The sequence below is a fragment of the Quercus robur genome, chromosome 5 (assembly GCF_932294415.1).
Source record: "Quercus robur chromosome 5, dhQueRobu3.1, whole genome shotgun sequence".
Classification (NCBI taxonomy): domain Eukaryota; kingdom Viridiplantae; phylum Streptophyta; class Magnoliopsida; order Fagales; family Fagaceae; genus Quercus; species Quercus robur.
The window spans coordinates 73964457-74036545 of NC_065538.1; the positions used below are offsets into that span (position 1 = coordinate 73964457).

At 35.1% G+C, this 72089-nt stretch overlaps 4 protein-coding genes and 1 pseudogene across 5 annotated transcripts in view; 3 read left to right on the forward strand and 2 right to left on the reverse strand.

Annotated features, from left to right (window-relative positions):
• LOC126727022 (beta-amyrin 28-monooxygenase-like) overlaps positions 1-3925 on the reverse strand; it is a 4803-nt gene extending 878 nt beyond the window's left edge. Inside the window, exons 1-2 of the mRNA XM_050432475.1 lie at positions 2928-3925; positions 1-97 (exon numbers count right to left, since the gene is read on the reverse strand). The exon at positions 1-97 is cut by the window's left edge and continues 91 nt beyond it. Coding sequence (XP_050288432.1) covers positions 1-97; positions 2928-3879 — 1049 coding nt within the window. The 5' untranslated portion in view covers positions 3880-3925. The remainder of the gene's footprint in view (positions 98-2927) is intronic.
• Positions 3926-13275: 9350 nt separating this feature from the next.
• On the forward strand, positions 13276-22034 carry LOC126728693 (calmodulin-interacting protein 111-like; annotated as a pseudogene).
• Positions 22035-36416: 14382 nt separating this feature from the next.
• Positions 36417-44371, forward strand: LOC126727023 (uncharacterized). Of its 2 annotated transcripts, XM_050432476.1 has the most exons (14): positions 36417-36613; positions 37285-37439; positions 37874-38035; positions 38605-38735; positions 38847-38991; positions 39127-39398; positions 39917-40041; positions 41761-41804; positions 42412-42543; positions 42725-42802; positions 43018-43100; positions 43200-43322; positions 43878-43938; positions 44096-44371. In XM_050432476.1, the coding sequence occupies exons 1-14, from the start codon at positions 36496-36498 to the stop codon at positions 44267-44269; spliced, it is 1803 nt and encodes a 600-aa protein (XP_050288433.1). In that variant the 5' UTR covers positions 36417-36495; the 3' UTR covers positions 44270-44371. The 2 variants fall into 2 exon arrangements, with proteins under 2 accessions (XP_050288433.1, XP_050288434.1); XM_050432477.1 differs by lacking the exon at positions 36417-36613 and having other exon boundaries at positions 37293-37439; positions 37864-38035.
• Positions 44372-48040: 3669 nt separating this feature from the next.
• On the reverse strand, positions 48041-51485 carry LOC126727024 (ultraviolet-B receptor UVR8). The gene is made up of 5 exons (XM_050432478.1): positions 51295-51485; positions 50954-51133; positions 49914-49949; positions 49642-49766; positions 48041-49552 (listed from the first exon to the last, which is right to left on the reverse strand). Exons 1-5 carry the CDS (start codon positions 51374-51376, stop codon positions 48278-48280), a joined length of 1698 nt encoding a protein of 565 aa, XP_050288435.1. The 5' UTR covers positions 51377-51485; the 3' UTR covers positions 48041-48277.
• A 3239-nt stretch (positions 51486-54724) lies between these two features.
• Positions 54725-59522, forward strand: LOC126728695 (F-box protein CPR1-like). The gene is made up of 3 exons (XM_050434481.1): positions 54725-55419; positions 55655-55680; positions 59362-59522. Exons 1-3 carry the CDS (start codon positions 54725-54727, stop codon positions 59520-59522), a joined length of 882 nt encoding a protein of 293 aa, XP_050290438.1.
• Positions 59523-72089: the final 12567 nt, after the last annotated feature.

The window sequence follows — 72089 nt, forward strand, 5'->3', positions numbered from 1 at the left end:
ACTTCACATGCAACATTCCATGAATACCTCATCTTCTGAATGTCATCCCAGTTAAGTAACTCCCCTGGTTTTTTTGACTTCGCAATCTCCATTTGCTCTATTTAATATAAAAAACGTAAATATATATTGTTAACAATGATTAACAATCTAAACATTTAATTACTTTTTTATTTTTAATTTATTAGAAAACCAGCCACAAAGGTAGGAAAATTATCATTTTCTTTGGATTTAGTTCACTCGTGAGAAATTGTTAAAATTGAATGGGAGCCTCAGTGGTAGTACTACTAACAAAGTCCACTAGAAATTTTGGTGGTTAATTGCGTTAGTGATGATGTACGGAATCCACAAGAAATTTTCATCAATAAACGGTAACATATGACATACTATGATTGATGAAGTATGATGTATAATGCAAAAAGTAGGACAAAAGATTTATATTTCTGGTATACTAGTCGCTAACCCGTGCGATGCACGGGAAATGTATTGAGTACAATATATAATTTAATCTTTGTTTATTTTACTACAACACCAAAATTGAATTTGTAAAATAAAATCATATAGCTAAAACATTTGTTAACAGCTATACGTTTCAGACATTTATTAAACTATATTATTATTATTATCAACTTAACAGTATTTTAATATATGATACCAACATGCTTCAAGAAAATGTCCAACACTGAAAACAATTTTAAAAACAAACTCAACTAAACAGTTTGATGAATAAATATATTACAATCTATAATATAAGCCAAGAAATAAACTTTGAAACCAATATGAACAAAATCCACGTCAAACAAAACCATTTCGATCATTAAGAATATGACTCACTAAAGTCATGAAAAACACAGGATTCATTACCAAAAAAAAAAAAAACATCTTTAATCTTTATAGATTTTGCCTAAGTACCCAGAAACGATGACACATACTCACACAAAAAGAGACATAAACACGGACAATTAAAGAAAAAATAAGAAAAACAAAAGAGACGTAAACACGGACAATTAAAGAAAAAATATAGAAAAAAAAAAGTTAGGAATAGAAATATAAGATAAAGATGGGTTACCCTCAAAAAGAATAATCCATGGATATTCATTAAAATCTTCTAGATAATTTTTGATAATAGAAAAAATAAAACCCAAAAGTTATGATGTTAAAACTTCCAAAAGGCCAAAAAAAATATATATATATATATATTTAAAATCAGAAGATTCAAAGCTTCAAAAGTATTGAAATAAAACAATATATATATATATATATATATATATAATTACGCAATAGAGAAATACAATAGAAAGAAGGGAATCCATGATTATAGCTTTTCCACTTATGTATTGGACTCCTCTCCTTCTTCAGTCAATGCATCAAGGTTAGGGTTATTTGATTTGTTCAATATAAATTTGAAGATTTAATTAAAAGATTCAGGTCCAGCAATTAAATAAACAAAACAACAATTGACAAACTTATAAGAAAAAGCAACAAATCTATAATTTTTATTGAACAAATCAAATAACCCTAACCTTGATGCATTGACCGAAGAAGGAGAGGAGTCCAATACATAAGTGGAATATGTGAATTGTGAAGCATGAGCCGCCCTCAAAAAAAATCTTGAACAAAAATAAGTTTTAAGGAGAAAATTGTGTTGCAACAAAAATAAGTTTTTGGGGCTTAGGTTTTCTACGCAAGCAATTCTTAAATAGGAAAGAGTAGAGGCGGTGGGAGAGTGTCCTTATTTGGCTAGAAGTCTAATTTACATTGGAAAAGGAAAACAGTGATGAGGTGGAAAATTTAATTTAATTTAAATTTAATTTAAATATTGTGCTGACATGGAAAATTGTGGGAGTTTCAAAAGTTTCGGTTTTATATATATATAGATGATCCAACACAAAACATCCATTAAATTTATTTTCAAATATGGGATCCAATGAAGAACCCACTTCAACAACAAAACTAAATGGCACATACGCTGTTAAACTGTAAACATTTTTACAAACAAAACAATTTATAGTCTCCGCCCCTTTCTTTGTTTTTTCCTGTCAATAATATTATATTGCTTACTTTTAGAATATTAAGATTAATGACCTAACAAATTTCACAATAGTCAAGGTAATAAGGTAAAAAGTTGTGATTTGTGTGCAATAAAAGTAATATTAATAGTGACTTTACGTGAAAATAATCATCTCAATGAATTGTAACGGAAAAAAAATTAATGAAATTGCTTTGTTTATAGCATTGTTATAGATTTCTAAAATTTGTTAAAAATTTTATGAAATTAGATGAAAAATCTTGTGTAAAGATTGTTAAAAATTCTAAAATTATGTGAAAATAATCATGTCAATTTGTTTTGTTTGTTTCGATAAAAAAACCTTGTGTAAAAATTGTTTTCTATATTTTCTTGTGTTTAGTAGCATTTGAAAAAATGAGTCAAACGAAAGCTATCTTTGGTGTACGTTTGGGTCCAAATTAAAAAGCCAGCTTATTTTACTATTTAGCTTATTTTTGCTACTATTCATTGGCCCTATTGCACTTTTTTGTACTATTCATAGATCCTACTGTACTATTCTAGTTAACTTTTACTTTTATCTACAGTACTTTTAATAAAAATTTTCTAGTTTCAACAAAATAAATGGATCCTAAACAAACCCTAGTTAACATAAAAATTATGACTTATTTTTAGAAATTATTTACTACTAATTTTTTTGGAAAACAACTCTATCTTTAGGTTAAATAAGGGAAGTTAGGAAATTATTTTTCAATTCATTTAAAGTTACTACCAAACATAAGAAAATGATATAGTTTTATAGAAAGTGTTTTTTGGAAAAATGACTATCCTTTAGAAAACATCATTGCTAAAACAAATGGAGCTTAAAAATAAATAAATAAATAAAGAACATAGGATTAAGAAAGATAAGTGATTGAAAGTTCACCTTTTAGGACCTTATTGTAGATTTCGGGAAGCTCGGCAAGATACTTGACAACAAAAGTAACAGCAGCACTTGCTGTGTCATGGCCACCAATTAGCAAACCAAGAATCTTGTCAACTATGTCCATCTCAGTCATGAACTGTCCATTCTCATCGGAGGTGAGCAACATATGTGACAATATATCCTGTGTGGGAGATGCTTTCTTCTCAGCCAAATCAATCTTCCTCTGCTTAATGATAGCCCTCAACTCCTTCTTTATCACCTTTGAAGCCCTAATGGCACGGTTAAAGGGCGTCCATGGCAAATCTATGGGAATAGAAAGGATCCCAGAAGCCAAAACGGTGAAAGGATCAGCAAACTTGGCAACATGCTTTGGATCTTCAATGCTCAAGAACAACCTACAGGCCAACCAAAAGGTGTAATTCTTGGCAAGTGGAAACACAGTCACTTCTTGCTTCCCTTCCCAACCAGCCTCAAAGTGTCTTCGCGCAATAGTGTCCATGATGCCTATATATCTTTGCAAGGCCTCTGGCTTCATGAAGTTTGGCAACATCTTTCTCATCTTCTTGGATTCTTCATTGGAAGATGTTTGTAGAGAGGAGGGAAAGATTTTGTTCACAGAACTTGGCCACCAAGCTGTGACAAGTTTGTTTTCATTGGAATATAAGAACTTGTTTCCGGCCGTATTACACATAAAAACCACTGGCTCTCCAAAGATTGAAGTCTTGAAGACTTCGGAAGAGAATTTAGCCATTCTATCATATATGAACTTTTCTGGGTGACCCTTTCTTCCAGTGGAGAGATACTCAAGGCTCTCACCAATGAAAGGTAAGCCCATCTTCCCCCTTGGAAGATTAGGATGTGAAGCATAGGACTGGTGGTAGAGAAGGAATACAACAGAAAGTGAAGCAATGAAAGCACAGAGGATGACACCACTAAGGAAGAAAAGCTCCATAGTTGATGAAGCTAGTTTGTGCTTAGGCAATAGTTTTTAGAGGCACGCTTTTGCAAATGCAATATGGGAGTTTATATAGGAAAAATAGTATGTGTATTCTTGACTACATATACAAATACAATCCGTAATAACGCATTTCCTTGACCGTAATAATTGTACTATTTTCACAATTTTGCAGTCAATTTTGGTGTGAGCTACATTATTCTATAGTATGTATTTTCCTTAATGCATTGATATCATAAATAACTAAGACAGAACATGGCATAATATAAAAAACAATGGATTATTGACAAACGACATGATAACATTGTCACACAAGTGAACCTTGACCTACATGAATTAATTAATTAGTAAGAGGAAATATGACTTTTTTTTTTTTTTTTTTTTTGTTAATCTATCTACATTTTGTTGGAAATTGAAAAAGCTATCAATACTTTTTCAATTTCCAAGAAATTTTTTTCCAAAAATGGTTAGTTATTGTGTGCCCTTAGGGTACACATTAGCAAAATCCATCTATATTAGACCAAAAGTGGAAGGAAAAAAAAAAAAAAAAAAAAAGTGGAAGAAAAAGCCGGCCCTACTTTGAAAATGCTACTTTACAATAAAATCAACCATGTAGGCCACCAATAAATGGAATTTCTTCCATATCACATTGTTGAATTTGGAATAAGTAATGTTTAGTAATTTCTTCCATATCATATTGCCTAAATCTTACGTTAGTTGCAAACGTGCACGTTTGCAACTAATGTAAGATTTAGGCAATATGTTCTAAGGTGCGGTCAATGTATGCCCATAGGCCATATATTAATCATCTATTTTGAAAAAGTCTTTATAGAGAATTGAAAAAACTGTCAAAATAATTAATCACTTTTTTATTTTTCCATAAAAAATTTTCTAAATTAAGTTACTAATATATACCTTAAGAACACATATTAGTAAAACCCTATATTCTATATTTCTTCTTGCAATTTTTTTTTCTATTTTTAGAATACTAGTATTTTAACACACACAAGAGAGAGGAGAGAAGATTTTAAAGAAACTGACAGTAACATATATCCAAAAGAGCTTAACTCAAGCCACTGGTCAACTGAGATATATTCCATATCAGAGGTTCTCAAACCAGGATTTGAACCATGCCAGATTGCTCTTGCATAGTTACATTCCAAAAATAGATGAACAGTAGATTCTTCTAAATCATTACACATTACACAAGTTCTTGCCACTGGGATACCTCTTTCCTTTAGCTTATCAAAAGTAGGTAGGCAATTGTGCAGCAACTTCCAAATGAACATAAGAACCTTCAAAGGTAATTTCATCTTCTAGAAAAAACTCCAAATAGAAGACTTTAGGATTGAAGAATTCTAAAGGGTAGTGTTCCGTTCTTTGTAAATCAGATGGTATGTGTGGGGCCCAATAATTTATGGGCCCAGCCCGCTTGCTTATGGGGAGTCCACAGGCCCAAGCCGAAGAAGGCCATGGCCCAAGCTCAAAGATAAGAAGCTCAAAATGGCCCGGGGATACAGCCGAGGACAGCTTGGTCCTCGGCAGACCCAAAGTCTTATTGATGAAAGTGGCATACGGGCAAACCCTAAAGATCAGAAAATATCTCAGGGAAATTGTCCTTAATACCCTTCACTGATAAGACTCTGCACCTAACAGAACCTGATTTTTAGGCTTTATTAACCATCCCCAACAATTCTGGGATTAGATTGACGGGACAAATATCAGTCCTGGAAAAGTTGACCCTACACGTGGACGAGGGACAGCAAACGTAGGCTAGTATAAAAGGAAAGGTAAACTAATTAGAAGGGGGATCCCCCCATCTCCCTTCCTGGGAAAAACTCCAGGGATAAGAATGCCCGGATAATATATGTACACCACCAAGAAAAACCCACCGCCGGGTAACCGGAGAAAAACATTGAGTGCTCCTCGGACCTGATCCGAGGAGTCCAATCCATCAAGTTATAAAGCTGTGGGGCTTGGAAATCCAGGCTGAAGCCTTTCCTTATCTAAGTTCCTTAAAATCCTGTTTGGACCAACGCCCTGTGACCAAACGCTAGCCTTTCAAGCCCACTCTCTACAAATTTTATTGTGAGGGATCTTTCACGCGCGAGCCCAACGTCATTGTTGGGCCGTTTGAGAATTGTGTCCCTACAGTATGCTTGACTAACATTATACGCACTTGATGAAGAATATTTCCAAACCAACATGTCACTGTTGCCTTGGGATTTAGGAACAGGAATCTAGAGAATCTCCTTGGCTTTTGAAGGTGGGTAGATTTTCCTAATTAGCTCACATTTCCAAGACCTAGATTGATTATCAACTAAGTCTGCTACTATACCATTAAGCAGACCATACTCCCTAAGAACATGGTTTGAGCATTGAAACCAATCTGGGTGGGAGAGTGGTATTTGGTTTCCATTTGCAATCAGCTATCGACTATAATGAAGGGAAGAACATTGAGCCTTAGTGATATTCCTCCATACCTAAGAGTGGTGAGGTTTAGGTTGGTATTCTCTTAAGGAGCAACCAGGGAAATATTTTTTCATGAAGGTCCTAGTTAGAAGTGAGTTGGGGTTATCTTGTATTCTCCAAAACTGTTTTGCTATCATTGCTTGGTTGAACAGATTAAAGTTTTTGAACCCTAGGCCACCCAACCTCTTAGGTTTGTAGAGTGTACCCTAATTTATCAAGTGAAGCTTCCTAGTACCAGGTTCATGTCCCCACCAAAACGACCTAACAATGGTATCCAATTTCTTGCACACAGAATCAAGAACTTTAAAACAAGAAAAAGTATAAAGGGGTAGAGACTGTAAAACAGAAGAAATTAAGGTTGCTCTCCCAGCTTGGGACAAAAGTCTAGCCTTCCACCCCTTAAGCTTATTTTGGACTTTGTCAACAAGGTCCTGGAAGTCACACACTCTTCTACCTCTAAGCTTAAAATTAATGCCAAGGTACCTACTGGGCTGCTGAACAAGATTGACCTGAAGAGAATTAGCAATGGTATCTTGTTCATTTTGTGGAATATTAGGTGAACAATAAAGATCAGACTTAGCAAAATTGATACTTTGACCTAAGAGAGAACAATACCACATAATAATCCTTTTAAGATTATTAAGGGATGAACAATCATTTTGGAAGAAGAACAAGGAGTCATCTGCAAAAAGAAAGTGAGTGAAAGAAACCCCCTGCCTTCCAATTGCAATACCTTTGATCTGTTTCCTATTTTCAGCTTGAATTAAGGCAATGGAGAGTACATTGGCACAAAGAAGAAAGAGGTAGGGAGAAATGGGATCACCTTGTCTTAAGCCCCTATTTGGTTGGAAAGATTGAGTTGGGCTGCCATTAACAAGTAAGGTATATTTTACTGTGGTGACACATTCCATGATCCAATTGACCCAGATGGGGCTGAAGTTCATGGTTAGCATGACAGCTTGAAGGAAAGTCGAACTGACTCTATCATAAGCTTTATTCATATCAATTTTCAAGGCTCCAAACCCTTTTTTCCTTCCTTTTTTCTTTTTTAAGGTATCAAAGATTTCATGAGCAAGAAGGATGTTATCAATGATACTTCTACCTTGGATAAAAGCATTCTAGAAAGGTGAGATGAGTTTATCCATGAGAGGTTTAAGCCTATTCACTAGGATTTTAGAGATGATTTTATAAGTGACATTGCAGAGACTAATAGGCCTGAAATGAGTAACCTCTTCAGGGTTGTTCATTTCAAGGTGAGATGGACAAATACTTTAGGTGTTCTTACTTTATTGATTTGTGGTTGAAAGCCACTACAATTGGGAGTTTAGCCATGCCCACTTCCAAAGTAGTATTGTAGTTGTGGATTGCTCAGGGAAAAAGCTGAGAATTGCAGATTGAAAGCATTACTGCTTAAAGTGAAGTCATAGCACCTTGAAAGCTTGGATTATATTTAAGGTCATTGAAAGTATAAGACATTGTCTTTTTGCCATTCATATAAAATCATAACTTTTTTGTTCTTTTGTTAATTAATTTATTTATTGATTAGCTGTTAAGGTGGCTGTCAAACACAATACTAGATCTTAGTAAAATTGATGAACCTACTTTACTGTGAGACCTAGCTGATATGGATTTTATATTTTTATTGAATTAGTTCTCCAAATGTGTGCCAAGTGTTTATTAGGTAGAATTTGGTTATATAGATGATTCACGAAAATCCTTAATTGTAATTTGAGATGTGACTAACATTTTTCTTGGACTGTGATAAATGGTATTGAAAAATTTATTTTGTAGATGATGCAAAGACACATTTATTTATTCATTTAAGGATCCATATGAGAATTTGTTTGGGAGTTTTTCAGACATTACCATCATCTTCATTCTTCATTGTCAATTTTTTTTTAAAAAAAATAATACAATTGTTATAATAAGTGAGGGAGGGATGTTCGAACCTTTGTTTTTCGCTTTTATGAGATCAGATATTCTCTCTAAGTTACAAAGCTCTTAGCATTTTTCACTATCAGTTAACATCTTTGAAAGATAGAAAACGAAAAGCCCAATACGTTTCTGAACCTGTCCTGTAATATTAGAACATAAAAGACTATAATTCAAACCAAGCAGGAAGGCCAAGTGAGTGTACTGTGTAGTGTGCACCACCATGGAATTGTTCAAAATGTAGCAGCTATAATCAATATTTATGCACGTTTTGGTATAATCAAAGCTACCCTGAGATTTCATTTGGGAGGAGAAATTTAAAAAAAAAAAAAAAAATGCTAAGTGTACTTCTTTCAGTTTTCTTTTAGAGTTCTCACATGTCCAATTAAGCATTTTGTTAACTTTGGTACGAATTTTTCATGTTTACTAAAAGTGAGAGAAAATATTTTATTTGAAATGGTTGAGATTTAAGGAGCTATTGTTGCCGTTGATATCAATGACAATCTCTACTAATTTTTGCTGCATCAATATTGGTAATCTAAAACTTGACCAGATTGTGTTTTTAAATTAACCTTACTTCCTTTAGAAAAGATGGTTTTTAATCTATTCTATATATCTATTTTTTGTTTTGTTAAAGTGTTTGAGTTTGATTTAAACATTTTTCTTCTATCTTTCTATGTCTAAGTGCAAAGGTGCAATGAGAGTTAAAGATGTGTGCATCATTTTCAGAATTACTTGCGATGAGTGAAACATAGAAGAGTGAGTTTATCTTCATTCCCATAAAGTTCTCTTTATCTTCATTCCCATAAAGTTCTCTTTTCTCCTCCATTTGATGTTAATAGTTTTAGAACTAATCCCATTTAAATTTGATGATTTGTCTACACAAATCTGATGGACTATTTTGTGCATTTTTATAGATCTTAACTCAATATTGTTCAAAATCCTAAATTCCTTGATGTGTGCTCTAGCAAATTTTAATTTGAAAGTTAGATTACTTTGAAATTTTCATAGGATTTACTAAGATGTTCAAGTTTATTATCTTTGTCCCTTCCCATTTCGCACTTTTTGTTTTTTTTGTTTGTTTGTTTTTTTTTTTTTTTTGGTTAAATGATCTTAATCTATCTAGCAAATTGCACTGCACTATTGTTGACTACAAGTATTTTTTACATGAGCTGCCAATGAGCTTTGATTATCACAATTGGGTATTATCTTAAAAACACTCTCTTTCTTTTTGTATCATTGTGTGCAAGTTTGTATTTTTTTTTTTTAAATAATTTCGGATTGGTTATTAAGAAAGTGTAGGGATATAATACATATGATAAGTTTTGGATTTTTATTTAGTATGTTTGGGATTCAAGCATCTTTATATAGTTGTTTGGGCTAAAGTTTAAAAGGGATTGTGAAGGCTCAGTGTGCTAGGATGATGCCTTTGAGAAGAGGTGATGGATTCCTAAAAAAGATGAGAAACTGATAGTTTACAACTTTACATTAACAACATGGCATTTGGAATTGGAGTTAGAATCCAAAACCTTATGGTAGGAAACATGTAAATGTTCAATTTCAATGAATCAAAACTCAAGTCATAAAATTTTCATGGTTGTTTGCAGTTGTTCCTCTGAATGATTATTTGATTTAAAGTTTTCTTTCTGATAAGGATAAAAAGGAGTCTGGCCTCGGACCGACGGTTCTGTGCGACCTTCCATACGTAAACAGACGGAACCATAGCAGACGGTCTCTAAGTGTGACGGTCTTAATAGCTGACGGTCTAAAAGCTGAAGGAAATGAATTGAGGCTGACGGACAAAGTAATATGACTTGCTCCCCACGCTACAAGTAAGGGATTGACTTGTTTCCCACGCTATAGAATATTCAAGAAACCCCTATAAGGAAAGGATCCCGAAAAATACGCCCAAAAAGGACTCCTATAAGGAAAAGACTTCTACTCCAAGGGAAAAGGGGGATGACCCTTGCTACTATAAAAACCTTAACACCCTCGTGATCTAAGGTACGCGTAATTTTACCCTCTCTAGCACTCTAGAGTAGTGAGAATAGTTCTAACTTGACCTTCGGAGGGTATTCGGCCGGTACCACACCGGTGCTCTCTGCTAGGTTATTCCTTTTCGTTGTGCAGGTGCCATTTGCGATCGAGTGAGGAGCGTGCTACTCATTGGTGGTATTGTTTTCAGTATCATCAGTTGGCGCCGTCTGTGGGAAACGCTTTAGCACGTTCTCGCTTTCAAGACAAGAGAGTTACATGGTACTCACTCGCTCAATGGCGACCAACAACGACATTCAAGAAGAAGAAACTCCTACAACCGCGCTTGAAAGACAGGTGAGGACGCTCGCCGCCGCCGTGGAGCGCCTCACGAAGCAAAATCACGACCTAGAAGAGCAACTGAGACAGAAGAATGCAGCTCCCAACAACCAAGGAGCGGAGCAGGAAGGAACCAGCGCTGACAGGAGAAACCAGGAAGGACCCCAGGCCAGCAACGCCCCGAGCAAACCTGAACGACAGAACACGAGCATCCCCTCCCTCGCGGAAACCACTCCGCCCCTCATTCTCGCGGAGATGCAAGCCATGAAGGAACAAATGGAGGTTATGATGAATGCTCTCAAGGGGCGAGTATCGAGCGACCTTGACGACCTTGTCAACCGAACGGACTCACCGTTCACCACTACCGTCAACTCCTACCCGTTGCCAAGTAAGTTCCGCATGCCACAGATAGACAGTTATGACGGGGTCAAGGACCCACTGGACCACCTGGAGACCTTCAAAACCCTAATGCACCTTCAAGGAGTAGCGGACGCCATCATGTGCAGGGCCTTCCCTACAACGCTAAAGGGCGCAGCAAGAATTTGGTTCAGTCGACTGGCCCCAAACTCCATCAGCACCTTCAAAGAACTCAGCGCTCAGTTTACCGCACACTTTATTGGAGGCCATCGGTACAAAAAGTCTACGGCTTGCTTGATGAGTATGAAGCAGCGAGAAGACGAAACTCTAAGAGCCTACATCTCCCGCTTTAATAAAGAGGCGCTCTCGATCGACGAAGCTGACGACAAGATACTTGTCGCGGCATTTACAAATGGTTTGAAGAAGGGCAAGTTTTTGTTTTCCATATACAAAAACGACCCAAAAACCATGTCAGAAGTACTTTATCGTGCCACAAAGTATATGAACGCTGAAGATGCACTCTTAGCTCGGGAAGAGAGGCCTAGAAAAAGAGAACGGCAGGAAGACGGTCGGCAGGACCAAAACCGAAAGAAGGCAAGAACCGCGGACCGAAGGGAGGAGAGACGCCCTAAGCCCCCGGGGGGAAGGTTCACAAGCTTCACTCCGCTAACAGCCCCGATAGATCAAGTCCTTATGCAGATCAAGGACGAGGAATCGCTGACGTTCCCAGGAAAGCTGAAGAGTGACCCCAACAAACGTTCCCGAGATAAGTACTGCCGATTCCACCGCGACCACGGCCACGACACAGCAGATTGCTATGACCTCAAGCAGCAGATTGAAGCCCTTATTAGACAAGGAAAGCTGCAGAGATTCGTTAGCAAGGAGAGGGCTGATCCCCCCGCACAAGACCAGCACCCCCGACGGGACAATGAGCGACCAAGGCCCCCAATTGGGGATATAAGGATGATCATAGTGAGAATAGTTCTAACTTGACCTTCGGAGGGTATTCGGCCGGTACCACACCGGTGCTCTCTGCTAGGTTATTCCTTTTCGTTGTGCAGGTGCCATTTGCGATCGAGTGAGGAGCGTGCGACTCATTGGTGGTATTGTTTTCAGTATCATCACTTTCAATCTTTTCTTTTAGGTTTGGTAAGGTCCAGGAAGAGTCGTTCACTTATCCAAAAAAGGTCTGGGAAGAGTTGTAGACTTTTTTGGATGAATTATGTGGAAACTTTTGCAAATAAGATGAAACTATACTCAAGCTTTATAAAGTTTTATTCATTTGAAAACTATTTTATCAAATTTAGTTTGTTAAATTTTGATTAAGATGAATGGATAATTCAAAACAATGAGTACACTTATTTTTTATTTGTTCCTTTTAAATGTTGTTACACACAATATATTTATATATTGATTGCTGCATCATTACTACGTGATAAAAGTCTTTCCAGGTATCATTTGGCTGCCACATCTATAAAACCCTAAAACTTAATACCACATGCAAAACAAGTATAAGCTTCAACATCAATGATGCACCAATAGTGATTAAAGCTTGCAAGGTATTCCATAATTATTATGAAGTTAGCAAAAAACTTGGTAAAATTGTTGATGTCTGTTTAGGTTTTGTGCAAATGTGATTTTTACTTGATATCGCTTGCTGAAAACGAATGGGGGGATTGCCTTGTGGTTCATCTTGAATTGGCTTGAGTTTTCACTTTTTATTTTATTTTTCAAATATAAATAAAACTATGATAGTTCATGTAAAATTAAAAACCTTTAATGTATAAATAAACTATACTTTCATAAGATTTTTCCGTGCATCACACGGGTTAACGACTAATTGTGAATAAAAGTTGTATCAAAACTTACTCTGTGTGTGGCTTGAGGATGTGTTCTTATTTAAACCAATCTATTAATGTATAAATATACAATCAAGTTTCGGAACAATTATAAGTGTATAACTTTCTTTATACAATTTCCTTATTGAAATGACAAATTCTTATTAAATCTTATTATTTGGACTCACCGCTATTTTAACTTTTTTATAATAAAATTTCTAATCCGCAAGATTTGTTTCGGGTTGAGACTTGAGGGTTTTTTTTTTTTTTTTTTTTTTTTTTTTTTTTTTAACATAAAGCCGAATCAACCAGTATCAAAGCCTCCACTGTTTCTCCCAAATCACGGCAGGGTTTATATAGGGTTGAGAGTGTTGTTGTTGTTGTTTTTTTTTTCACGTAAAGCCGAATCAGCCAGGGATCAAAGCTTCCACTGTTTCTCACCAAAATCATGGCAGTTTTAAAACAAGTAGTGAGAACAACTATGGCCACGATCAAAAACCTATACCCTTCGCGTCTTCACTCAAGTCACCTTCCTTGTCGTCACTACCACAGTATGTGTGCTTCTCTACCTCTTAGACCTCCATCATTATAAATACTCCATTCATTATCTTCGTCTTCTTTTCTTTCTTTTTTTTCTTTTTTTCTTTTTTTTTTTCTCTTAACTCTATCTTATTGCCGTGATTCTCTTTTTCGCATCATTTTTTTTTTTTCCGGTAGTTGACATTGTGTTTAGTGGTTTACAGCTTGCAATTTTAAGTTGGTAATTGACCATTGCAGAGCCAATTAAGTGCCGTAGTAAATCTAAATCTAATGCATCTGATGTTCGGCCACAAAGATCGAATCATTGTGAAATATCTGATATATTACCTGCCTGGGCTGGTTGGCTTGGATCTATAGCGGTAGGAATAGTCTTGGCCATTGATACAAAGGTTTGTGCAAATTTATTTCTTTCTTTTTTGGTATTGCCTTTGTTAGACATTAGGTATTGAGTGTTTATTCCTAAAAAAAAAAAAAAAGTATTGAGTGTTTAGAAGTCTTTTTTTGGCATTTATTTTTATTAACTTTTTTGAGAATCTGTTAATATATGTTGAAGATGTTGCAAATTTTATCACACAAGTCATATAAATAAGTGTGCGTTTCGCTTCAAATTAAAAAACCAGTTTATTTCACTATTTAGGGTCCATTTGGATTGAACTTATTTTTGCTGAAACTGAAAACACTGTAGCAAAATAATTTTTAAATGTATAAATAGTGACATGAGACCCATTTTTAATGAAAAAGTTGCTGAAAAGTGAAATTTATGGGTCTGTGAATAGTGCATGAATGCACTTTTCACCGTGGAAAAGTCAACAAATGCGGGCTGAACCAAAAAATAAAAATAAAAGAGAAAACCGTAGAACAAAAACCACGCCATAATAATTTGAATCCAAACGGGCACTTAGTTTATTTTTTATACTATTCATGAGCCCAACTGTTCTTTTTAGTACTATTCATAGACCCTACTATACTATTTCAATAAAATAAATAAATTCCAAATAGATAATAAATGTATTGATTTTTTAACATAAACAATCACAATTATTGCCCTATTTATTTATAAACTGTTTATAGTACAAGTGAAAGTAACAGAAGTAGTAGTAGTATTTACCTTCCAAAAAAATAAAATAATAAAAAATAAAAAAAAATAAAAAAAAAAGCACCCCTCAAGTTAGTTGAGCTCACAAATATGTGTTTCTTTTTTCAAGTGTGTACTTTGCGAGCAGTAAGCATTTACTATGTCGAGGCTGCAATCTTTGAATTGATTTTGATGTTAGCTTTCTGCAGGCTGCTGACAAATCTCCTTTGCCATCAAAATCTTCTCCAAGTTATGAGGAAAATGCTAAGAAAGAACAACAGCCAATGTCTGAGGAAAATGCCAAGAAAGAACAACAGCCAATGTCTGAGGAAAATGCCGAGGAAGAACAACAGCCAATGTCTGAGGAAAATTCCAAGACAGAACAACAGCGAATTGAAGAGTTACTTAGAAGTAAAGGAATGAAACGAGGTCTTTATCCCCGCATATCTGTTGCCAATAAGGGCCAAAAGGTTAGTGCATTTACTTACTATGGAAAATTATATAGCGTTAAGTATGGGTTATGTAGTGGCTCGTAAATTATTAGCCATACGGGAATCAACTTCAGGTTTGATCATTTCTTTGTTTTTTGGGGGAAAGTAAATTATTACTAATGGTGAAGGAAAAGTTTAATATATATAAATAACTGCTTTGTAAGAGTCTTGTAGTAATAACATAGTGAAGTTATATATCTATACAATTGTAGTGATAACAGGGTAAAACAACTAAACTTGCTTCTCTAAGACTAAGATCAATTTCATTGAAAACATTTTCTATCGGTTCAATAATTTCGTATTTATTGCAAAAGTAGATTTTATATGAGCTTGATTCACATATATTTTTTGAAAAAATTTAAAATGAAGTTTTAATGCAGTTCCTTTTCATGTAAACAATCATAGTAGAGGAGTATTTCAAAATATATTTGACAGAAACCTATGATGCATTATAGGTCAGCATCAAATTCCTAATTCCTCTTGGTTGTGAAGTTTCACAACTAATTGGAAACCTTGTTTCAAGTCTTGGACTGAAGGTTGAAGGGGGAAGTGGAGGATCAGATATGTTATTGCGTGCTTCGGAAAGGTTTAGTAATTTGTAGTGTCCTTCATCTTTCTTGTACTCAATAACTTTGAGCTCATGCCCTCCGTTGTACTTAATTTAAGCCAACGCATCTATGTTAATCATGGGCATTACATGAAGTGTACTAAATAATGTTTTCTGGTTCTTGTGACCTATTCCAGTGCAGTTACTTGGCAATTAACACTTACTCGTCCAGGAAAACAAGTGCAAGTTGAAAAGGATCTTGGACAGTCAAAAGATATAAATGCACATGATGGGGATCTATGCATCCTTATATCTGGTTCACTCAACTCAGAAAAACCTGTTAGTACTTTTTTTTTTTTTTAATTATGAAACTATTATCCTAACAAGTTTTAATTTGCTTTCTATGCTTATTACTTAGTTTATAGAAATGAAGAATTGGTCAATTATGAGAATTTCCTTATCGGTTAGCATAAATTGCAGCAAATTGAATTCATAAAGCAGGGGCGCTTGAGTTCCAAAGAGCTTGAAGCTTTTGTATCTGTTTAGGATTAGCCGGTGGAAATTTGGGACAAAATTGTTCATTTGGAAGAAAACCTCAGGAAGGTGCTGTACGTGTACAATCTGCAGACAAATCGATTGCTCGTCTTGAGTCAATGGGAGTGAAAATTTATGGACTCGATGTTTCTTCCTCGGACATCAACACATCATGGGGCAATCTTGTTGGGTATGATCAGCAAAAACGGTATGTGAAGGACCAGGGTGCATTGCAGCTATTGTTGCTATATTTTCAATATAATTTTGTATAATATTCTATTTGTGAATACTATTCCATTACTAGCAATGAAAACTATCGGCAGAATTATTATCATAGTTAGGTGGAATCTCATAATAATTAAGAATAGGCAACAGATGCGAAAATAATCGCCCCTTTCATCTATAAGTGTTTCTTTGTCCTTTTGACTTATAATGTAATCAGGCTGCCTATTACACAATGATTTATTTTGACCACAATGTGTTTCGGATCAGTTTCTTACTTATCCCAAAAAAAATTTAAAAAAAAAAAGTGTTTCAGATCAGTGGCATATTTTGGTAATCCATCTTAAGCATGTAAACTAAATCTTGAATATGCAATGGTTAAGGACTTGGTGGTGCATGAACTATCCCTTTGAAGGGCCGGTTAACTTATGTCAGTTGAAGTCCTTTTTAGTTTGATTATGTGTAATATCATCTGTTTTCTGCTTTCAACATGCCTACATATTAGTTGTCTTTTTTTCTAAGGTTGTTTTCAAGTATAAATTTATCTCTGCTACTCTTTATACGAGTGCTTATGTATAGCTACCGTTGATTGCTGGTTGTGTAGAGAGATAGAGGATACAGTACTGTTGGCTCTGCGTAGGCCTGAAGTATATGATGAGATTACTCACGGAACTCGGCGTAAGTTTGAATCAAACAGGCCTCGAGCTGTGCTCTTCGATGGTCCGCCTGGTATGCCATTTAACCACAAAATAAGTTAACGAGTGATCATGTTTGAATTGATTTTCTTATATAGAATATAATAAAAATTCATTCCCCCTCCTTTATCATTTTGAAGAAAGTTTCTAGTACATAGGAAAAAAGTGAACTAGATTTTGAGGCATCTGAATTAATGTTGTAATGTGTATTAACAATAAAGGAATAAGTATCGTGAAATGTGAGATTAAAAACCCTTGAAATGCAAAAATGAGTATTACAAAATCAATCAAAATCTCCACTACATTCAGTAATTTATCGCTGTTCAAATTTTTACAAAATGCTAGAGTGACATTTAGAAATTGATTACTACTGCAGCACATGCAAATCCCTCTTAGTTTATTTGCCCCTCTCTATTGCATGGCTGAGAGTTATTCTTGTATTATTTTCTATAAATTTCTCCTTTTTCTCTTTCAAAAATGTGGTTATTCTCTTTCTCTTAATTTTTAATTTTTTCTTTCAATTATACTTTATATTAATGAATCATTGCGATTTTTAAAACTCTATTTTGGGTTCATACGTTTTAGTGTTATATTGTTTAGTTCCCCATCACAAATAGTCTCTCTCTCTAGGATAAAATTTAGAAAATAAATTATACATATTTAGTATAAGTTTGATATGAGTTTTGATTATCATGATAATTTCTTTTAATAAAATGAATAATTTATTTAAATAAAATTTAAACATAAATACATATATATGTATATATTTATTTATTTATTTATTTATTTATTTTTCTTAAATGTATCATCAACCCCATGCAATTCATTTAAAAGTAACAACGATAAAACAAATGAATAACTGCCTTTAATATTACATTTGTATATTCGTAGCTTTGATGTTTAGAAATACTTTCACTTAAATTTAACCTTACCGAAGTTGATTGAAATGCTATATTAATATGGCTCAACAAAAGCATAACAAGAATAAATGCTATACTTAAAATTTTGGATATTACAAATCTCACACACACGCACGCACACACGTCTTTTCACTTAGATTAGGTGCTTTCAACCCAAACATGTCTTTTCCCATGTGTACAAAAATAGATCAAAGTGGACCAAAAAAAACTAAAGTGATCTGAATGGACCGAATTAGACCAAATGGAACAAAGTGGACCAAATGGACTGAATAGCAACAAGGTGGAACGAATATGATCGAATAGGAACAAAGTGAACAAAATGGACCAATGAAACTGAAGTGGACAAAATAGGACCAAAGTGGACTGAATGGAATCAAAGTGGACAAAATGGACTAAATAGGATCAAATGGCCCGAATAGGACTGAAGTGGGTCAAAGTGAACTGAATATAACCAGTATGGACCGAATAGGACTAAAAGGAACCAAAGTAGTTATAATGGACCAAATAGGAGTAAAGTACACTAATAGGACCGAAGTAGACAAAATAGGACCAATGTAGACTGAATAGAGCAAATGTGGACTGAATACACCAAATAAGACTGAAGTGGACTAAATAAGATTGAATGGGCCGAATTGGACCAAATAGAACTTTAGTGGATAGAATGGACTAAACAGGACCGAATAGGAGCAAATTGGACCGAAGATGACAGAATGGACCGAATAGAACCAATGTGGACCGAGTACGTAAGTCTTTTGAATATTTATCATTTTTATTGCATTTTTAGGGCTCATATTTCTAATTTCTAATATCTATTTCAATGTTTTTCTTTGTATTTTTTAAACTCAAATCTAAAGAGTTTAGCCCAAATATAATGAAATTTCATACTTTTCAACCAAAAAATGAATTTTACTTGAAAAGAAAACCTACAAAAAGAATTAATTTAAGGCTCAATTAGTTTAAAATAAATTGAAGGGAAACCAAAATTGACTGAGTGGATTGAATTGGACCGAGTAGAGCAAATTGGACCCAAGTAGACCTAATTGGACTGAATGGTACCGAAGTAGACCTAATTGGACCAAATAGAGATTGCTTAATTTTTAGGGAAAATAAATTATCCTCAAAAAAAATTGAGAAAAAATTATATATTATATTAAAATACAAAATAATTATTTATTTTCATACATTGCGTGGGTCTGCAACTAGTTTTAATAAAGCTTTATTAAAATTGACCCAAAAGCTTTCTAATCTAAATAAATTTAATACTAAAGAGATTCAATACTAACTAAAGTAGCTTATCAAAGGTGCCAAGATGGCCCACATCAAAATTAAATCACAATTCTTAAAACTCTTGGCATTTAATCTTGTTCCCCCTCTTACTTTTTATTTTGGATTTTTCATTTGGAAACAAATAGTCCAAGAGATGCAATGCAGAATTTTGTAAAGAAAGAAGTGATGATATATATATATATATATATATATATATATACGAGTTCTTGGAGGAACGAAACAAGGCCTATCTCATAGTTTAAATTTGATGTTCGATACGTTACTGATAATGAATGTTAAATTCAGGTACGTACCGGAAAGACATCTTGTGCTCGTGTTATTGCTAATCAAGCGGTGAGCAACTGGCACTTCATCAACTATTTCAATAGTTTTAATTATAGTTTATCCTTTCTAAATGATCTGTACTCTTTATTTGTAATCACTGATTTTTTTTTTTTTTTTCCTGCTATTATTTTTATTTTTTGTTTTTTGTTTTTTGTGTGTGTGTTGGGGGAAGGGGGCGCTGTTTGTTATACAAGTTAAGTGAGTCATTTGCCATGTGAAAGCTGTAGTAAGTTTCCCAAAATATTTCCCGATCTCCATAAAAGTGTAAAACTAGCATATATGTAGTAGATTCTTTTCTGAACCTGCAAATATGTGCTACACTGCACATGGGTCAAATGCTTAATTGACAGGTTTGGATGCACACGAAATGACATACTTTAAAATAGATAAATAAATATACTCAAGATTTTGGCTTTCATCACATAATTTTGTCTCTTGCTAATGAACTTAGTTCAATTGGCTACTCCTCCCTTTATAAGTTCTAGTTGACAGGTGAGTTTGTGGGTTCAACACCTATCGCGCATTGGCTGCTTGTGTAACTTACCAATAAAAAAAAATAAAAAAATAAAAAAAAAAACGTTTTATCTGGGTGTGTACTTCAATTTGGACAAACTTTGAATGAGCATGTAGCATTACTTGACAGGAAGTCCCTTTGCTATATGTGCCACTGGAATCTGTCATTACAACGTGGATTGGTGAAAGCGAACGCAACTTGGGAAGAGTGTTCTCGCATGCAAATATGCTCCCAAATGGTGCTATCATTTTTCTTGATGAGGTACTTGAAGCTTTCATTGCTCACTCAACAATGGCCCTCTGTATATGTGTAAACTAGCTTGTATTATTTTCTGTTTCCCCTTTTTTTCTTTTTCTTTTTTCTTTTTTCTTTTTTTTTTCTTTTATGCTCCAAGTGTTCTTTATCTTATGCTAAGATTGCTGTTGATGTTGTTAGTTTCTTAATAATATGATATTATTTTCTGTTACAGATTGATTCTTTTGCTACTGCTCGTAATAATCTCAGACTAAGTGAAACTGGCCGAGGACTCTTATCAGTGTTGTTACGGCAGGTGAGCTTAGGTTTTCCATTGCTTTAAACATTGCAGAAAATGAGCCATTTATTATGAGTGGCTGAACTTTTTGGATGTCATGCAGCTATTGCTCTGCCTGTAACATGGTTTTTCCATGCAGATTGATGGATATGAACAGGATAAAAAATTGATTGTAGTTGGTGCAACAAATAGAAAGCAAGACCTCGATCCTGCTTTACTTAAGGTAAGTTGAGGCATTTTTTTCCTCTGTAGATGACAATTGTACCCAAGAGTTGATGGAAATGTGTTCTAACTTTCCTTTTATCTATGTTGTTTCAGCCGGTTTGATACAATGATTACGTTTGGCTTACCTGATCAGCAAAGTCGTCAGGCAATAATAGCTCAGTATGCAAAGCAACTAACAGAACCTGAATTAGAAGAAGTTACAAGGGTTACAGAAGGGTAAGTTTGATATAGCTAGGCTCACACATTTTAAAAAAAAATTATCTGGAATATGCAAAATATCTTCTACTTTAATTAGTTCAATTTATCTCATTCAAGGCTTAAAAAGAAGCTTACACAGTGTCATTTATTTTCCAGCTGCTACTCTTTACAACCTGATCAATGTTGAAATCAAACAATAAGATCCTCTCTTTAATTGAAATTCATTATCATGTGTCCTAGTCCCATTTATTTTCTATATGGCTAAATTCCAACCTACAATAGTGCCATTTATTTTCTAGCTGCTATCTTTTTCTTTCATTTTCTTTTTTTTCGGGAATTTGACCTGATCAGTTTGTTAGATTCATACAATCAGATCCTCTCTTTCAATTTAATTCACCATATGCGTCCTATGTTCCTCAATATAGCAAATCCTTCCCAACCACATGATCAGATACAGGGGTTCTTTCTGCCATGCGTTAAAATAAAAGTAGAAAGATTGTAGAGAATTGAGAAAGAAGCATTGAGAGAGAGAGAGGAGGGAGAACACAAGAGGGTTTCGTGGTTTGACCTGACGGCTTACATCCATGGGTTAAAGCCTTAGATCTTTGAAATATATAAGTGAATTACAAATTATAATGACCTTAATAAGGTTTAGGGTTAGCTTTGAATGGGCTTTACACTAAATTAGGCCTCTTGGGTCATTACACAACAACCAATACAATATTATCTTTAATACCATGCAATCTTAAGCCTACCACTAAATATTTTTGTTTGCATTATTGTTGATTTTCTTTCAACTTTTTCTTGTTCTTGGCCATTCCAGAATGTCTGGAAGGGATATTAGAGATTTTTGTCAACAGGCAGAGCGATCATGGGCATCAAAGGTAATAATCTAGCTCTTCATGACTCTACCTAGTACTAGTCTCTCTTTTTTCTTTCTTTAATTCATGTGTTTATGTGGTCTGATCCATGGTATGTTCACTATTCATTAATGGCTTTTATAGGTAATTCGAGAAGAAGAATCTAAAAATGAAGAACATGATGGGTCTCTTCTTCCTCCTTTGCAAGAATATATTGAGAAAGCCATTTCTCGGCAGAAGGCTTTACATAGTGCTGTATATCAAAAGAAGATCTGAAGTTAGATTTGTTTGGAAGAAAGTTGATAGATGCTTAGAGATGGAGAGTACATGGATGGCTTTTGATATTTTTGTGTTAATTTTCATTTATTAGGATATAGTTTTTTTTTTTTTGAGAAAGACACGTAACATACTTTTATTCAGATAAGCCTAATAAATCGGCTTGAAGTACATCATGAAAATGTGAAGGAATATCCTCCATCCAAACTAACAAATCCGGAATGCCAGCGGCATGTCTAGCCAGATTATGAGCTAAAATATTACAATCCCTCTTAACATGAGAGTAATGTAATTCTTCAAAATGTCTAGATAAATGTTTGGCCTCCTCAATGATCAATCCCATTGGAGTTAGCAACCTTCCTTCCCCCATTAACCCTTTGATAACAGACAAAGAATCACCCTCAAGTACTACCCTTTTCACCCCCACGTCCAAAGCAAAAAACAGAGCCCATGCCGCAGCCGTTGCCTCAACATCCTCACTGCCTAGCTCCTGGTGCACCGGTTTTGAGCATGAGGCAATAACAGAGCCCTGGTGATCTCTTATAACGACTCCAATGCCAGACTTCTTTTCATGTTTGAAGACGGCACCATCGAAATTTATTTTGAAAAGCTCCGATGGTGGTGGCCTCCAAAGAGTTCTGGTATTCCGGTTCTGCTGCACTGGAATAGTCACAGGAAGTTGCCGAGCTTGATATTCGGCTAGCCAAGACTTTGAAATCTGAGGGATTTGGTGAAGTGAGTCCGCCGGTTGGTTGAGACGAACCCGGTTCCGTTGGTTCCAGATTGTCCAAGCCGTTACAGCAAAGACCTCTGTTTGATGGTTGTTTGCAAGTAACCACGACAGCAGCTCCTTGAAGGTCATGAACTGAACATCACACCTGAAATTCCAAAGCTCCAAGTCCGACCACACCGTGTCTAGTTCTGGGCAGGACCACATAGCATGCAATGAATCTTCATCATGGCCGTGACATCTAACACAGTCTGAGTCCGTTGCAATAGTTCGACGGAATAGTGCCTTCTTTGTCGGCATAGCTTCACGGCATGCACGCCAAAGCAGTGTTTTCACCTTGGGGGGAACTCGGAGTGACCATATTCCATTCCACAGTTTCTTCTCTTCATTTACGGATACTTGTGGTGCAGCAGGCAGCTCCTCATCCATTTTTAAGAATTTATAACCGGTCTTGCAACTATAGTGACCATTGCTTGAGTGAGGCCAATATAGGATATCTTCGGAAGCTCCACTACTTAAGGGGATGGTCTTGATTAGCTCTGCCTCCTCTGCACTGAACAGACCGTGTATCATCTCTTCATTCCACCTCCTCGTACTTGGGTCTATAAGAATATCAACTCTAGAATTTTCAAAATCTGTCAAGGGAGAAGAAAGTACTTGTGGTGGATGTTTTCTTGGCAGCCAATGATCTTGCCAAATTCGAATTTTTTTTCCATCACCGACTCTCCATCTAGCACCCCTTCGAATGACATCCCTCCCTACAAGTATGCTCCTCCAAGCATAAGACCCCATCCTTGATTCCTTGGCCTCCATAATGGTTGAATTTGGAAAAAACCGCGCCTTGAACACTTTGTAGAAAAGGGAGTTATGATTATGCAAGAGCCTCCACGCTTGCTTTGCTAATAGAGAGTCATTGAATTTTGCTAAGTCTCTAAAGCCCATGCCACCCACTCCTTTGGCTTTAGTCAACTCATCCCACTTGACCCAATGTATCTTCCTTCGATCTCCACGTTGTCCCCACCAAAATTTTTTAATCATGGTCTCAATTTCATTGCATAGACCGATTGGAATTTTGAAACATCCCATGGTGTATGTGGGGATGGCTTGGATAACGGATTTTATCAATACCTCCCTACCGGCTTGTGAAAGTAACTTCCCTTCCCATCCTTGAAGTTTTCTCCACACACGCTCCTTAATGTAATTGAAACTTGCTTTTTTCCTTTTCCCCACAAAGGATGGTAGACCCAAGTACTTCTCATATTGCATAATTTCTGGTACACCCCATGCCTCTTTAATTTGCTCCTTTAAAACTTCATTGGTTGATTTGCTAAAAAACAATGCTGTCTTGCTTCTATTTATTTTTTGGCCAGAAGCAACTTCATAGGCATTTAAAATCTCCAATACTTTTCCACACTCCTCCATTGTTGCCCTGCAAAAAAGAAGACTATCATCTGCAAAAAGTAAATGTGTTAGTTTTGGGCCTCTTCTACAGAGGGAGAAACCATGAATATCCCCATTCCCTTCTGCTTTTTTGAGCAACCCATTCAACCCTTCTGTGCATAGCAAAAAGAGGAAAGGGGAAATGGGGTCGCCTTGCCTAATGCCCCTTGTAGGGTGAATCATTCCACAAGGTTCTCCATTCACCAACACCGAGTATGTAACAGTTTTAACACACAACATAATCAGATTTATCCATCCTTCATTGAAACCCATCCTCCTCATTATACCCTCCAAAAAAGGCCATTCCACCCTATCATAGGCCTTACTCATGTCAAGTTTAACTGCCATATACCCATGCGATCCAGAATTATAACGTTGTAAACAATGCAAAGTCTCAAAAGCTACCATTATATTATCAGAAATAAGTCTATCTTTGGTAAAGGCAGATTGGTGTTCTGTGATAATTGAAGGTAAGACTTTTTTTAAACGGTTGGCTAAAACTTTAGAAAAAATTTTATACAACACGTTACACAAACTAATAGGGCGAAATTGGTGGGCATATTCAGGAGAGTGTGTTTTGGGTATCAATGTGATAAAAGTATGGTTAATAGATTGGGGCAAGGTACCTGAATTTAGCCACATGAGGATGGAGGCAGTAACATCATGATTAACGGTTCCCCAAAAGTGTTGGTAGAAAAGAGGTGGCATTCCGTCTGGACCAGGGGCTTTGAGGGGAGCCATTTGATTCAAAGCCACTTCTACTTCATGTACTTCAAATTTCTTGCATAATAGGGCATTCATCTCATCAGTAATCACCCTAGGTACACACTCCCATACCTGTGAAGAATCCAACTGACCCGTGGAGTTGAAAAGTGAATGGTAGTAGCTTACAAGAATTTCTGTAAATTCTTCCGGGTTGGTCTTCCATGCACCTTCTTCATCTCTCATACCTTCAATCAAATTTTTCCGGTACCTTTTTGTAGCACAACTATGAAAGTACCTTGAATTTTTATCCCCCTGTCTTGCCCATAAAACTCTTGATCTTTGTGCCCACATTGTCGCCTCCTTATCCCGCCATTCTTCAATTTCCTTTCTTAGTTCTCTAATTCTAGTATTGTCACCCCTAAGAATGGCCTCCTCCTCAGCCTTGGGTAGAAGTTTTTTCAATTTTTCCAACTCCCTTCTTACATTCCCAAACACATTCTTCTCCCACCAACCCAAATCCCTTCCACACTTTTCAACTCTACCTACAATCCCTTCCAAAGATTCATTATCACACCTATTCCACACGGCTTCAACAATTTCAGAACACCCCGGATTTGACAACCACATTTCTTCAAACCGAAACACTTTCTTCCTTTTAGGAGGATCCAATCCTGAGAACACAATGAGGATTGGGTTGTGATCCGAAGAATCACACCTTAAATTGTGAACCCTTGTACCAGGAAATTTTAAAAACCAATTATTAGTGGCCAAACCCCGGTCTAGTCTCTCCCATATTGAGTTACCATTATCATAATGTCTAGCCCATGTGAATTTTGGTCCCACATACCCCAAATCCATAAACCCACATTCGTCTAACACTTCTCTAAACAATTGCATTTGATTATGGGGTCTTAGAGCTCCTCCCACCTTTTCATCTTGTTTAATTATCTCATTAAAATCCCCAAAGCATAACCAAGGTACTTCAGATTGAGAATTGAGATACCTGAGCTTCTCCCATGCCTCTGATCTTCTTACTGTATCAGGCTCACCATAGAATCCGGTTAGCCTCCATTCATTTTCGGAACCCCTATCTACGATAGCATCAATATAATATTTGCACGACCCCACTACTGACAGATTTATTGAAGACTTCCAAAACAAAGCCAAGCCGCCACCTCTACCCTCCCGTGGAACCACCCATCTATGATCATAATCCATGTTTCTTTGTACAATCTCCAGCCTTGCATCATCTGTAAGTGTCTCAGCCACAAACACTACAGAGGGATCTTTTGCCCGTGTCAACTCCACAAGCTCTCTCCCTGTACGTAGGTTCCCAAGCCCACGACAGTTCCAGGCTAGGCAACTCATTGCTCCTGGCGGGGCTGAACATCAGCCTTCGCCAATATACTAGATGCCTCCTCACCATTCTCAGAAATCTGAAGGCGTTTGGAAAACAATTCTACATGGTCATCGGTACTCACATATTGTCTCTTCTTTCCTGTAATTTTTTCTGTTGGTTTACTCAGACCTTTGGTAGCTGGCCTATCTCTGCGTGTCCAAACAGGGAGAACATGTTTCGGTTGGTCCGAAATTCTAGAGGGCGTAACCCTAGCCGGCTCACATCTTTTTTGGCCGTTTGTCTCTTCAAAAGAATTCCCATAATTAATTCCCACAAACGGCTGTCTTTCTTTTTCTGGCACCTTACCCTCTTCATTTCCCATTGATTGCACCATATCTGGATTAATTGCTCCCATATCCGGATATTTTTCCTTTCCTGGCCTGTCACCCACGTATTCTCTCATTGATTGCACCGTTGCAGCATTTGTTGACTTCTCTACACTTTTGGACGCTTCAGGTAAGTCATTAAACACCGAATTACAAGCAGGCGTGATAGGTGGATTCTTGGCATTTATGGGGTTTGAAACCGTTGCAGCCCTTGTTGACTTCTCTGCCATGTTGGACGCTTCAGGTAAGTCCTTAAACACAGAATTATATGCATGCTTGATAGGTGGAATCCTGGCATTTATTGTGCTTGAAACACTGTGGCCGTTGCATGGTAAGTTGGAATTAATTCCATCTTTGTAACGGTCATCCTATGGAAAAACTTCAGCTCCGGTGTCCGGTTCTGGGTGGTGGGGCTGCGCTGGCCTGTATTTCTCCTGCTGGCCGCCAGCTTTGCCATGCATGGTCTTCTTCATAGTCGAATAGTAGCCTGGTACCGAGACAGTGTGTCTTGATGAAGCCACAAATGGCTGTGCTCGTAGACTAGGACCGAATTCCCTTTGTTCACTCTTAAGAGACCCTTCACTTTCAATCCAAAGCTCACAATCCCGGTCGTCATGTGTGAGGCAACCACACCAATAGCATAGATTGGGTAATCTTTCATACTTAAAGGAAATCCACACTTGCTTCTCATCATTCAAAGACACAAGACGACCGCGACATAGTGGTAAATTTATATCCACGGCCACTTTTACCCGTATAAAATTACCCCCATCGTAAAGCTTCGGCTCCGTTTGGCTAATCACCTCTCCCACAACTCCACAAATTTTTTCCGCTGCTGCAATGGTCATGAATTTTATTGGTAATCCATGGACTTGCACCCAGAAGTTTGTTTTTTCGAAACTAATATCCTCCAATGGTGAATCATGATCATAACGTTGCATAACCACCAAATGCTTATCGAAACTTCATGGTTCACTATTGAGGATTCTATCTACCTCCTCTTTAGAGTCAAATGAAAACAACATCTCATGGTCTCCAATCTTTTGGATTTTGAAACCTTTCTTAGCACGCCACAATGGGGTGAAAGTCCTTGCTATTGAGTCGACATTAATAGCTCTCCTCGTCGTGAATCTCGCAGCTATGGAGAATTGTTTGACACTCTCATCAGGCGTGAGACGACATCCCGGTCCTTCCCTCTCTGTTAGGGACAGGCGCGTCCAAGATTGTGCCAAATCCTCCATAAACACTCTCACAAAAGTTTCCCAAACCCCTCGAAAAAACACCCAACTAGCCTTGTAGTACACTTGGTACTCCAAGGAACCTCTCAACACCTTCACAGGAAGGGACAAACTATTCTACAATGCAAGAAAGTCAGAGCTTTAGACCCTATACTCTCAAACAACAGAGAAACTCCTTATTAGGACATAGTTAGTAGTAAATTTATGTATCATTTATCAAATATCATATATTTCTAGGAGTATACCATAGATTATGATTAAAGAAGTTACAAATATACTTAACATGGAGTAAATTATTAATTCTAATTAGCTCCACTAATAAAGTCTCTTGATTGTATTTATAAAAATAAAAATAAATAAAAATAAAAACCTTGGTGTAACTCTAATAACATGATTTATTTTTTTCTTTTATTAATGAAGTGGGAAAAAAAAAACCATTACATATAAAATTTGATGAGTCCAAAAAAAAACATTAATGTCGTCCGTTAATATGGACGACCTTGCATCATTAACAAACCAAAAGATGTAACCGCTCAAGCACATTCAACACATTAATGGCGACCGTTACTCATCGGTCTTAAACACCCATCAATACGATAACTGTTACACATGGATAATAATCACCTCCAATTATGTACAACAGCTATCCAAATCACCTATAAAAGGGACAGTCCGTCTTACTTGTAAAGGTACGTCAAAAGCTAAAACAAAACACTATCTGAATACAAGAAATATGGGTTGATACTAACTTAAGCATCGGAGGCTCCCCTACCGGGCACAACCCGGTGGTCTCTTCGATCTATCTCTCTTTATCTTGCAGGTCTTACAAGATCGTCTAAAGCTCCGGATTAGACGGGTGACCCAACTAGCGATTTTGACATCATCAATTTGGCGCTGTCTGTGGGAAGTGATTAGTCATCTAGCTCTTCCTGCAACAAAGGGTTCACTTAGTTCAATGGAGAATCACAAATACAACAGTACCAATCTCAGAGTACCCCACGGGATAATACCCTTTGATCATCTCTTCATTCTTCCCATGCTCATTTCATTTAATCTATGATTGGGCTGAGATGGGGGAGATAAAGAGGCATCACCAAGACACCTTCGTCTTCAACGCATGACTTTTCAACCAAACAAGTAGATGATGATGTGAGAGCCAAGATGCAATGTCTCAAATCCTTTGGGCTTTAAACAGAGAAACATAACATCCATTTGGGTCTAAAGGTGGAGGTAATCAAGTGGGTGGCTCATTGTGAGGCATGGACTAAACAAAAGACGACCACAAAATTCAAGCGACCTCAACAGGCCTCAAGGGTATGACCTAGTTCTTGGGTCTTAAGGTCAGATTTATGCATTTCCCATTCTAGCTCTCCAAATATTTGCAAGTTGCAACAATGTTTATATGATTGTTTTGGCATGTGGCTTCTTTTTAATTTCATGCTAAACTACTTTCAAAATATTGGATTGCCTCATGCTAAAAATTTTCTAAATTAAAATGCTTTCCTCACTGGCTTTAGATTTAGAATAAGCCTGGTTGTCTGTTGTCCTACCAAGCATAAAGACCCCAATTTTGGGTATTAAAGAGGTGAGGTCAAATTGCATTTGAAAATACAAGTTTTTGGCATAAAAACAATATCACTACGGTTTTGCCACATTAAAAGACCATTTATTGTCTACAAAATTGAAGAAAAGGAAGAAAACGGTTAAGGAAAGCCAGCTGCCATGTATATAATTTTAATTGTATTCTCATTATTGCATTAGGCAACGTAATTTCTGGAAAGTATACTAGAAAGTTGCTTGATAAAGAATGGCACCAATTAAGGAGAGTGCATATTAAGGAAGTCAACTATGAAAATGGTAGAAAATAGAAAACAAATCAAATTCTTTTGAAATATTTACCATAACTGTTGTTGTGGAGAAGAATTATGTGTATCCCATATGGAATCAAATCAAAATTTAAGTCCTGTAAATGTTGTTATGCCAGAGGTGGTGGGTAGCAAACCGCTACCATTTACCCAATTTTATTTGTCCCAATCCGAACAGCCACATAAAGCACAATTAAGCTCTCACTAGAAGTTCAAATGATTTTTAGTTTGGACTTAAACCATTGTTCACAAGGCCAATCATAGGCAAATCACAAATCTGTTTTGCTCTTACACCATAACTCAAATAATGCATTTTATTTATCTCACACAAGAACTCTGCATGGTTCACATCCATAAAGGAATAGGCTAACACATCGGGTTTCATAGCTTTTTAAACACTTTACCGGGTGTAATTTATTTGCGTGGGAATATGCCTTTTTTTTTACTGTCAATCTTAAATGATTTTAAGATAGTCCCTCTTGTTATTCCATCCAAAGCCTAGAAACTTAAAAGGAAAGTTTCAAGAAAAATCGTCAATTTTATATTTGCCTTATAGGCCTAAAAATAAGAGAAGCTGCTTTTTGACTTTTCAAAGTTTAAAGATCCCAATTTTGGGTACTTAAAAGCATGAAACCAGGTATTTTTGAGCTTGAAGTCTTTAATTGCTCGTTTAAAATGGAGCACGACATGCCTAAATTCTAGATTTTAGCATATGCACAAGCACAACTATTTAATTACATGTGCAAAACATTGTTTTCTTTTGATCAATATCTCATATGTTATAGTTCGTCAATATATATATATATATATATCTCATATGTTATACACTAATGTGTGCAAGTAGTGGAAGAAATATTTCGCATTAGCTCTCTTTTTAGGAGAAATCCCACGAGCATATGATTGATTATGAATTCACAAATAATAATCATGACCCACTATTCGAAACCTTTCTAAATGATATCAACTGCTTTAATTTTTTGAGAAGGAATTCCAAAATATATTTGTGTTATGTAAACACTAAGGGATATTATGCTATGTCATAGATGCATCAACATATATCGCCCTTAAGTTAGAGAAAATTTTATACATTTGTGGTTAATATTATTTGTGAAATTTTTTATTGGTATCGTTGCTCCTAGTCTAACACTTTGCACAAAAAGAGTACATGTAATACAACAACTAGACTAGAGCAACTAGTCTATTTCAACTGTACATATATTGTCTAGTCCACAGGATTAAGAATGAGAACTTGTCAAGAAGAGCCTACTAAGAAGGAGATCAAAGGTATGTGACATGATAGCATCATATCACCCCATATCTCTATCTATATATAATTGTTGACACTGCTACAAGGTAATTTTGTGCTAAGGCCAAAAATCATGGAAAAGCCTAGAGTCTTTCCATAGCATCATGAATATTTCTTTCTTTAAAAAAAAAAAAAAAAAAAAAGCTATATTAGTATGCTATATGTTTGATATATAATGGCTCACACAATGATATGTAAGAGACATGGTGTTAAAACTTTAGCTTGAATATATATTGAATGTTAAAGTATGATGATAGATCATGTATCAAGCATAAGTACTCTTTTTAAATTATAGTATATGCCTAACCAATTAGGCATGTGTTCGGAAGAATCTTATCCTATGCACATGCCAATCTTGACCTTAATGGGATCACCCCTTAAAACAAACTAGAACAAAGGCTAAATGCCCTATAAAATCTTACCAGTGGTCTCTTTACTCATATGACATGTGTTTAATGAAACACTTTGCAAGTACATGTATAAATTGTAGAATGATAGGACTTTAGACAATCGATCATAACAGTCAAGTGAATAGCCCAAGAAGAATAAGAAAAGAAATTGGCCAACTAGGCCACTGTCTCAACAAAGAGACAAAAAGCGAAGGGTCATTTCACTAGTCGTGACCAAACAATAAAGGAAGTAATAATAGAAGCCCATGGGATAGCCTTCGTCCCTAAAAGAAGGAAATATACCCTTGAATGGTCAACATGCCCTAGTCCTTGCACCTTAAAAAGAATGAAGCAAAAGAGATCCGAGCCTTAAAATATCATGTTATGCTTAACAAAAGAGATCTTCAAGGCAGGGGAACTTGTCAAGAAGAATACAACAATGAAAAGATCGAAGTACATACAAAATAGTATCGTGATTTAAGGTCTCTTGTTAAGGTAATTCATTTATTTCTTTCTTTCTAATTAGCCATGCCAAATATGATCTTATTAGAACTAAGTGCATATCAAGCTTGCATGTTGAAAATATTGCTATGAAATCGTTACAATTATCACAACCAATATGACTATATTATTAGTAGCATATGTTTCATCGTCATGAATCTGAGAAATTCTATTAAGTCTCCTAGACTTAAAATGATAGATGGTCGTGTTCACTATATCGTCATGAGTTTAAGTCTCAATAAATTTCCACTGTATTTGTCAACTCACCAAAATCTTTTTAAATTGCTTTTAAAATTATTTACTATGCAAGCACCTAACAAAGATTAGTTTAAAGAAGCATATAGTCAAAAAGCTTTACTTTTCATAGAATACTTCTCTATGATTCATATAGAATGCACTTCGTCAAATGACATCCATAATTGTATAGCATGCAGTTGCATATTTGTACATTGTCATTCTTAACAAAATGCAGCGAGCACTATTAAAGTCTTAAGCGTACAATTAAAGAAGAAGGAAGAGGAAATTGCTATTACAAAGAGCAATGACCATAGTCATAAAAGCACACAAAAAAAAAAAAAAAAAAAAAAAAAAATCTAATCATGATAAAGCATTCCTCTATTTCTCAATAAACGAGAATTACACTCTTCATGTTTGAACGGGGGCAATAACATGGCCTAGTTTTTACGCCTTCAAAAAATCGAAGGCAAAAGAGATCTAGGCTTTAGACATGAAGTATCATGTTAAGCTTAAGAAAAATCTTGAAAAGAGAGGAGCTCGTCATCTTGAAAAGAGAAGAGTTTGTCAAGAAGATCCCAACAATAAAAAGATCGAGGTATGTGACAAAATAATGTCGTCATTTAAGGTAACACAATTATTTTTGTCTCTTTTATATTCGTCTATAAGAATTTACACCTAGTAAGGTTTCATGCAAACATGTATGCATTACTAGACAGATCACAAAAGAGATAAAACTCTAGGATTACAAGAAAATAAGAAAAAGGTCCACCTAGGCTATTGGTAACTTATTATTTATATATGAATTGTTCTAAAATTCTTGTTTAACCAAGCCTTGGCAAGTGCATGTGCTACTTAATGCAGATATCAACATGGCCTTAAGAAAGTCCAAAACGACATAGCGTCAAGAAATCTTTCCAGCAATAAGTGACAAGATTCCTTAAATGGATGTAAGTCACCAAAAAATGGCTAAGTGATAAGATTCCGCCAAGACGGATGTAAATCACTGACGAAACCTAAGTGACAAGATTCCTTAAATGGATGTAAGTCACAAAAAAATGGCTAAGTGATAAGAGTCTGCCAAGACGGATGTAAATCACTGACGAAGCCTAAGTGGCAAGATTTCTTAAATGAATGTAAGTCACCAAAAAATGGCTAAGTGATAAGATTCCGCCAAGACGGATGTAAATCACTGACGAAGCCTAAGTAACAAGATTCCTTAAATGGATGTAAGTCACCAAAAAATGGTTAAGTGATAAGAGTTCGCCAAGACGGATGTAAATCACTGATGAAGCCTAAGTGACAAGATTCCTTAGATGGATGTAAGTCACCAAAAAATGGTTAAGTGATAAGATTCCCCCAAGACGGATATAAATCACTGACGAAGCCTAAGTAACAAGATTCCTTAAGTGGATGTAAGTCACCAAAAAAGAAAAATGGACAGGATTCTGCTAGACCGATGTAAATCGCTGACGAAGTCTAAATGACGAAGCTCTGAAACTAGATGTAAGTCACCCAAAAGTGGCTAAGTGACTAAATACCCTTAGACAAGTGTAAGCAGACAAGGATTCTCACACTAACGCAAGTCACACGCAAATCAAGAATATCAAACATGACAACCAGAAAATGAATAAAAGAAGAAGTATCGAAGTGATCAAAAATGGTCGTCCAAAGAAATCACCTTACTCTTCAGCAGTGATAAAAAATAGTCGTCCAAAGAAATTAGCTTGCTCTTTAGCAGTGATAAAAAATGATCGTCCAAAGAAATTAGCTCACTTTCAAGATCAAGCTATGATCCCTCAAACGTCCAAAAATACCTTCAAAAGGCAGATACTAAGAGGTCGTCATAGAAATACTAACATTCCAGAAGAAGAAAGTAGTTGAAGACAAAGAAGCCTGAATCTAAAAAAGTCAAGAACATTCCCTAAGCCTGACCAGCATAAAGCAAAATCAGACTTGGGAATAGGGGGGCAACTGATGAGTCCAAAAAAAACATTAATGTCGTCCATTAATATGGACGACCTTGCATCATTAACAAACCAAAAGATGTAACCGCTCAAGCACATTCAACACATTAATGGCGACCGTTACTCATCGGTCTTAAACGCCCATCAATACGATAACTGTTACACATGGATAATAGTCACCTCCAATTATGTACAACAGCTATCCAAATCACCTATAAAAGGGACAGTCCGTCTCACTTGTAAAGGTACGTCAAAAGCTAAAACAAAACACTATCTGAATACAAGAAATATGGGTTGATACTAACTTAAGCATCGGAAGCTCCCCTACCGGGCACAACCCGGTGGTCTCTTCGATTTATCTCTCTTTATCTTGCAGGTCCTACAAGATCGTCTAAAGCTCCGGATTGGACGGGTGACCCAACTAGCGATTTTGACATCATCAAAATTAGTTTGAACAACAATGCTAGGGTTATGAGTGACTTTTCGAAGAGCAACTTTATCGGGTTAGATTGAATTGAACAACAAAGCTCCTTCCTTGCAATGGTTAACAAAAAGTCACCGACTTAGTGAGCTAAATAAACTTGTTACCCAGCCTGGTCATTGAGTCCAACTACTAAAGTGACAAAGATGCTTAGGACTTTCTTATCAAAAAAAAAAAAAAAAGATGCTTAGGACTTTCGTTATCTACTTGAAATTATCTGTAGTGGTTAAAAATCAACTCAATAACTCAATACAAATAAATTTGTTTATGTTATAGAAAAATCATAAATGACACGTAGAAGTAACAATCTCGAATGAATGGCTCAGTTACCAATCAAGAGATATTATGAACTTTAACCAAGGAGCCATTGTTCGGTGTTCAGTCATCCTCCATTGTCCTTGACCTTATGACCTCAATCTTCTCGAAATATATTGTAAGGAGCTTAGCTCGGTAGTGTTTTGACTGTTGAGACCTTATGGAAACTGAGAGCTGGGATTTGCCAATGATCCTTTCTATGGGCCTTATCCTTGCTTGAGTGGGGCTTTCATGGGCCTACTACTGAGGGTCCTGTATTAAGAGAAAATGGGCCTACCCCCACCTTAATGATGAGACATCTTCTTCTACTTGCTTCCTCTTCCAACTCAGATTGTGTGGCAAGACAAACAATGCAATCTACATTTTTTTTTTTTTATTAGAAAGAAGACCGACCATTTTATTATCAAAGACTAAAAAGATCAATCATGAGTACAATCTACATTTTAGTTTGTAGTAGTATTTGAGTTTAGCTAACTGACGAATCAACTTGTCATATCTGGTCCATTTGAATAGAGAGATATGGGGAGTAGAATAGAGTAAAATATATTTAGCCCAAAATTAATTAGCCTATTTTCAATTAATTCTACTCTACTCCTCTCTACTCCCTTACCTTCTCCCCTCAATCCCAACGGGCCCTTCATCCCTTCTAATCAGGAGTCCTCCCTTTCCTTGGTAATCACAATTAAGAAACTAAATTGTTACGCGGAAAACTTTTTAATAAGAGGAAAAAAACATGACTTAGTCCAATAAAAGCTTTCAGTATTAAATAAAAGATTTACAACAATATTTTCTAGAACAAATATATCACATTAACTAGTAAACTACTTCCACTAACCTCCCATGGATGACTAAAAAGAAGGCTTTAAATAATATTGAATTCTTATTTTACCATCTACTTAAATTGTTATCCACACTTCCTCCCCTTCTAATAGGAATTTTGAGATTGTTTAAAAATTTTGGTATTTTTTTCATTTATTTAAGGGACATCGGTCTAACTTGCAAACTACGCTTCTAAAGTTTGAGAATGTTAGGATTTTACACCCTAGATTTTTCAAAATTGGACTTCACCACCTAAAATTCTATTCCATTTGCATCATCATTCCATCTGTCTATATTTTCTGTTAAGTGCCACATAAACTTATCACACTTGTTTAGTTTGGTATTTCCGTTAAAATATGGATAAAGGAAATGCTAATGCAAATAGAATAGAATTTTAAAAGATAAAATTCAAAATTTGAAATTTTAGAATGTGAAATCCAAAAACTCACAAATTTTTGGAGTATATTTTACAATTTATCCTAAAAAGTTTCTACTTTGGAAAGGAGTACCTTGCTACAAAAGTACAAAGAGGGAACGCGACTGTAATACTAAAAAACCTTGGGGGAGTTGAGCCCAATTTTAATTTTCCCAATATGATAATGATATTTTTTGTCATATTTATTTATATTTTCCATATATATATATATATATATATTTGATGGAAGTTTCTACTTTTTTGAGATTCACCGCCTTTACAAAACTCAGAAGAGACTCTCAAACAGTCAACACACACAAACAAACAAACTATGGCGGTTTTAGGACGATTAGTGCGAACAGCTCGCACATGGCGTACTGTTGCCACTCCCAAAACCCTAATTCCTTCGCCTCCGCGTTCGCCTGACCTTCCTCGCTGTCTCTACCACCGTACTCTTCTCTACCTCTTCACCTCCATCATCATAATCACACTGTTCATCTTTTTTTCAAAATTCTTTCAATTTTATTTTAATTCTTTGATTCTCTTTGGCGTAATTGTAATTGCTATGAATTTTCCGAGTTAATTGTTAATGTAATTGCTTTGAATGTTTGGTTTGCATCAATTTTTTATTTTTAGTTTTTTTCCTAGTTAACACTATGAGGTCGCTTCGCTTTAAATTCACTATGATGTATAAAACAGATTGTGCCACATGTTTTATATTCCTAAAATCTTATTAATTGATTTTGAAAAAAAAAAATATATATATATATATATATTGGATTTTGCCACATTGGCAACAATAATTTAAATAGATGAATGATTATAATGAAGGATCCTAATGCGTTTTATAGTTTAGATTAGTTTGTTTACACTGTGACTGTAAAAACTTTTTTGATAGATAGTTACAATGGGGTAGGGGGATTTGAACATTGCACATCTCGATTGAAAGCACCTAACTTGAGCTATGACGCTCTTGGCTTTGTGACTGTGATAACTTCAAGTCATCATTTTTGTTTGGCAAATTGAAAATTAGATTCCTAATAATATTGGTCCCGTGTGTTATGCGGTGATTCTTGTTATATAATGTGTAAATTTATGCATTAGTAATGGGCCATTGCAGGGCCTGTTGAGAACCAGAGTCATTCTAATGCATCTGAAGTTCGGCCACTGAGATTGGTGCCCAATGTTTCTGGACCATATTCTATACTTCCGGCTGTCTTGGCTGGTTTGTTTGGAGTTGGAGCGCTACAAGTAGCCTATGCAGATGGTGATCAGGTTTGTGTGATTTTTGTCTGTGTTAATTGTTTAGGGGTCCTATGTTTTGTCATTTATGACTTCTAATACTATGATTGGTGTTAGTGATGCTACAAATTTTACGACACAGCCTTACAAATTGATATGTCAACTTTTAAACACAAAACAAAAAGAGTAATTAATTGGTGATGTGGCACCAATCACATTCATTGCTAGGTCAATTTGTAAATTTTTTATGGTAAAATTGATATTAGTTTTAAAATTTTCCTTAATATACTCTCCCCCTCCTCCCACCTCCTGTTTTTTAAAGAAAAGAAAAGAAAAATAAAAGCTAAAAAGCACCCCCCCCCCCCCTCAAATTACTTGAGCTCGCACGTGTGTACTTTGTGAGCAGTGAGCATTTACCATGTCAAAGGTGCATTCTTTGAATTGATTATGATGTTAGCTTTCTGCAGGCTGCTGCCAATCCTCCTTTGCCATCACAATCTTCTCCAGGGTATGTGGACTTAGAGGAAACTGCCAAGAAAGAACGACAGCGAATTGAAGAGTTGCTTAGAAGTAAAGGAATGAAACAAGGTTTTTGTCCCCGCTTTACTGTTGCCATTAAGGGCAAAAAGGTTAGTACATTTTCTTCTTTAGAATAATACAGCATTAAATATGGGCTATTTAGTGGCTCTCCTTAATATTACTTCACTTTGTAAATTACTATTATAGCCAATAGGGAGTCAACTTGGGTGATAGTCTCTTAGTCATCCAAAAAAAAAAAATTGGGTGATAGTCTATTTGTCCTTGCAGAATGTAAAATATTACTAATGGTGAAGGAAATGCTTAATCTAGAAATTAAATGCTTCATTAATTTTCCCATAAATCTTGAGATTCAAATTTTAAGAGTCTTGTAGTCATAACATGGTAATCTAATAAAAATAAAATAAAATTTGTAGTTATAACATGGTAAACCAACTAAACTTTCTTCACTAGATCACTTTCTTTGAAAATATCTTTTGTCGTTTCACTTTTCTATTTATTGCTTCTTGGACGCAAAGTTTTTGGTAGATTTAAACAAGGTTGATTTACTTCTTTTGGTTTTAAAATTCAAAATTAAGTTTAATGCAGTTCCTTTTCATGTAAATTCATAGTAGATGAGTCTTTCAAAATATATTTGACTAAAGCTTTTGATGCATTATAGGTCACCATCAAATTCCAAATTCCTCCTGGTTGTGAGGTTTCACAGCTGATTACAAACCTTGTTTCACATCTTGGACTGAAGGTTGAAGAGTGTGGTGGTGGATCAGATATGTCATTGCGTGCTTGGGACAGGTTAAGTCAGTCTTAGTTTTGTTCAGTTGTCTTGTCATTGCATCAATGTTAGTCCTGGTCATTACTGAAATGTACTAAACAATGTTTTGTGGTTCTTGTGACTTATTCCAGTGCTGTTGCTTGGCAAATAACACTTACTCGTCCAGGAAAACAAGTCGAAGTTGAAGGGGATCTGGGACATTCAAAAGATATAAATGCGCAAGATGGGGATTTATGCATCCTCATATTTCGCTCACTCATAAGCTCAGAAAAAGCTGTTAGTATTTTTTTGTTTTAGTTATGAAACTATATTCATATCAAGTTTCTATTTCTCATTCTATGCTTCTTATTTATCCAAAACAAATAACTGGTCAATTATGAGAACTTCCTTATCAGCTAGCATAAACTGCAGGAAATTGAATTCATCAAAGAGGGGAGCTTGAGTTCCAATGAGCTTGAAGCTTTGGTGTCTGTTTTAGAATTAGCTGGTGGAAAGTTGGGACAAAATTGGACCTTTGAAAGAAAACCGAGGGAAGGTACTGCAAGGGTGCCATCTGTGGAAAAATCAGTTGCTAGTCTTGAGTCAATGGGTGTGAAAATATATGGACTTGATGAAGCCCCTCTTTATTCCTCAAACATTGAGTTTTCATGGGACAATATTGCTGGGTATGATCAGCAAAAGCGGTATGTAAAGGACCATGGTGCATTGCATCCATTTTTGCTATATTTTCAATCTTATTTTGTATGCTATTACATTTTGTTTACTTTCAATCAATACAGTTCCATTACTTGCAATGAAAACTTTCTTCATATTATCATAGTGAGGTGGAATCTCATGGCCTATGTTTAAGAATAGGCAAACAATAGCCAAGATAATTGCGCCTTTCTTCTTCAAGAGATTGTTTCTTGTATTTTAAAACAGAATCTCCCTGTTTATACCTAAGGAATTATTTTGACAGCAATGTGTTTTGGATTGGTGGCATATCTAGGTAATCCGTCTAATGTATGTAAACTAAATCTTTTATGTTCATTTGTTCAAGAACTAGGTGGAGCCTGTACTTTCCCTTTGAAGAGCCATTTAACTTATGTCAATTGAAGTCCTTTTTAGTTTGATTATTCTTGTTCTTTTTGTTGTATTTCGGGTTAGATTTATCCATGATTATCTTTATACAAGTGCTTACTGTTGATTGCTGGTTGTGTAGAGAGATAGAGGATACAATTCTGTTGGCTCTGCATAGTCCTGAAGTATATGATGATATTGCTCGTGAGACTCGGCGAAAATTTGAGTCAAATAGGCCTCGAGCTGTGCTCTTTGATGGTCCACCCGGTATGCCCTTTAACCCCAAAATTGGTTGAGTGATTATGTTTGAATTGATTATCCTTATATAGAATGTACAGAATACCCTTTCCCCCTTCTTGATCAGTTTTGTAAATTGTAGAGGCATGTCTCTAGTACGTAGGCTCCAGGGCATCTGAATTAATGATCCAATGTGCGGGGCAATAAGGGAATAAGTATTTACAACTTGGGACATGACGCATTTTTGCAAAAAAAATTTCCTTGTCTCTATCTATATTAATAATAACAGGATTCCATGTTTGGTTTTCAACATTTTGCATACTAAAATACTTTCATACAAATTCTTAAAACTCTCTAAAATACCCCTATCTTTTAGTTCAGTAATTTTAAATTTAAAAGAACAATTTGGTTAAAAGAGTAATTTACTATTTTTAAAAGAGTTCCCAAGTTTTAGGCTTTCAAACTTTTGTCAAATCCTAAAAATTAGGAAATTATCTTTATCTCACTTTTAAGCATTATTTCACTAAACCTAAAATTAAAAAAATTAAAAAGAGCCTTATTGCACGCGCAAAGCGCGTGTGATGAGTCGTGTGTGTGTGTATATATATATAATTGGAACTACAAGATTTGAGCACTAACTCATGGAACTTTTGCATATATTAGCAAGAGTGGGAGCTTTGTGCATATGGTGCAACATTTTTTTTTATACTAGCATGTGTTAGGGTGTTTCTCATTTTGACACAGGACTGAAGCCTTGATGGACTTTAATAACAATGTTGATGTAGAATCTTTCGGAGTAAAATAAAAATTTAGGGTTCTTGATGAGATCTTGAAGATTTTTTTGAATAAGGTTTTTTGTTTAAGGGTTTAGGTAGGTGTAGATGATAACAGGATTGGATCTTGAATGAGTTTGGTGGCTGTTTGGTGTTAAAATGGTAAATGGAACAAGAAACAAAGCAAGATAAATCCTAGGCAATCACACTTAGGGAGGAGAAGAACCACACCCTCATAGCTTAAAATAGGTTGTAGGAATTTTATTAAATTCAGTCTCTCGTTTTCTAGCTTTTATTTATTTTGGAATTTTATCAAAGTCAATCTCTCTATTTCTATCTTTAATTGAATACATAAAGACTCTTTTACGGGTGATTGCCAATACTATACCTAGAAAGACTAGGACTCCTAAATAACATTTTCTAGAAAGAATAGAACTCCAAATAATAGAGAAAGTAATTAAGAACTTCTAAACCAAATAGAAAAATGCCTCAAAATATAAAATAAGACTAATGGACCTCTAGTACAGCTATTCTAGAGAATCTGATAATTACCAAACTTCCCCTATTTTAGTGAATCTTTATTAAAATTGACCCAGCACTTTCTAACCTAAAGAAACTTGATACTGGGACTCAATAATAACTAAAGTAGATTAGGAAAGATGCTAAGAAGTCCCCACATCAAGTCTAGACCGTTATTCTTGAATCTATTTGTATTTGATCTTGTTTTTCCTCAAACCTTTTACTATTTGCATCACTTTTATCTTTACAATATTCTGCTCTGCATATCTTGGACTGTATTTTCTTGCCTATTGATATGAAAAGTGAGAACTGTAGTATGTACTGAGGTGATATAGTTTTTCATCCTTAACTTAAATAAAATTACTCCTACCTGTCAAAAAACCAAAAGATATAGCTTTTCATCCATAAGTTTAGATTTGATGTTGGATAGCTTGCTGATTATGCATGTTCAATTCAGGGACAGGAAAGACATCTTGTGCTCGTGTTATTGCTAATCAAGCGGTGAGCCACTGGGCACTTTATTGCAGTTTACTTTTATTCTCTATCTCGTCTGTACACTTTAGTTGTAATCACTGCTTTTATTTACGTATGCCTACGCAAATGCAGTGGTTTAAAAGCCTTACATTACCAATACTCTTCTTCTTTGGAGGGTGAGAAAAAAGGGGGGGAGGAGGGATGTATTTGTTTCTTAAACAAGTAGAGTGAATCATTTGCTAGTAAGTTCCCCAAAATACTTCCTGGACTCTATAAAACTAGCATATATGTGGAAGTTTCTTATTGGAAGCTACAAATATGATGTACACAGGCTTCAAAATAGTTAAAATGGTATAGTATAAGATTTTTCTTTCATCATTCTATGAAATAAATCACTTAATTTAGCCACACAACAAAAAAGATGAAGAAGATGAATCATGTATATTTCTGTCTGTGGCCAATGAGCTCTAGCTCAACTGGCATCTCGTCCCCTTATAAGCTTTAGGTGGAGGGTGAGATCTTGGGTTCAAGATCCATTTGGTGTATGTGTAATTTAACCAAGAAAAAAGGTTTTCTCTGTCTGTGTACTTGAATTTTCGACAAACTAAGAATGAGCTGTTTCATTACTTGGCAGGGTGTCCCTTTGTTGTATGTGCCACTGGAGGTTGTAATGTCAAAGTACTATGGTGAAAGCGAACGCTTGTTAGGAAAAGTCTTTTCGCTTGCTAATGAGCTCCCTAACGGTGCTATAATTTTTCTTGATGAGGTAACTTGAAGGTTTTATTGCTTACTCAACACTAGCTATTTGTCATATTTGTGCAATGATATATATTATTTTATTTTTCTTCATTATTGTTCTTTCTGTTTTATGCTCCAGGTGTTTTTTATCTTATGCTGTGGTTGAGATGTTTGGTTTCTTAATGATATGGTATTATTTTATGTTACAGATTGATTCTTTTGCTGTTGCTCGTGATAGTGAAATGCATGAAGCAACACGAAGAATCTTATCAGTGTTGTTGCGGCAGGTAAATCCAGTTTTTCCTTTGCTTTACACATTTCAGAAATTGAGCCATTTAGCATGTCTTTCTGACACAGGGTGTGTACACCCTAAGAAAGGGTGCTGGATGCCCATGTCATTCCATGTGTATTAATATATGTGTGTGCATATATTCTGAGTATCTTAACTTTTTTTGAGGTCATGCCGCTGTTGCTCTGCCTTTGATATGGTTTTTCCATGCAGATCGATGGGTTTGAACAGGATAAAAAAGTGGTTGTAATTGGTGCAACAAATAGAAAGCAAGACCTAGATCTTGCTTTAATTAGGTCAGATGATGCATATTTTCGGTTTCCTTTGTAGATGACAACTGTACCCAAAGTTGATGGAAGTGTGTTCTAACATTCGTTTTATCTATGTTGTTTCAGTCGGTTTGATTCAATGATTAATTTCTGCTTACCTGATCAGCAAAATCGTCAGGAAATAGCAGCTCAGTATGCAAAGCACCTGACAAAACCTGAATTAGATGAAGTTGCCAGAGTTACAGAAGAGTGAGTTTGATATATGCTGACATATTTAAGAAAAGATCTGGAATATGAAAACTATGTTCTAGTTCAGCTTATTTGTCTCAATTAAGGCTTGATACCAATCTTCCACAGTGCCATTTATTTTCCAGCCCTTACTTATTGATGGAAGTTTAACGTGATCAGTGTTGGATTCATACGATAAGACCCTCTAACTAAAATTCACCATTGTGTCCTAGTGCTTCTTCTTTTTTTATCTTTTTTTTTCTTTTTTTTTCTTAACTTGTTATAAGGCTTAATGCCAACCTGCCATAGTGCCATTTATTTTCTAGCCTACTCTTTTTTTTTTGGGTAAGTTTGACCTGACAATTTTTTTGATTCATAAAATAAGATCCTCTCCTTAAACCGAGATCCACCTTTGTGTCCTTTGTTCCTCAACTTAACAAAACCTTCCCAACCACATGGGCATGGGATCGGCTACATGGGTTCTTTCTTGCCATGCAGTGTAGCCTACTACCGAATATTGTTTTTTGCATTATTGTTAATCTTCTTGTAACTTTTTCATGTCCCTGGCCATTTCAGAATGTCTGGAAGGGATATCAAAGATGTATGTCAACAAGCCGAGCGGTCGTGGGCATCAAAGGTAAGATTCTAGCTCTTCATGATTTTCTATCTTTTCCCTGGTACTAGTCTCTCTTGTTTGTTTTATCAACAAAAAAGGAAGTCATTTTTTTTTTCAATCCATTTGTTTGTGGTCTGTTCCCAAGGTATTTTTCACCATTCATTAATGGCTTTGATAGATAATTCGAGGACAAGCATCTAAAGATGGAGAACCAGTGTCTCTTCGTCCTCCTTTGCAAGAGTACATCGAGAGCGCCATTACTCGGCAGAAGGCTTTACTTAGTGTTGCAGAGCCGAAGAAGATTCAAAACTCTAATCCTCTCCAAAATAACCCTAAGTTAGATTTGTGTTGATAGATGCTTATGTGGTAGAGGGGGTACATGGGTGGCTTTTTGTATTAAATTTTTATTTATAAGGATTTAGTTAGCAGTAAAATTTATGTTATTCATCAATAATCATATATTGATAGGGGCGTACAATTAAATTAACTATGATTAAACCAGTAAAACACATATTTAACATGGAGTAACTCTTAATGACACGATTTAGAGTGAACCAGAAATCTCCTCCCCGCAATGGTTAACAAAAAATCACCAAGTCAGTGAGTCAAATAAATCAGTTACTCGATCAAGTCACCAGTCCAACTACTACAACTCAAATAAAATAGTAAAGAACAATAACCTACATAAACATAAAAATTCGGCAATAATCCCCAGCAAACACATTGTTGTCAAAATAAATCATTACGTAATAAGTAGCCATATTCTGCTTCAAATTATTAGAAGCAAGAAATTCTTCTATTTTGATTGCTGTCTGCCTAGTCTTAAACATAGCCCATTAGACTCTGAAAGTTTTCACTGCAGTAATGGAATGGTATTCATTGCAAGTTAACAAATAAGATGGTATACAAAATTAGATTGAGAATGTAGCAACAATGGATGCAACACACCCTAGTCCTTTACATACCCATTTTTATTATTATGCTCAGAATATCGTCCCATGAAAGAGATCTCAATTTTAGAGTAATAATCACTGTCTTCATCAAGTCCATAAATTATCACTCCCATTGACTCAAGTATCAACTGATTTTTCTACAGATGGCACCTTTACAATTTACATACCTTCCGTCTGATTTCTTTCAAAGGTCCAATTTTGTCATGTCTTTCCACTAGCTAATTCTTAAACAGACACCAATGCATCAAGCTCTTTGGAACTCATGCTTCCCTACTTTATGAATTCAATTCTTGCAATTAATGCTAAATGATTTGGAAATAATCATAGTTGACTAGTTCTTTATTTTCGATAAATAAAGACTAGTAAGGGTCCTAAAAACTTGTTGATATATATATATATATATATGATGTTCAAAGAGATTCTCTTGGCTTTTAGTCATTTCAAAGTCTACTATTGCTCCATAATGATGTTTTGGTTCAAATAAGATTCCTTTGGCTTTTAGTCTTTCAAGCTTTCTTTGGTTCTTTGAGAATCAGACAAGACCCCCGTTATTGAAGATTTTAAGTCAAAAAAGTGGAAAAAACATTGGTCACAGATTATTGTTCACAAATAAATGTTCACTGATTATTGTTCACAGTCACTGTTTACTTTTACTGTTCATGGTACTATTCACTCCGAATTTTTGTCTATTTAAGGGGGGTTGTCCCTTAAGTTTAACTCAGAATTCTCTAAAGCCAGAACTCTCTTTAGGACTACTCTTCTCTTTTAGAATTTCTCTCTAGAATTCCCACTACTACCATTATTTCCCTACAAATCTTGTAACTAGAACTTGTTCCAAGCCTTGTAACTGTTGAACTGTTTCAACCTTGTAACCTGTTGAGATCTACTGTAAGTATTGTGTTCTATCTTCAATTATAATTATTTTCGGTGTTCAATTTGTTCTATACTTTAAATTGTTTTGATATATACTGCTTGGTTGGTTCTACCGCCTTATTATTACTATTTTGATCTATATTGCTTGGCTAGTGCTACCGTCTTACTATTGTTTTAAATTACTTTGTTTATATTTGCAATACCGCCTTCTTGGTTGGTTCTATTATTTTATTTTCAACATATTATACTATGTTTTTGCCTTCAGTGCTGTGTCCCTTACCCTTTCGTGGTATTAGAGCCGTTCTTTTCTGGCCGGTGATAGTATTGTTGTGTTCTTTATTGACTGTCTGTGTCTACCCGAAATTTTGATACTCCTTAGTTGTGTTTCCTTCTTACCATCATTGGCACCACCCTAGTCATAAAGTAAATTCCCAGAACCGAACAATAAGGCCCGTTTGAGCCAAAAAGGGCGTGTAAGGCATGAGAGGTATAGGATTGGTTAGGGTGTGTTACGAAATACAACGGTTGTGAGAAAAACATGATAAATGAGTGTTAAAACTAGGATAGTATGGATAGATTGTGGAGATCCAACTCCTCTGTCAACTCCAGGACTGGTTGTCCTCCTGATATTGTAAATGAAGAAGATCACAATGTTGAAGATAATGAGTTTCCTGATTTCCAGAAATGGAATATCCTTAAGATTGATACCAAAATTGTTTATAAAATTAGTTGGGCTAAAAATACTTTTCATTCTGCTTACAAAGCTAGAATTGTTGAACAAATATTCTTTTATATATATATATATATATATATATATATGTATGTATGTATATACGTATGAGTTGTGTATATTCTTTGAAGAATTAAGTACGTTTAACGTAAAAAATTGTATCCATTATTTGAAAAATGAGTACATTTTAAAAAAAATGATGTACGTTAAATATACAATATTGTGTACATTATTTGATAAATATGTGTGTTTAATGTACATAATTGTGTACGTTATTGGAAAAATTGTGCATGTTGAATATAAATAATATTATACATTATTTGAAAAATGTATATGTTGAATGTACAAAATTTTGTAAATTCCTTAAAAAAATGTGTAGATTAAATGTATAGAATTATGTATATTATTAGAATATTTGTATATTTTAAATGTATAAAATTGTGTACATTTTTTGAAAATTTGTGTATATTGATTGTACAAAATTGTGTACTTTTTATTTTAAAACGAGTACATTCATTGTGTATATTGTGTACATTATTTTTCAAATGTATATGTTGAATATACAAAATTTTGTTTATTCTTTTGAAAATTATGAACGTTGAAGGTATAGAATGGTATATATTGTTTGAAATATTGCATACGTTGATTGTAGACTTAATTATGTACATTCTTGGAAAAAATGTGTATGCTTCAAAAATGGGTATAGTATTTTAAAAGTGTATACGTTGAATACATAAAATTGTTTGCATTTTTAGGGAAAAAAAAGTATACATTAAAGTACAAAATTGTGCACTTTATTTAAAAAATTGTTTTAGTTAAATGTAGAAACCTGTGTACGTTAGGATCCGGTGTGCAATGTGCATTTATACTCAGTGTTGTTCAAGTATATATAAGGACGCATAGATCCCTGTCATGTGTGTTTATACCTTTCAAATGTGCCGGATCACCTTCAAAATCCATCTGTATCCCTAAACTGAGCCAATTTTTGGATCTGGTGTGCAGTTATACCGGTGTTGTTCGTGTGTGTGTGAATAGATATACCTTTCAAATGTCCCAGATATCCTTCAAAATCTATCTTTATTCCTTAACTAAGCCAATCCTAGGATCTGGTGTGCATTTATACTGGTGTTGTTCAAGCAGATTTAGCGCCAACAAAGCTTGGTGAGTCTCATTATTCTGAAACAGTTAAAGCTTTGGATTCATCTCACTGGATCTATAAAATTCTATATTGGAGCTTCAATTAGTAGTTGCAAGAACAATGCCCTCCCCCATGAAAAAATGGACGCCAATGAAATCTCCAATCATAATCACAGATTCACAGGAGTTGATGGTGGAGAGACAAAAATATAATATAAAGCAAAAAATGTTCCAGTTTTTTGTTCAACAAAAAGAAATTTGTTATACCAAAAATACTATGTTTTCGAAACATGCATGGTGATATTTTGTTAGAAAATAATTTTCCGAGCAATTATCTACCTATGCAATTCCATTTAAAACATGTTGGATTAACACTCAAAAAAGAGTTAGCCACTAAGTATCTCAGTATGAAATTAAGTGCAAAACATACTAAAACAATCTTGTTTCCCACCTTCCTCTTCCTCACATTTATTTTGAAAGAGTTTTTGTACACGCAGAATAATATCCAGAACTTAAGACATATATAACACAAGATCTCACAGAGTTCAAATAAAAAGAAGCTGAGAGACCTAACAAATTATATAATGAGCACAATTTAATAACATGTTTGCAGAACTGACCTTTTTTATTCAGAATAAAAAGCACCTCAACTCCTCTAATTTTATTACTACTGTCTGATAGAAGACGAAGGGAGACACTCCTTTACAATCTCCTGGATTCTTCTCTTCATTAGCTTGTCTTTGACACCTGCAAGCATATTTCGGTAGAACATTTCCAACCTGATGAGCTTTGTACGATCTGCCGCCTCCAACATGTTCTCCCATTCCTTTGCAATGTCAAAAGTACCTATGCTCTGCAATGAGGCTGGAATATCTTGCTCTTCAAAAGGTTTTCCAAAAACTGAGCCATGAAGTATGCTAGCATACCGTTCCATCACAGAAAGTTTTGATTGAAGCAGCTTCATCTCCTCCATTGCCAAAGACAATCTTTTATCTGCTTCTGTGACTCCCTCAGAACCCTTTGCTCCAACACCATCTTCCTCACTAGAAGTCTTCAATTCCTCTTGTTCAAAAGCTTCTGAAAGGGGAGGCCACATTACCATAGTAGGAGAATAACAATCAATTGTCTTACCATTTCCAAGAACCCCACTCCTTCCCCGACCCCAAGACCAAATCTTATATCCATCATGTTCAACAATAACAGTATGTGCAGCCCCACATGCAACTTCAACTGGATCATGAAATTTATGCCCAATATGGAGAGGAGAAACAGCATCACCTGCATCAGTACCGGTAAAAGTAGCATCTGGGCATAGGCCAAGACCCTTCTCCATTCCCCATGACCACACATCTCCAGCTGATGATAGAACACTAGTGTGAAACAAGCCACAGTCAACAGAGATCAGATAAACAGGCTGTGGCAGTTCTTTCACAAGTTCAGGAAATAATGCACTCTGTGTAGTTCCATGCCCAAGCTGCCCATTTTCCCCAAGGCCAAATGTCCAGCACACACTTTCTAGAGTGTCACTTGGACTCTTTTTGTGAGTAAGTAAAGCTGTGTGGAAGGCCCCACATGCTACCTCATAAACTGTCCAAGGGGAGTCTTCATTAAATGTTTTAATGATTTCAGGATGTAGCCTGTTCTCTCTATCCCCCAAGCCTAACTGGCCATGGTTATTGCTACCCCAAGAGTAACATAATAGATCTTCACCTTTATATGTTTCTCCAGCACTAACCAGGGCTAGAACATGCTCATTTCCACATGCCACCTTGACAACAGTGTGGCCATGGAAATCCCAGACAGGAGTTGGGGTGGAAATGCTTACAAGAGAGAACACACCCTCATTGCTGCTGCTTGGCTGTGGGCAATTGCCCCACATCCAGAGGGCCCCAAGATTATCAATTGCCAGTGACATCATTCCTCCAGCTTTGACAGAACAAACCTGCGGTAGACAAAGTGATGCCAAGTACACTAGATAAGACTCTAGACCAGACTCTTTCCAGTGCAGCAGCAATACAAAGGATTTCATACCTTCAGTGACTCTTTACTTTTTATTTCTGACTCATCTGTCAGAGGATCAGGAGAGTCTAGCTCGATGAATTGCTTCAGCAAGCATGGTACTGCAGAATTCTCTCCACTGACACCAAGTTGGCCATCCATATAATAGTCAAGGATGCACAGAAAATACACAAAAGAATCAAAAGCATAGGGAAGAAATATTAGCAACTAAACTTCAAAAACTACACTCTATTGGGAACCAACTGCAGTGAAAGAAGGTATTAAACCCCCAGTATGAAGGATACAGATGTTATACCCCCAGCACCAAATGGATCCATCATCTGCCAATACACAGAAAGCCAGAAAAATCAGAGCCAGGGAAAAATTGCTTCCAATTCCCACTTATTTCATTTTTTTCTGAGTTAAATTTAGCTTTAGATTAAACCAATTCTTAGATGCCCCTTTTGAAATCTTATGGTTATACAAGTCTAAACTCGACTATCATCATGAGCCTTGTGTAGTGTGTCACATTACTAAGCTGTACCCACGCATCCCTTTGATCATTCTAGACAACTGAGGAGCACATAGCTCACAAATTCCATAGATTTCTTGGCAAGAAGCTGTAGTCTCACTACAAAACCAAAAATTTCAGCAACAGAGTAAAAACAAAAAAAAAAAAAAAAAAGCATATATCCTTTTAAACGACCATCTTTCCACTACATTAGGCACAGGTTATTCCCTAATAAAAGATGATATCTTCGTGCTCTAGAGATGCCAATTATTTGGTTATTTATAATAATAAAAAATAAATAAATAAATAAATAAATAAAAACAAAGTATATTTATTTAAGGACCTCACTAGTCACTAAGACTTCAACTCTAATGCAGTTCATCATTTAGTTCGCTGGTAGGAATGTTCAACACCATTAGGCTAACCAGATTCCAAATTAAATAATACATTTTGGTCCTTTAAATATCTCAATGGTCTTGAAGAGGAAAGAAAAGAAAAGAAAGAATGCATTTCCCCAGAAAGGCAAGAACCAACAGCAAACCAAGAACATAAAGGAAAAGGCTTATCTTTGTCCAATAGACCATATACTTATCCCAATGCCGGCCACATTGAATTGACAAGGATCAATTGATAACTCGGGTATATTTTAATCTTTTTGAACAGTAATTTGTCATAACCTTGCAACAACCATCATAACTATTGGGGGCAAATAACAAATTTAATACAAACCAACGCAACCAAATTCAATGGGCACTTCAAATAAATTAGCCAAGCACAATCACTAAAAAAAAAAAAAAAAAACGAAAATGAAATCCATAGGAAGATAGGACTAACCTGCAAGAGCAAGACTATGATAAGCACCAGCAGCGACAGCAACAAACTTGAGTGGTGGGTCTTGTTTGGATCTACGGGAAGAATCAAAATTGACCCGAACTGGAAAAAGCTGGTCGGATTCTGAACCGGTTCCAAGTCGGCCAAACATGCCTCTTCCCCACGTGTACACGCACCCATCACCTGCAATCTCCACCAAAACAGAACAACCAAACAGGATGTTTATGTGGGAAAGTACCAGATTTTACGATTATAGTATCCTATAATAACTGTTTGCTAAGAAATCAAATAAATGAGAGCAGAAAAGTCCAAGCAAAGTTAAAAGCAGGGTGTGAGTTTGTCACCTGTGAGAGCGAGAGTGTGAGCTTCACCGGTAGCGACTGCCACCACTTTTTTACTGGCTAGGAGAGGCCCGGCATCATCCATTGTTGGTTGCCGAATAATAGTGAAAATGAAATGATTGAGAGCTGATAATAGAGTCGGTGTTGATAAGCGGCGACTATCGGCAATTAAACGACAGTCGTTTGAGACTGTAATAAAACAATAAAATGTGATATAGTTAGCTTTTCTAATTCCAAGTAATCATTATTCATAATATCTAAATATAAACCAACCAAATGACCAAAAACTTATTGATATCAAACTTAAGCTCACTCTCTCTCCCAAGTTCCCAATTGATGGTTCTTCAAGAGCATGAGAATGGAGGTTGGCTATGTTCTTGAAATAGTGTTTGTAAGACATGATTTCGATATAAATTGAATACTATTGAATTTTTACGTTAGAGATATCCAAAATGATATGTAGAACTGAAATCATATTTCTAAGATATGATTTTTGCATAACATTAATAAGATTGTATTTTTGCCTTAATGATGATATCATATGATATGTAAGCTCATATGTGAAATGAAATAGTGTTTCTAAGATACAATTTCGGTATAAAATGAATCCTATTTGAATTTTTGCTTGAAAGATATCCAAACTAATTAGTAGAACCAAAATAATGTTTTTAGGACACAATTTCTGTATAATATGAATACTATTTGAAGAAGTTACTCCTACATTAAAGATATCAAAACCTTTAAAGGTTAAAATGTCAAATATCCAAATTGATATGTAGAACTAAAATAATGTTTCCAAGACATGATTTATGTATAACATGAAAACAATGAATTTTATCCTTAGAGATATCCAAACTCGTTTTTAAGACATGATTTCTACATAGTGTGGGTTTGGATTCAACGTTTCCGCTGAATCCTGCATCACGTTTTCCTTTCTTCTTTTTTTTCTTTTTTTGCTTTCACTCGTTTAAGGGAGAGACAAAATTTACTGTTCATGAGACAAATGTCACTGTTCACGTACTGTTCCGGTACTGTTCATGCACTGTTTACGGGTCCCACGATATTATTCACACATTTAAAAATTATTTTGCTATAGTGTTTTCAATTTCAGTTTCAGCAAAAATAAGTTCAATCCAAATACACCCATAATATGAATGAGACTATATTTTTGTCTTAAATGTGGATGTCTAATATCCAAACTCATATGTGAATTGAAATACTATTTCTAAGACATCATTTCGGTATAAAATGAATACTATTGAATTTCTGTGTTAAAGCTAAGATTTGGATGTCTAATATCGAACTAATATGTAGAACTAAAATCGTGTTTTTGAGACATGATTTTTATGTAAGATTGTATTTTTACCTAAAAGGTGGATATCTATATTCAAACTCATATGTGAACAAAAATAGTGTTTTGGTATAAAATAAATACTATTTGAATTTTTGCCTCAGAGAGATTTAGATATTTCTAAGGCAAAATTCAAATAGTGTTCATTTTATATCAAAACACTATTTAATGGCTATCAAAAAATGATATACGAAAAACTAAACAAAAAGGTAGAGATTAGCAACGAAAACACCGTCCAGTGTCCTTACTACTACTAGCCTCAAGGCATTGAATTGAAGGGGGCGAAAATCCTATACAAAGATGGGATTCTATTATTATTGGCATATCAAAGGAAGTTCATGCCATCATGGTAATGTTTGGGGTTTTATTATTCTTTTATCTTTTATAATATACTAGTCACTAACCTGTGAAATGCACTAGATAATTAGTAAATCTGAAATATCTTCACTTTTTTTTAAAGCTCCAATGAGTTAAAAATGAATGAAAATCAATAATTCTACATCAGTATGCAAGATTTAACATTGTGAGCTTTACATTAAGGTCTAATATATGCGTTTTGATTTCTCATGAATAATGTTAATTATAAGAAACTGTAATGCATCATATATTCATATTCTAATAATCACTATATCACATAAACTTTGACACTAAACAGTCTTAATTAACTTGATTTTACTTCTCCAATCTATATTAAAATAATCAATTATACTACTTTACATAGATCATAACATTATAAATATTAATAAACCTCTACATTTTCTTTTTATATAGAACTGTGCTTAACAGAAACATTAGAGCTGAAAACCTTACATACCTATCACAAAAGCAATTCAGAAGTATGACACAACAAATAGCATTCAAATATTTATACCTAGACTCTCTATTTTCTTCTTGTGCTCAAAAAATTGGACGACAAAATACCCAATATCCAAAACAATGCACTTCAAAAATACTCACAATATTGTAGGATTCTAGCCTAGACCTAATCAAAGAAAGTCCAAAATCTCTCCACCGACTTCTCCATAAGCCCAAAACCTTGTTAAACTCCTCAACCCCATTATTTATAGTAATCTGCTTGTGTTTGTGTACTTGAAAATCATACAAAGCTAGTTATTATTTTTTAGTTGAATTTAAAAACACACAGTCAAGTCCATAACATTAATATAAGAATCCCTATCAAGTTTTTTCTCGTCCTTATAATCATATTGCAACGGGGTGAAAAAATATGGTGGGCCTCATGACATAGTATATTATTGTGTGGCTGTTTTGTTTATAAAAACGATATCATGCGTATTTCCAAAAAAAAAAAATTTAATAGAAATAATGCGTATTTCAATTGGTATTAGAATATTTCTTCAACTTGTTGATAAATAAAGAAGTACCAAGCTTTAGAAGTCAATGAAATTTATCAAACAACTGCCTATTCGCGAAACAGAATTTTTTAAAACAAAAACATATTTCCACTTATCAGCACATACCTCAACTTGGCTTGTTTGGATTAGAGGATGAATTTGAAGTAGAGTCGAGTTGACCGAAAATTACACTAATTTTCTTGCAAACTCTAGTTTAGGTTGACGTACTGGTTTACAACTCTCTCTGGTTTGCAACTCTCTAGTTCACATATGGTGTAAAAAATTATTAAATAATTTAATAAAATGAGGTGTAAAATTGTGAGACTATAAAAAAGTATTTTTCCTTTCTAAAAAATATCAAAGAAATTGTGATTTAGTGATATTAGACTTTCAAAGTTCTAATGGTAGATGAAGACTTGTAGACCTAAACAACTATTTGATTCTGACTAACTTGGTAATAAAGTTTAAAGAAATAACAGTATAAATCCTGTTAGAGATATATATTAAACATATTAGCCTAATGTAATAGGTCCAAATTCACTTTTGTTTGTACTAGTAGTCTAGGATTTAATCGCCTATATATACTCATGTTAGGGTTTATTGTAACATAGATTATTGTAGTTATTGTAATGGTAATGGTAATTATTGTAGTATTTTTGCATTCGGACACGATCCACATAAAGATGACTATAAGGTGGTGAGAATTGTGGAATTTGTTGATGGCAGATATATGGAGATTGAAGTAAAGATTTATAGTCTTAAATCACAAGCATGGAAAAAAGTTGATGAACAATGGAAAGATGTTGAAAAACATTTGCCAAACAAGCTGCCTGTCATGCTATCTCAAAATCCGACCGCCTCCTTGAATGGAGCTGTGCATTGGTTAATTGTTCCAATTTGTGGAAATCCGAAACCGGTGTCAGAATTGCATTCCGTTCTTGCTTTTGATATTGTCAATGAGAAAATGCGGGTTTATAAAATACCGGTTCAGCCAAAGAATGATAAGAATAGGTCAAATACAAGTTTGGGAGTGTTGGGGGGATGCCTTTGTTTTGTTGTGAATGTTCAAAAAGCTAAAGATATTTATTATGAAGTTTGGTTGATGAAGAAATATGGAGTTGAGAGTTCTTGGACTGAGGTTTATAAAATTGAGAAAGGTGCAATGCCGGAGGCTTTTTGGTCTATAGAGCCTCTAATATTTTCCGGGAATGGCAAGAAAGTTCTGTTTCGGGGCATTCATTTTGGCCGTGTGAAATTTATTTGGTATGACGTAGAAAAGAAAAGAGGTAAGTCGGTTAAGATTCAGAATTTTCCTGCAATGTTTGCGTCGTCTGGAACTTCTATTGGGAGTCTTCTTTTGCTTCATGGTGATAATGATGTGATTGGTCCAAGGCAAAACAAGAGGACAAGGTCTGAGAGGAGAAGGTAAAAGTAAAATGGAGTTTCATGAATTTGAGAGTGATGACGAGTGCCATGAGGAGAGAAGCTTCACAAGGAGTATGCTTGGGCTTTCAAGGGCATCGTCGCATCGATGAGTATTAATTTATTAAAAATCTTTCTAATCAATATCTTGTTAAGAGTTCTTTTACTACTTTGTTATGAGATTTCTGGGTATGTTTTTCTTTTTTCTTGGTTCTTGTTTTTTCATCTTTGGTTTTAGGTTTAGTTGTGATGGAGAGGTTTATGGTATGGTTTTACGGTAGTTTATTGGTTTTAAACTGGATTTTGATCCTAACAAAACATATGTAGCTTTCAAAAAAAGAAAAATTTAATGGATGTTCTAAGGAAATTGGTTTAGTAAATATTTTTAAATTTTTTTCATGGGAAATGAAAAAAGTAGCTATTTTTTTTTTTTTTTGTAGTTTTTTATATTTCCTATAAAAGTAGTATCAAAACATTCCTAAAATTTCCCATTAACCAAACCCTTCAAAGATAGCATCAACACAAGCTTGAAGTTCTATCTTAATTTTAAATTATATGAGTTGTAGTTGGAAGGTGTTAATTAATCTATTTAATTGTCTTGATTCAAGAATTGAATTTATGATGTTTGTGACAATAAAGTAAAAGGGATGCGGGAATAACATTATATAAATGGGTAACATTACACAAGATAAACAGATGAACAAAATGCAAAGAGTTCCTAGATGCCTAGAAGATATGAGATTTCTTCGCCCTAAGAGTACTTCTCATAATAGGTCTAATTTATGGTTCAATACCCATCTAGAAACTTAAAAATAATATCAAAATCAACAACCAATAATATGAGCATAATGGAAAAGAGAGATAGATATACACAATCACAACAACAAAATGTTAGGAATTTAAAGCAATAAAGTAAAGAGACAACAAGCAAATGAATTGAATTTCATATATATAAGATAAATGATGTTTACATAGGAGAAAATAGAGAGGGATGGGATGGGTGTAATCATTAAGAAACTACCCCATCCCTACACCTTACCCACAAAAATTATAATAAAGATGAGAGGGGCTTAATTTTTTGTGATGGGTTTCCTAAAGAGAGGAGAGAGAAATTTTTTCAAAATTTTCTATGGTTTTTTCAGTTTTTTCTAGTATTTTTCTTTTTTTTTTTTTTTCTCCCAAAAACTTCATATATTTTACAAAAAATGGGGACCTTCACATAGCCTCCCACTTTTACACCAAGTTTGGCTATATCGTCTTTTTCCCAATTTCTAATTCGATTTTCGTGCAACTGTTTGAAGGCCTTTTTGAGCTCTATTTTCTTCAAACTTTATATGCTTTGAAAGATCTGGATGTTTAGTTTCCACAGGTTCTTACCTTGTGAGATTTGGAGCTACAGTCATCAAGATATTGCATTCAGAGGGGAGGTGATGAAATGCAAGAAATTATGTGACGTTTTCCTTAAAATATTTATTCCCTTCCAATCCGTGGTAGATATCATCAAGCCCTTTTTGTGAGAGGTACTCAAGACCTGATACTTCAAGCTGGTTCAGTCGGATTGCTTCAATTCTTGCCCAATCGGTACAGATTTTTGTGTGAAGTTGGTCCAAAAACAGCATATTTGATCTGAAAAAAGTGAATTTGAATTAAGGTTTTGGTGTTTTAGTGATATCTCATCCATTTTGACTTCAATTTTGGCCCTTGAACTATTGTTTCAAAGGAAAAAATTTGACCTACAAGATGGTCCAAAATTTAAACCGATTAGACAGTTGGATCAAATAGTCAACTTTTTTACCATACCTAGTTAGGGTTTTTGGTCTGCTATCAAAGGGATTTTAAATGTTGTAACCCTCTAATCCACTATTTGATTATGTTGCATTTATTTGTTACCCTTTTTTGGCTCTGAAACTTGCAATTTGCACCCTTTTTGAATTTTTCGGATTTTAGCATTTGTTTTGACATGTGAATCAAGGTCGAACAAAATATGGTATCGACAAGAGGCATTTTCAAACCCCTATCCTAATCCACAAAGTCAAATTTTTATTCTGAACCATAATTTCATCTCAAAACATCACTTCAAATTACCTGCATTCAACATTTAGAAAGGCCAAACTTAATAAAATTGATTTTTGCTCAAACATCTTGTTTTTCAATTTTCTACAGTTTTGGCAAGGAATATTTTATATTAATGGGTAATTCCAGATAAATACATGAAAAAATTGGTGAGTCGTTATAAATATCTTTCTAGGTATCAACGTGTACTCCCTAAACATATCTCATATTTTTCTCTATCTTTTAGTCATGAATTTTTTTTTTTTTTTTTTTTGCTTAGTTTCAATAAATTTTGACTCTAATTATTTAATTAATTTTTGTCTTTTGGAATTTTTAATATCTAAGATTTTGGTCTATCTGACTTCTGACTCTTTTGAATTGTGGTTTATCTTATTAATCTTGTGGTTTTTGGTTACAAATGTGAGATTCTAAGAAAATTTGCAACTATAATTTCTATTTGATTGCTCAATAAATGAAATTAATTGAATTTGAGTCTTATATTTTATTTTTCTTTTTATGGTCGTTTTCTTCATTGTATACAATCTCAATAAGAGTGAAATGAAGAAGATGGGTTATTATGTCAAAATTTGTGCTAGTATATGCTTGTGAATTTATAGGAGAAAGATGACTTTCTATTTTGAATGGCCATGAATTGGAGGAATTATACTACTCACTAATGGCATGGAATCTTTATTGGATCAATTCTAGAGGTTCTGATTTTATTGAAAAAATAATTTTAATGAGTAGAAAGTAGAGTTGAGCTCTCATATTGATCAAAAATTATGTGGGTGAAAATTGAATGATATGGAGCAGCAAACAGCTTGGGAAATCCTTTCGCTAAAGAAGGAGTTAGCAAAGGCGAGAATGAATCTATCAAGTAGATGTTTCCAAAAAATAAACTGCTAAATGACAAGTTCATAAAGGTGAGGTGAGAAACAATAAGTTGGAGATAAAGTTGAACTTTCATAGATGACACATCTCTAGTGCAAAGGAAAGTATGACTTGACCTGGTGGTGCTAATTGATGTATCATGATATTTTTTTCAATAAGTTACCTAAAATTTTTTCTTTTTTTCTTTTTCTAAGTGAAAATTTATAAAATAGATCACTGGTGGATCTAGTGCATAGTTATAAATTGTGGTATGGTGAAAGGAAATCTCTTTACTTGGGATTTTCTTCTTTTAATATTTGAAATGGTGGTTTGGAATGGTTCAGTTTTTGAATAATTTTGTCTCATATTATACATATAAAATTATAAGCATTGGAGTTGAGAAAAATAAATTTGCAATAAATCATATGTTTATATGTAAACATAACCATAAAAATATATTACAAACATAACTATGCACCATAATGCGTGACCACAAGATGGCTAGCGAAAAGAGATATAGAGAAAGCAGAGGATAAAATTTTTCTGCATTTTATTGATAAATCAATAGTCTATAAATAGGCTAATACATAACTGAAAGCAACATGAAAATAGGCACTATCCAATGTTCAACAACAAACTCCTATTGACTAGGTAAACCAACTCCTATTAACTACATAAATAGACTCCTATAGACTAGGTAAACATAAACAAACTTACTGGCACTTCTAAAGACTAGGACAACCCACAACAAAATTAAAAGATGAGGCATGGCTATGGCACTTTCACTATGGGCATCTGAATTTTAGCGGATTGAAAACACTACAACAAAAGAACATGGTGATGGGGCTTCCTCAAATTACAGCATCTTCTCAAGTTTGTGAAGAATGTGTTGTTAACAAACAACACCGTAATCAATTCCCACAAGGAAAATCTTGGAGAGCGAAGAAAGCATTGGAGCTTGTTCATTCCGACATTTGTGGGCCAATAACACCACATTCTAATATGTTTTCATGATGGGGACAGGATCTGTTTCATGGTCATCAAAGAAGCAACCTATTGTCACATTATCATCCACTGAAGCTGAATTTGTTGCTGCAACAGCTTGTGCTTGTCAAGCTATTTGGCTAAAGAAAATCCTTAAAGAGCTGCATTTCATGGAGGATGGACCTACTCAGATTTATTGACCCATGATCCTTCCATAATGGCATTGTGAGAAAGCATCATTTATTAAATTTGATAATGACCAAATTTTATATAAAAATGAAGTTTTAAATGAAATTGAGTAGGTACTATTTTTCAAACAAATTTAATAAATTCCCCATTAAAAAATTGAAGTAGAAAGCACTTGTGGCTTGGCATCTCTATTCGGGTGACAAAATGTTTATCATCGGGCTCTGATATTATTTTTTATTAATCTAAATGTTTTAATGTTTTTTTTTTTTTTTTTTTGAGTTCGCTTACCAATTTTCTTACTCCTAACTAATAGACAAAAATCCCTTCTATCTTACTGCAAAATTGTAAGAAAATAAAAAGAAACCCATGAAGAAATCAGAAATTTGTATCTAGAAGTGAACACACCCTCAACATGGCTGGCCTAAGTTCATTAGGAAATTCAGGGGAAGATGGTGCCAAATTTTGAGTTCTTGGTTATCCTAATGACAACTAGTGACTCACACCTTTATTTTGCCTACTCTATTGGGATAAAGGAACATACAATGCTTATTCAAGCATCTTTAATTATTGTAGGGGAATTTAAGGAACCCAGTTCCAATTTAGGAGTGCTCATTGGGTTGATCTTTAGAATCTTTCCAACATTTATTATGCTTATTGTTGGAGCTTTTTTTAACCTTTGAAGCCATTTGTTTCTCTCTACTACTGTAAATGGGAAGACAATGGTCTGATCTAAATGGAAAGTAAATGGTCACATCTTACTTGGGGCTCTTTCTCAAAATCTTGTAGCTTCTGGAGCATCAAAGTCTTCTCATAACTTCCCCTAAAATCGGTTCTTAGTTAGAATCCTTTTTTGATGTTTCGAAGGTCTAAGTAGTACCGTGCTTACAATTATATTTCACCTGTTTCGGAAAGGAGTCAAACCAAATTCTTCTATTTTTGGCAAATGTGCCTTCAGTCACAACTTTTTTCTTCTAAAACTCTTAAGAATATTATACCATCCCTATCATCCTAAACTCTGAGGTTTATACTTCAAATGAATCAAGATTTTCATCCATCCCTATAATCCAAAACTCTAGATTGCTTTAGAGTTGAGTATATGTTTAAATATATGTTTTAAACATAAATATAATAATAAAATGTCAAACATAACTATACTCTATAAGCACTTCAATGGAATGAATTAGTACCTCAATTCAACTCTACTATCGTTATTTCAAAAGAAAAAAAAAAAAAAACTATATTAACATTTATTAGGATTTTTTGCTCCTTGGGCCGTTTTACTTACAATTTCGCTATGTGGCCCAAAAGCAGACATATTAGTTAAGTAGCATATTGTCTTAGCCTTCATTTGGAAGTTTATAAAAGAATAAAAATGAATGGAAAAGAATGATTATAAAAGAATGAAATGGAATGTGATGTATTTAAGTAAGGGAAAGGCAATGGAAAAGAAATGAATACAATAGAATCAAGTAATCCTTTTTGAATGTTTTAAAATAAATGAGTGAAAACAAATGGAATATAAGTAACCTAATTTGGAGTAATATATAGGGAAATTAATGGAATCATTTTAAGAGAGTAAACAATATTACTATTAGACCTCTTTTTTAAAACAAATTACTGAATATATGGGTACTTTGAGAGTTTTAGTAAAAAATAAAAAATCATTGAATCTAATTTCATTGCCTCCCAATTTTGAGGGAAATGAAAATTTAAGATTTTGAAAGAATAGAGAAAAATGAGTATTCCATCCTACTCATTTCATTCCCTCAAACTTAAATTCCCAAACAAGGGAATGGATTTCTTATACCCTCCATTAAAACTCCAGAACAAAGGAAATGGATAATATTCTAAAATTACTATTTTTATTCCTTTCTATTTCATTCATTTCCCTCCTCCCAAACAAGCTGAAAACTATCGCATTCGAATTGTATGAGATAGTAACCCAAAGGATTGGGAACTCTATATGGGAATCTAGAGATTGTGAAACATCAAGCAATTAAATCGGAAGATAACTAGTATAATGAAATGCATTAATATTTTAGAAAGTAGCTCTATTAAATGTATATATGGAAGCTATATGTATTATAACTGATAAGACAGTAGTCCCTTAGACTAGTTGAAGAAGTTACAACTTCGATGATGGCCATGCTTGCTAACTACGACTATGAGATGTTAAGTTTCTATCTCTTTCTCACTCTAAGACTCTCACTCTAAATGGAATGAAATCTGATGGAATGAATGGGAAAATGAGCTTTGTTTTTTATATACTAAACCAGAGCTCTATAAAAAACTGAGAAAATGAAATCGTATAGTAGAATCGATTTTACAATTCAGTTACAACTAATTGAAGCTGTAATTAAGTCTATTTAACACGTGCTGAAATTTCATTGGAGTGCTGATGTGGATTATGGTTATTGTGGGATTGATTAAGCGTCTCTGTGTCTGTTTGGCTTAAGCTTATAAATTTTAATTTTTATGTAAAACTTTTTAAAACTTCGCTTTTTTTTTTTTACTTTTTCTAAATATAAATATACTTCTACACATTTTCAGAAAAAAGAAAAAATCAAAAAAAAAAAAAAGCTAGATAAATTATAATTTCCAAACGGAAACCAATTCAAAACAACTTCGTGTTGAGATCCTGAAGACATCTGCTACTCTTGTGAGTCATTTAAATTACAGTTGATGATATGTCACTATTTCCAATCTTTTTGTGCCTAAGTCTTACAAAATGATGCCATTTTCTTTAGTTTTAATTAACAAGAAGAGAGCTTCCTTTATGAGCTTAATACAGAATTGATAAACAATCTAAACCAAATAAAATCACATCCACAGCAGAAATTAAATGGCAAAGATTAAGGGAAGAGAAATGCAAACACAAGGACAATACAACGATGTGTTATTAAAGAGGAAACCGAAGCCCTCGGCGTAAAACCTCTTCATTGTCCTCCAAGCGGTAAATAATCCACTAAAAAATGTAGTTGGGATACATGAACAACAAAAGACCCTCCAAGCCTAATCTACCCAGTATACCTAAATCCTCCAAGCTCCTACTCCAACGAGGTTACACCGAACCTATTTCTTCTTTAGCTTACCGGATTCCGCTACTGACCATAGCATCAACCAATATGAAATTGATCCCTTCTTAACTGCTTCCCAAAGCACCAAACAACCTTCTCACAGATATGGGTATGGTGAGAAAAGATTTTGGTAATGTACCTCTCAAGAATGTAACAATGGAGAGGAAGAGAATAGAGGAATTTGAAGAGTCTCTATGTGAAGATTGTGGATGAGTCAATCTTGTTTTTCTCTAGGGTTTCTCTCTCAAAATTCTCTCTAGAAGCTCTCTACATTTTGTGGGTAGAAGAGGTATATATACTAGGGTGAGAGTGGAATGCAAAGAGTCAATTTCTCAAAACAGAGTTGGCTGGCGACTTAGCCTCGCGACTTGACTGAGCCACGAGTTCCAACCGCGAGGTAACTAAATGGCCAGTCTGTACTTTTTATCCTGTAGTGCTCCAGGTGGCATGATGCTTCAACTTCTGGCATGCTTGGCATGTGTGCAACTTCTGGTGGTTTGCAAGCTGTGAGCCACCCATGAAATCCAGTCACGAGTCCCTGCTACTTTGCACAATCTTGAGCATTTCTTCACACTCTCTCACACACTACCCTTACATGATTCTCACCTAAATACAGGGTTACTAATTGCTAACATACAAGCAAATTTGGCATGGAATAAAGCCAATAAGATGGTTAATAAAATTCAACCTTACAATCTCCCCCTTTGGCTATTCCGTGACAAAACCCTAAAACAAACTCTAAACTTAACATGTGAGTTGGGAACAGTTGAACAAAACTCACTCACACCTAACTCTAGAATCTGTGAAGCTCTTGAATCATATAAACAAGAATCTCCTGAAACAAAACAACACAATATGATCATTGTATGTAGAAAAACATCAAGCAAAATGGAATTAAATAATAAACCATGGCTTGACCATACAAGAAATCACTATAAAATAGTGACCACAATGCTCATTCACACTTGGAATGAACATACAAATATACAAGCTAACAAGCTCAATGCAAAATACTTGCATGTCCAATACTCAACCAATGCACAATACAAAAAGTATATGCATCTAGGAACAAGATCCTACTAGGGCAGAAGAGTGAGAATACTTAAAGGAAATGCATAACATTTAGCTAGAAGTACTAGACAACAAAGCATAAAGGCTGCATAAGCTTGGTACAAACCAAAAAAGCCTACAAACCACAAGGAAACAAACCCTAAAAGCTTACAAAAACAACATGAGTACAAATCAAAAAACATTTTAAATAGCTAAGCATAATCATGAACTATGAGCAAAGCAAAAACATAGTTAATATAACACAAAGCTCTTTTGCTCTTTCTCCCCCTATCATATTTAGGGCTGTCCAAGGACCTGTTGGAACCGACCCACCCGTTGTCGCCGACCGAACCCGACCCGCTACCAACCGAACCGACTACTCCGACGGTCGGCGACGGATTTCATTCTCCAAAACCCAAGATCAACGGGTCGGAGATCGAATCTCCTCCTCTCAAATATCCGACCAACGCATCATTTTTCCGGCGAATTTTGAGTTTTTTTAGGTAGAGCCGACGAGTTTTGAGTTTTCTTTGGGAAGATTTAAGCTAGATCTGGCAAGATTTCGCTAGATCTTTCCGAAAATGGCGAAGATCTCGCTGGATTGGCGAGATCTGGCCAGATTTCTACCGTTTTTCAAAATTTCCTCGCCGGATACTGCCGTTTTTCATATTTTCTTGGCCGGATTCTCACCGTTTTCCAAATAATCAACCCCGATCGAGACTCGATCACTTTCCGGCAAGAACCGTCCGATCCGATCCGATTTTCTGACTGGTCGGCAGCGAGTTTGAAAAATTGGAACCCGACTTGGTCGGGTCGGTTGCGGGTTGGGCACAAACCCAACCTGGACCGACCCATGGTCACCCCTAATCATATCACTCCCCCTATCATGAATCATAGGAGCTATGATGAACTTGGAACATTTATACCTATAACCTAAAACATTTGCACAAAACACATTAGACCCTCAAGGTATAGCAAGTAATAAAAGGACAAGTGTAATGAATTTCTCCCCCTACAAATGTGCACAAGAAATAGTATACTCTCCCCCTTTTTGACACGAATAGACAAAGGGGTCAATGAGAAAGGAGGGCAAGAGATGAAGGTATGAACAATGATAAAGATGCATGAGGGAAAAATGAAAAGTTTTTGAAAACGACCATGAAAATAACCCTCAATATGCAAAACACGTGATTTTCGCGACTGAACCAAGTTGCGTGCAAGTCGCCAAAACAAGCCGCGAGAAACCTAGAAACCAAAATTTTTTTAAATTTTTTGTGTTTTTCGCGACTGGAAAGTCTACCTGCGAGAGAGTCGCGAGGTGAGCCGCAAAAATCTCTGTGTACCTCTCTCGACTGGACCTTCCACCCGCAAACAAGTCGCCATATTGAGCCGTGAGAAACATAAAAACCCAAATTTTTAAAAAATATTCTAAGTATTTTTCGCGACTAGGACATTGACCCGCCAGTGAGTCACGAAAAATCTTTATGTGGGCTCGCAACTGGAGCATGCGACTGGACCAACCCGTGACTAAGTCGCCAAAACAGGGCAACACTGTTTTTGAAGATTTTGACCATTTTTGCAAAAACAAAATACTTTCCAAAAATAACTAAAACACACAAAAATCTTTTTGTGTTTGATCAACAAGAATTGAGCATGTGAAAACACATTTAATCAAGTACAATCACACAAATGATTATGGCATTCATTGAACATAAACATGTGTAAAGTGTGTGGGTATCAAAAATGAGATAGTCCTTAGTCTAATGTGAAACTTCAATGATCAATTCAACCAAGACATACACAATTAGCACTAGATAATGTGACCCATCTCAATTATAGAAATATGCATATATGACCTCCCACAAAAAACTTGATAGCATAACTTTGAAGCTTTTCATTTGGCTCCATATACATCACATCATTTGATCTTTTTGAATCAATACATCTCATTGTGAGATCGATGCCTGAAATTTTTTATATTTCAATTGATGAGCGAGCCTTTGGCATTTTAGACATCATACATTTTATTTTTGGTCGCTTTCCCTTTTTCCTAGTCAAATACTAGTATGTGTGACAGGTTTTTGCAACTCAATATCTCTTTTCATTTTGAGATTTACATTTGGTGAGCTCTTTAAGCAAAAACAATAAAATAAAAGAGTGGAAAGATATATAGGCACAAGTCTATGCATGTCTCGAGATCAACAAAACCATTCACTAATCATTCATAACAGGTTTGAAGATCTATTTACAACAATCACATAAATGTCAAGATTTCTTCCACAATGATATAAGTGCATAAGGAACAAGCTACGCTCGTAAATGCATAAAGCCATTTGTACAAAGGTACAAGGCAAAACATGCTTTGAGACAAAACACAACAATATCGATCAAACTTTTTGGATTTTTTACTTTTTATGTGTTTTTGGATTTTTGACACAAAAGCAAGTAAAGATTGATCAAAAGCAACAATGTAAAAACATTTATAGAAAACAAACAAACACAACTTTTCAAAACAAACTAACATCTCAACAAAAAGCATGCAACCAAGCAAAGTTACAAATCATAGGAAGTATTAATGCATGGACATGTTGTAATGCTTATGCATGAGTATCCCTCTTCACCCACACGTCACGTGTGTTTGGGGTGATATCCTATAAGATTGGGTACAAGTGTTTTGGCTTCCAAACCTTTTGTTGAAGCTTGCCAAATAGGTGGTGAATGCATCAATCATCCTCATCACATCCCTCATTCCAGGATCACCATTTCGACCTTTTGATGACTCAACAGGCCAAGTCCTCTTGTCATTTCTTGGTCCTCTTGACCTTTGATTAGTTGAATTCTTCAATGCTCTAAGCTTATGACAATTAGGTCGGGTGTGTCCTTGAAGTCCACAGTAATGGCACACATGGTTCGTTCTAGAATGTCTTTGTGATCTTAGAAGAGATGTCCCTCTGGCTTTAAACCTGACCACAGATTGGTTCCGGGGCTTATTCAACACCCTTTGGTCAGCCACAATCTTCCTCTTTTCAACCTTTACCTTCTCCACAGTAGGGGCAACTACAACCGGTTCTTTGGCCTTCACAAACTTCACTTCTTTGGAGATATTCACAGCTAAACTACTTTCTCCAGTATATCCCAATCCAGTTCTATCGGAGAACGATTTTTGTTGGGAAAGGACTTCATCAAGCTTCTTAGTGGAGACCCTCTCCATCTTGGCATTTCCTTGAACCACTTCAAGCTCAAGAAATTTGACCTTTGTGTAAGCTTCAATTAGTTCACCATTCAGCGTATCTATCTCACATTTGGCCTCCTTATAACGCACTAAAAGACTTTTATAGTCCTCCTCTGCCTTCTTCATCTTCTTCACTGCTGCCATGGCCACTCTTACATACTCTCCCGACTTCTCAAGGAGTGAGTTGTAGTTCTCTTGAAGACCGGCTGTGCTTTCATCTTCTTCAGCATCTAATTCTTCAACAACTCCCATTGATTCTTCATCACTATGCTCTCCAAGCTATTGCACAAGAAAATTCAAGTCCTCCAAAGACTCAACATGAGCAATGGTCATAAGTGCAGAGTAGGTTCCCTTTCTAAGACAAAGACCTTCATCTAAAGATCCAATGATGTTACTGCCTGGATGGTTTTTGATCACTCTTGATGATGGCTTCTTTGAAGTAGACACTTCATCATTCCGAGAGATGGGAGAATGAACTTCCGAAGGAGTGAGAGGACTTGATGTCCTAGACATTGATCTTGTTTCCATTTTTGAGTTTACAGGAGTTGATTCCTTTTCTGGTGTAGGTTCTTTAACTTCAATATCTTGGGCTTCGCCCTTAGTTGTGAGTTCTTTGGAGCTTGGCCCTTCTCCATCATCAACCATCTCTACCTTTGTTATAGCATCATCAACTTCCACATTGATGGATTCCATTACCGTCTTTGTTCTCTTGTTGAATACTCTATATGCCTGGCTATTAGTAGAATACCCAAGGAAGATACCTTCATCACTTTTCGCATCAAACTTCCCAAGGTTCTCACGATCATTGAGAATGTAACACTTGCTTCCGAATACTCGGAAGTACTTCACTTTTGGCTTCTTTTCATTCCAAATTTCATATGCAGTCTTCTTTGTTCTAGCTCGAAAATATATTCTATTGCCAATGTGACATGAGGTGTTCACAACTTCTCCCCAAAACTTTTGAGGAATTTGCTTGTTGAATAGCATAACTCTCGCCATTTCTTGAATCACTCGATTCTTTCTCTCAACCACCCCATTTTGTTGAGGAGTTTTGGAAGCTGAAAATTCCTTTTTGATTCCATTCTTCTCACAAAACGACTCAAATCTTGCATTCTCAAACTCCTTGCAATGATCACTCCTTATCTTGACAATAGGAACCCCTTTCTCGTTTTGTAGTCCCTTGCAAAGAATTTTCAATTTCTCACACGCTTCTGATTTTTCTCTAAGAAATTCAACCCAAGTGTATCTTGAGAAATCGTCAACAATGACCATAATGTACCTTTTTCCTCCTAGACTTGCAGTTCTTGTGGGCTCCATTAGATCAACATGAAGAAGCCCTAAGCATCATGAAGTGGCGATCACATTCACCTTGTGGTGGCTTGCCTTTGTTTGCTTCCCCATTTGGCATGCACCACAAAAAGTCTTCTCCACCTTTCCAAATTTTGGAAGTCCCTCAACAGCTTCAAATTTGGAGACTTTAGCCACTTGTTTGAAGTTTGCATGTCCAAATCTTTGATGCCAAAGTTCCAACATGTCAACATGAGCAATTATGTAGGAAATTGGTGCCGTAGGAACCACTCCGTAGCAATTGTCGATAGTCCTCTTTCCTTCCAAGACTTGAATCCCTTCTTCATCAATGATTATGGAACCCTTCTTTGAGAATTGAACAAGGAAATCCTCATCACATATTTGAGTGATGCTTGAAAGATTTGCCTTCAACCCTTTGATGTATAAGACATCCTTCAATAGAGATAATCCAAGTATCTCAATAGTCCCTTTGCCAAGAACTTGAGCATGACTCCTATCGCCAAATGTTACATAGTCACCACCCTTTTCTTTGAGTGACATAAACAATGATTTATCACCTGTCATATGATGAGAACAGCCGCTATCAAGATACCATAACATGAATTAAATACCTTCAATGAGGTGTACACAAATAGGCAAGCATGGGACAAGCACTCTTGACCTTCAAACAGAAACTTATCTCCATTTTCCATGCTCTTACTAGATTGAATTTTCTTTTTCAGATTATCAACCTTATCACACAATATTCTATTTCTTCTTTTATACTTCTTAACCAACGAATTAGATTCACATAGACTATTGTGTAAGATGTGATTCTCATTTTCAAAAAATTTCAGCATGTGAACAAACATTCTAGCATGTTTCTTTGTTTTTAATAATTCTAGGAGTTCTTTGTTAGGGCACCCTTCAAACATACTCGTAGAGTCATTATCACAAACATTTAAATCACAATTCAGCATAGCCTTTTCCACAGCTTCATTCATAGCTAAGGGGTCTAGGATCGCACTTAGGTAATTAAACCACATCTAGTGCACCCGCTCTGATACCAAATGAAAGTTCAATTAGTATATAAAATACCTTGAACGTTTAGACCCCAATTTACAAATTACCAATTCAAGCTTAATATCAAACAATTAATGTGCGGAATATGAACATAAACTTAATAGAGAATTGATAAACAATTTAAACCAAATAAAATCGCATCCACAGCAAAAATTAAATGGTAAAGATTAAGGGAAGAGAGATGCAAACACAAGGACAACACAACGATGTGTTATCGAAGAGGAAACTGAAGCCCTCGGCATAAAACTTCTCTGCCGCCCTCCAAGCGGTAAATAATCCACTAAAGAATGTAGTTGGGATACATGAACAGCAAAAGACCCTCCAAGCCTAATGTACCTAGTGTACCTAAGCCCTCCAAGCTTCTACTCCAACGAGTTTACGCCAAACTTATTTTTTCTTTAACTTACCGGATTCCGCTACTGACCATAGCATTAACCAATATGAAATTGGTCCCTTCTTAACTGCTTCCCAAAGCACTAAACAGCCTTCTCACAGATATGGGTATGGTGAGAAAAAGTTTTGGTAATGTACCTCTCAAGGATGTAACAATGGAGAGAAAGAGAGTAGAAGAATTTGAAGAGTCTCTATGTGAAGATTGTGGATGAGTCAATCTTGTTTTCTCTAGGGTTTCTCTCTCAAAATTCTCTTTAGAAGCTCTCTACATTTCGTGGGGATAAGGGGTATATATACTAGGGTGAGAGTGGAATGCGAAGAGTCAGTTTTTCAAAACAGAGCTGGCTGGCAGCTTGGCCTCGCAACTTGACTAAGCCACGAGTTCCAGCCGCGAGGTAATTGAATGGTCAGTCTGTACTTTTTATCCTGTAGTGCTCCAGCTAGCATGACGCTTTAACTTCTGGCATGCTTAGCACGTGTACAACTTCTGGCGGCTTGCAAGCCGCGAGCTACCCGCGAGATCCAGTCGCAAGTCCCTGCTACTTTGCACAATCTTGAGCATTTCTTTACACTCTCTCACACACTACCCTTACATGATTTCCACCTAAATACAGGGTTACTAATTGCTAAAGTACAAGCAAATTTAGCACGGAATAAAGCCAACAAGATGGTTGATAAAATTCAACCTTACACTTTGGATTATAATTATATATACAGTGTTGATCATAAATTATAGGAAATAAATAAAATGTTTTGCCTTTGCAAGATTACAAACCCACTTTTAATTCATTCTAGAGAACATGAATCTATTGGATATATACATAAAGCATAATAAATATAAAATATTTCCTTTTACTTAAACTTTAATATTTGGTTTATGACTGAATTTATATCACATTTCCTTCGTGGAAGTATACAATTGTGTGTCAAAGGAATCCTCACTTGAACTTTGGCCAAAATGGGGATATACCCCTTTTGCTGAAACTTTCCAACAAAATGCTCCCTGTCTGAAACTATTTAGAAATATGCTCCTATTCTAAACTCAATTTTCTAAATCGAGGTTCAATGAAAAACTCGATTTGGTAAAAATCAAGTTATAGACAATTAAACTTATAAATAAAAAATCTTGCATGGAACTTGAGTTCCATTCTAGATTTTTCAAGAAACTCGATTTTCGGCAAATCGAATTTCAAAACATGGACATATCCCTAAATAGTTTCAAACAGGGGGCATTTTGTTGAAAAGTTTCAGCGAAATGAGTATTTTGCCATTTTTGCCATGGAACTTCATTTGCTTCAGGTGGTATCATTTCCGCTTCTTCCAACACCCCATTTCTGATTTCCCTTCTTTCCATGTTATAAAAGTTGTGCACAATGCACACCCACGATATATTCATATAATCATTTTGCATATACACTATAAACTTATGGATTTTTATTTTCGCAAAGATTTGTTAACTAATGTGTGTGTATATATATATATATATTTATATACCGAGATTTATCAATTGTTAAAACAACAAATTTCTATAATGAAATCATAATGACCTTCATGAGATGCAAAGGAAACCAAGAGTTGAAGACCATTAGATTTAGAATGGAACAGGGAAATAAAAAACTAATCATTCATATTTATGAAAACTTCGAATTATAAATTATTTGATATTAGGATTGTTTCTTTGATTTTATTTTAATAGGATTATTGCTTTTGCCGAGATGTGTGTTAACAAGGTAGAATTTTTCGACATGTCAATTCACTGTTGGGAGCAAAATTTTGCCCAATATATCAAAGAAAGTGATCCCCTTCACATAGGGTAATTTTACATTTAGTTAAATTTAATTCATCTTTCTCATAGTCATAAAATGTAATCAACCTGGTCCATAAGACGATCATTGATAATCCTACTTGTGATCAATGTCAAACAGCCCCAAAGATACTTCACGCTCTATGGTCATGTACTGAGCTTGATGTAGTGTGATCAGGGACGGAGACAAATATAAATTAAAAAAAAAAAATTCATTATGAAATTAACTTCAAATAAATATCCATTTAATATTAACAAATTGTCAACAAAGAAAAAGATACAAAATCATTTTTTCTTAATACAATACAATATATGCAATAATTTATAAAAAAGAAGCTCGATATTTTTTTTTAAATCTTTGAAATTATTTACGATTGAATCCGTATTAATTGTTGCAACAATGTCTCTTTCAATTAATAACATCATAGCGTTCTTCAAAAACTTATCTTCCATTTTGTTGCAAAGCTCAAATTTTATGACTTCATAGTTGAAAATGCTAGATTTGTAGTTGTAGTAGAAACTAGAAGAGTAATCACAAGTATGACCACTAAACAAACAAGCAAGTAGTATTCTAATTTTCTAGTTCTCAACTTCTGAACACCACTCAACAAGAATGACCACTCTAGTTCTATTTTAAAAAATTTAAAGGGTT

Coding starts and splice junctions, on each gene's coding strand:
- LOC126727023 (XM_050432476.1), top strand. CDS start 36,496: ATGGCGGTTTTAGGACGATTAGTGCGAACAGCTCGCACATGGCGTACT. Junction 38,992..39,126: donor TCATAAGCTCAGAAAAAGCT/GTTAGTATTTTT, acceptor CATAAACTGCAG/GAAATTGAATTCATCAAAGA. Junction 43,939..44,095: donor AGCGGTCGTGGGCATCAAAG/GTAAGATTCTAG, acceptor TGGCTTTGATAG/ATAATTCGAGGACAAGCATC.
- LOC126727024 (XM_050432478.1), bottom strand. CDS start 51,376: ATGGATGATGCCGGGCCTCTCCTAGCCAGTAAAAAAGTGGTGGCAGTC. Junction 49,950..50,953: donor TCATAGTCTTGCTCTTGCAG/GTTAGTCCTATC, acceptor GTGTATTGGCAG/ATGATGGATCCATTTGGTGC. Junction 49,553..49,641: donor AAAGTAAAGAGTCACTGAAG/GTATGAAATCCT, acceptor TGTCTACCGCAG/GTTTGTTCTGTCAAAGCTGG.
- LOC126728695 (XM_050434481.1), top strand. CDS start 54,725: ATGGAGATTGAAGTAAAGATTTATAGTCTTAAATCACAAGCATGGAAA. Junction 55,420..55,654: donor ACAAGGTCTGAGAGGAGAAG/GTAAAAGTAAAA, acceptor CTTTGGTTTTAG/GTTTAGTTGTGATGGAGAGG. Junction 55,681..59,361: donor TTGTGATGGAGAGGTTTATG/GTATGGTTTTAC, acceptor TGATGGGGACAG/GATCTGTTTCATGGTCATCA.